The 72,089-nt window shown below is 34.3% G+C and overlaps 2 protein-coding genes across 3 annotated transcripts in view; one reads left to right on the top strand and one right to left on the bottom strand.

The window, feature by feature from the left end:
- The first annotated feature begins 32,207 nt into the window (after nt 1-32,207).
- Nucleotides 32,208-64,664, top strand: LOC129226116 (probable 39S ribosomal protein L24, mitochondrial). Of its 2 annotated transcripts, none has more exons than XM_054860715.1 (6): nt 32,208-32,340; nt 32,446-32,727; nt 35,704-35,799; nt 40,755-40,861; nt 59,382-59,518; nt 64,430-64,664. In XM_054860715.1, the coding sequence occupies exons 2-6, from the start codon at nt 32,452-32,454 to the stop codon at nt 64,564-64,566; spliced, it is 753 nt and encodes a 250-aa protein (XP_054716690.1). In that variant the 5' UTR covers nt 32,208-32,340; nt 32,446-32,451; the 3' UTR covers nt 64,567-64,664. The 2 variants fall into 2 exon arrangements, with proteins under 2 accessions (XP_054716690.1, XP_054716689.1); XM_054860714.1 differs by having other exon boundaries at nt 32,244-32,348.
- A 6,646-nt stretch (nt 64,665-71,310) lies between these two features.
- Nucleotides 71,311-72,089, bottom strand: part of LOC129226980 (TD and POZ domain-containing protein 4-like) — a 10,264-nt gene continuing 9,485 nt past the window's right edge. Inside the window, exon 2 of the mRNA XM_054861608.1 lies at nt 71,311-71,951. Coding sequence (XP_054717583.1) covers nt 71,311-71,951 — 641 coding nt within the window. The remainder of the gene's footprint in view (nt 71,952-72,089) is intronic.

The raw sequence follows: 72,089 nt of genomic DNA, 5'->3' as shown, positions 1-72,089 counted from the left end.
ACAGTGTTGAATACAAATCCTTCGATGTAATTGGATTTTCGTATATGTTTCAAATTAAAGAAGAGCTATCAATGAAGAAACTAGACGACTAGAGAGTTAAGTCGTCTGCTACACTAATATGGAAAATAAAATGAAAACAATTCAAGACGAGCAAGGCAGACGGATAGGATTATTTTCGTAGTTTCATATTAATTAAAATTTTCACAAAACTCTAAATACAAAAAAAAACGCATTAAATTCCAAGTTAAAACATTAAGGATTGTTTTCATGTTTATTCAAATTTTCACAAACTCTTAATACAAAAAAAAAAGCGCATTAAATTCAAAGTTAAAACTTTCTCTTTAAAATGTGCTTTAGACTAATTCTTTTCCCCAATTTATGTTTATGGTTTATAAAAACCGTATAAATTTATTTTCTGCAATTAGAGATCGTAATAAAATGATACCCTTCGTCGTTCATGAACGAACGAGTAGAAAAGCCTTTTTAAAATGAATAATGTAGTACGATTTCCCAAAGAATGAACGGCCGTTCTTTTGAACAATGAATAGTTCACTAGAAGTACACTTGTTATAACTTCTTATAATGAATAATGTAGTACGATTTCCCAAAGAATGAACGGCCGTTCTTTTGAACAATGAATAGTTCACTAGAAGTACACTTGTTATAACTTCTTACAATGTAACTAGTTTATATTTTTTATAATTAAATTAATTTATAACTTTAAACTAATTTATGTTTTTATTGTTTAATTGATTCACAATTCTTTAAAATTTATATAATTTATATTTTTTTATAATTGGACTAAATCATATTTTTCAATTATTAATTTTTTAATGAACTTTTGAATGTTTGAATAACCTTTTTAAACGAGCGAGTTCAACGTTCTGATAAGAAAAAGACCAATCATCTGATCAACGGATCATTAAAAGTAACGACGCTACCCATGCCTATTGGAATCACTACCCGTCGCTTTATCGCCAAATGAAATTCAACTAGCTAATGTGTGCATCACATGACTTCCTTTTACTCCAATTTAATGTCATTTTGTTATTATTGGCAGTTTTAATATGATTCAACAGTTTGCTCCCTAAATATCACCAACAGTGGTCAAATTAAAACCAGATTTAAATACATATATATATATATATATATATATATATATATATATATATATATATATATATATATATATAGATATAGATATATATAAAATAAAAATAATCACCAAATTTGTCGCCAAGTTGGCGACCAAAACACTGGCGATATATCGTCAAGTGTCCGCCAAATTATAACACCACTGGAATAAACATCGAAATTAACAATGATTCCCCCCCCCCAAAAAAAGGGGCAAAAGACCCCCTTTGGAGCATACGAATGCAACCAAAAAGGAAGGTGCACAACTAGACCCCACTAGGAGTCTACGTACCAAATTTCAACTTCTAGGACATTACGTTCTTGAGTTATGCGACATACATACACACATACGCACATACATACGTACATACAGACGTCACGAGAAAACTCATTGTAATTAACTCAGGGATCGTCAAAATGGATATTTCGGGTGTCTGTACGTTCCTAGGCACATATCCACGTGTGGTCGGGTTGAAAAAAATACTCAACATTCATTCGGGGGTGAGAAAAATGGAAATTAAGGCCGATTTTTGGGTGAAAATTTTTTCGCGAATACAATACTTCCTTTTTACTTCCTTTTACAAAAAAAGGAAGTATTGTATTCGCGAAAAAAATTTCACTCAAAAATTGGCCTTAATTTCCATTTTTCTCACCCCCGAATGAATGTTGAGTTTTTTTTCTACCCGACCCCACGTGGATATATGCCTAGGAACAAATAGACACCCGAAATAGCCATTTTGACGACCCCCGAGTTAATTACAACGAATTTTCTCGTGACGTCTGTATGTACGTATGCGTGTGCGTATGTGCGTATGTGTGTATGTGTGTATGTGTGTATGTATGTCGCATAACTCAAAAACGGTATGTCCTAGAAAGTTGAAATTTGGTACGTAGACTCCTAGTGGGGCCTAGTTGTGCACCTTCCCTTTTGGTTGCGTTCGGATGCTCCTAAGAGGGTCTTTTGCCCCTTTTTGGGGGGAAATCATTATTAATTTCGATGTAAACTCAAGTGGTGTTATAATTTGTCGGACACTTGGCGATATATCGCCAGTCTTTTGATTGCCAAGCTTTGACGCCAATTTGGCGACAAATTTAGCGATTTTTTTTTTTTAATTTGGTTTCAATTTGTCCATTGTCGGTGATATTTAGGGAGTAAACAATTGAATCACATTAAAATTGCCAATAATGGGGAAATGACATTAAATTGAAGTAAAAGGAAGTCATGTGATGCACACATCAACTCGTTTGTAAAAGGAAGTAAAAATTGAATCTCCTTTTAAAAAGCAATGAACAGAGCACTGAGCAATTTTCTAACAACGAAGAAATATCGTCGGAGACCCTGAGGAATCGTTGAAGTCAATGTAGAAAGCAGCAATAAAAAACCCCTCAGTGATCTGTTTTCTCTGGCGTGGGGCAGGACAAAGAATCGGATGAGATCACTTTAATCACTAATCCAAGAAGCAAACACGGTTCGGAAAGAAAGAGGATTATTCCAGCAGCAGCCATTTCCAGGGCAACAAGCTTACGAAGAGAATTCTATTTTCTATAATACGTCCGAAAAAAAAATGCCTCCTGTGTTTTTTAAACCAGAAATGATGAAGTTTGTTTTTGAAGGCTTAGGAGATTAGGACTAGAACAACTATTGGCAGCTCAATTTATTGTCGGTGAGTTTCTTTAAATGCTGCCCTTGATCCTTTCCTTACCCATCTCATTGCAATGCTGTAAATTCTAAAATGTACTTTATCTGTTACGAAGCTCACACTGGGTTTCATGTGTAGTTCAAAAAATGTGTGTGTGTTCTTTGAAATTATTGTATGGAGAATTCAGAATGACTTCAGGGAGAATTTTCCGTCTTATAGTGGAATGCTATTCGTCTGTTTTAAAACCTTATATCTTTAAACGAGCAATTCTTGTGGCTGGATACATAAATACGTGATTGCGAAAAACATAATTTGAATTCAAGAAGTCAAAATTCAAATTAATCTTTTTTTTGAGCAATCACGATTGCTTATTGCTTTCATTTGACTGTTTTTGGCGTCCTATCATTTTAATTTCCCACCGCCACCCTCCGCACCATCACCGTCGACCGGCTCCTCACGATGCTGCTCCTACAGCGAAAGCCGTCTCCAGGTTGCATCCATGTCCTACACACACGCGCATACATACACAACCACGCACACACATACACACATACACAAACACATACACACACACATACACCTACACACATACACAAACACATATACACAGGCCTACTACGGCGAGAACTTTTGCGGATATTGCCTCGAAGCCTGTGCCGCACTTAGCCGGCGACCTCTCCCGCAAGCCACCGATGTTTACTGCGGTGGTTAAGCCTCTGAAAAATCAAAAACCGGAAGAGTTGAAGAATCAGCTTAAAAGAAGTTTCGATCCTGAATTGCTCCAGATCGGCGTGGAAAGATTAAAAATAATTAACGGAGGTAAGATTCTGATAAGCTGTAAAGACAAATCTGATCTTGATAAACTTGGTGATATAGTCGATGAACAATTGGGCGGTGAAATGAGTATTTCTAAAAATAAAAAGTTTCTTCCCCAGATTATTATATTTGATTTACCTGAGGAAATAGAAATTGATAATGCTGAAACTATTATTAAAAACCAAAACCGAGATGTACTGCAGGGAGAAATTTTTAATGTCAAATTTATTAGACTGATGAAAGGAAAAAACACACGCTATATGATTGCTGAGGTGTCTCCAGGGGTTCGAGAATTTTTTCTTCAAAACGGAGTTAAAATTAAATGGTCAAACTGTAATTGTTCTGATTATATATACGTTAAGAGATGCTTTCAGTGTAATAAGTTCAATCATGATTCTACCGTGTGTAGGTCTCAAATTACATGCCCAATCTGTTCCGGATCCCACTCTATGAAAGATTGTTTTGAAAGGAATACGTTAAAATGTTCTAACTGCATTAACTATAATAAATATGCTAGAGGTGGAGACAGACTCGATGTAAACCATGCTGCCTTGGATAGAAAGTGCCCTTCTTATATTATTCAGCGGGAGAAAAAGAAGCATAATATTGATTATGGGTCATAACGCCTTATTTTTGGGTTACCGGTGTTTGCAGATTAATCTTCAGAAATCTCGTAAGGCTGTCTTTTTTTTAACTGCTTTTATTCGGGAAAGCACAACGGATATTATTCTTGTTCAGGAGCCTTATTGTATAAACAACAAAGTTGCTGGTTTTCCTAAATCTTATAGAATTTTTGAATCTGGGAATGGTTTAAAGAGAGCTGCAATAATTGTTGTAAATAAAAATATTGATGCTGTTCTTATTAGCCAGCATTCAGGCGAGGATGTGATTTTAGTGGAGTTTGTGGTTAATGATAATCATTTTTATGCTGCTAGTGTTTACATGGATTTTAATAGAGATATAAATTTTGATATTTTAAACATTGAGCTTGTCACTGATTTCTGTAGGAAGAATTATCTGCTGCTAGCAATGGATACTAATGCTCGTTCTCAGCTATGGTTTGATTCCTTGACTAACGCTCGGGGTAGAATCTTGGAGTCTTTTTTGGCTTCTAGGGGTCTATGGATTGTCAACGAAAATTTGTGTACCCCATCCTTCTGTTCACCGAATGGACAGAGTTTTATTGATTTGACTGTTACCTCATCGAATTTTCAGCATTGCATTTATTCTTGGACGATCATGGAGGAAGAAAGTTGTTCTGATCATAGAATAATTGCTTTTATTATTGCTTTTAATAATTTACATTCCTCTTGCTCTATTTTTAGGCCGCTTAAATTTATTTATGACAAAGCAAATTGGTCCATCTTTCATGAATCACTTCAATCTGAGTTTAAATCTCTGTTGTACAGCTCTTGTTTAAATTTTAATCATGCTGATTTTCAGAGTCTTGACATGGAGTTGGGGAAAGCTGTCAAGGGGGTTCTCGATTTTAATGATTTCGTCTCTAAGTACATCAACTGTATCAAGAATGCTTGCAGTCGCTCCATGCCAATAATTAAAACTAACTCACAACATAAAAAAACGAAAATAGTTCCGTGGTGGAATAATGAATTAACGGATTTAAGGAATCAGGTTAACGCAAAAAGAAGACTTTATTAAAGAACTTATAATAACTTGATGTTAAGAGATTTTAGAAAGACCGAATATTTTAATTGTAAAAAGCTTTATTGCCAAAAAATCAAAAAGGCAAAGACCCAATCGTGGAAAGACTATTGCACTGACGTCGGTTCACAACCCTGGACTATTTTATATAAAATTGCTCGTGGCAAACATAAAAATCAAACAGCTCTAACAACTATTCAAACTAGTAGTGGTGGTTATACTACGGATTTCGACGAAACTCTGAATTCATTAGCAAACCATTTTGTTCCATTTGATGACAGGAAATTGGATCAACCACATCATACTAGACTGAGGAAACTCGTTGATAGTCCTATGGACACTATAGACGACTTAAATTTTTCCGAGGAAGAGATAAAATCTGTTATCAGTAATATGAACTCTAAGAAATCACCCGGTGAAGATGGAATCTCTAGCAAAATCATTTCGGAAGTGTTGGAGAGATTTCCTAAATTTGTTGCTGCAATTTATAATGAATGTTTATTAAGAGGAATCTTTCCACGGGTTTGGAAGCACTCTTGTATACGATTTTTTACAAAACCTGGAAAGGAGTCATCTCTCGAGCCTTCAAAATTTAGACCAATAAGTTTGCTCTCTGTCAGTGGAAAGGTTCTTGAAAAATTACTTATAGAAAGAATTATGCATTATTTATACTCAAATAACAAATTAAGCCCTAATCAGTATGGTTTTACTCCCGGTAAATGCACCACTGATGCCATCTTTAAGGTTACTAATTTTGTGAAAGAAAGTTTAACTAACAATTTACAGGTTCTTGGTATTGCTTTGGACGTCAAGGGGGCGTTTGATGCTGCTTGGTGGCCCGCTATTTTGAATCAACTTAGAGAGTTTAACTGCCCCAAAAATTTGTATCTTCTTACAAAAAGTTATTTTTCAGATCGTTCAGCTTGCCTTCGCACCTTAACAAGTTGTATAAGAAAAATTGTCACTATGGGCTGCCCTCAAGGCTCTTGCGGTGGTCCAGGTTACTGGACAATTTTCTATGATTCGTTGCTTAGATTGGACTTTCCAAAGTGTGCTGAAATTGTGGCATTTGCAGATGACCTTTTCTTGTTGATTAGTGCCAAGACAGAAACAGAATTGGAAGCGTATGGTAATATATGTGTGTCAAAAGTTGTGGACTGGTCAAACAAAAACAAGGTTACATTTAATTCTGAAAAATCAAATATTATTATTTTCTCTAAGAAAAGAGGAATAAATAACATAAATATTTACATGGACGGCAACTTCTTAAAAAGTGTTAGCGAAATGCGTTACCTTGGTGTGATCATCGATAGGAAACTTCGTTGGAAAGCACATATCACTGACTTGTTTAAAAAAGTTAGTGTAGTTCTGAATTCGCTATCAAGAATGGCTAGGGTAACCTGGGGTATTGGTTCAAAGGCTCTGAAAATCATTTACGAAGGAGCAATAATACCTTTGATGACCTACGCATCGCCGGTTTGGGTCGATGCCTTGTCCTTCGATTACAACAAACGAAGGTTAAAGACGGCACAAAGATTAATTGCCTTGAGAATAATCAAGGGATTTCGTACAATTTCTTATGAAGCTTCTTGCGTGATCGCGGGCATTATACCAATTTGTTTGAGGATTCAGGAGAACACTGAAATTTACTATAGCATTAAACTGAATCCTCAGAAGGCAATTGAACCGGAACTCACCCCTGATCACTGGACTCACCCTGCTAAATTTAATACTCTCAACCAGGTTGTTAATGGGGAGCATTGCATTAATATTTTTACTGATGGTAGCAAAATAAATAACAACACAGGTTGTGCTTTTGTGATCTACCATTGTAATACCGAAATTAAAAACAAGCAATTTAAATTACATTCTAATTGTTCTAATAATCAAGCTGAGGCTTTTGCTATCCTACAGGCTTTAAATTGGATTTCATCTTCTGATAATTCTTTATATAGGAATTTTAATATTTATACTGACAGTCAAATTCTAATTTTTAACCTCCATAATAAAAAAATGCCATTCGGAGATAATTGAAAAAATTCGTCATGTTCTTTTAAGTTTATATGAGAAAAATTTTACTACAGACATTCAGTGGATCAGGGGTCATGCAGGAAATCGTGGAAATGAAAAAGCAGACGAGCTTGCCAAGTTAGCGGCTCAATCAGAACTCCCAATTAGTTATAAAAAGGCTCCTAAGAGTTTCGTTTCAAGACAGATACACGAAAAAATTATCGACTTGTGGCAAAAAGACTGGCTTATTACTCAACATGGGAAAATAACTAAAAGATTTTTTCCATCTGTTCATGAGAGATTGGACCAAAATCTTAATCCCTCATTTATACTCACCCAAATTTTATCTGGACATTGCAGAACAAGAGAATATTTATTTAGATTCAATCACGCGACCTTCCCTCTGTGCTCTTGCGACCTGAATGAACTTCAGACTGTTGATCATGTTTTATTCTTTTGTCCTCAGTATGACTTTCTTCGATATGAACTTTATAAACAAGTTATAACAAGTGGACTAACGTGGCCTCCAAAACTGAAAAATTTGCTTGCACCTGAGTACATTGTGCAATTCCTGGAATTTATTCACAGTATTCCTTTTCTTTGTCTTTGAATTTTGCAATCTGTTTTTCATCTTTGTCTGTCGCTGTAAGGACACCTGATTTACGTTTTGTTTTCTATGCATCTTTAGCTGAATGTAATAGATTGTGGATGCATGTGGTATGACCCGCGTCATGGAGCATGATGTAAATAAATTATTTAATTAAAAAAAAAACACATATACACACGCATACATACAGACACCTAGACATACACACACACATGCACACAACTACCCACACATTCATGCCTGCACACAGACACAAACACATATGCCTACACACACATACACATTCCCCCCCCCCACACACACACATTCTTACACACAACTACCCACACACTTATGCCAGCACACAGACACAAACACACATGCCTACACACACATACACATAACCCCTACACACAAACACATACCCCCACACAAACACACACGCCTACATACACACACTCGTGATTGCGAAAAACATAATTTGAATTCAAGATGTCAAAATTTAAATTATTTTTTCCTTTTTATTTTTTTTATTTATTTATTTATTTTTTTTTTTTTATTTATTATTTTTTTTTTTTTTTTGTGAATAAAAAATAGCTTTACGATTGCAACAATAAGAAAGATAAATCGTAATAGACTGTCGTCTGCGCTTTTCACGTGATTTTAACTGTCGGAAAATAACCAGAAAATTGCAATGATTTAAGCTTTTTAACTGTTGCCATCTGGTGTTTGTTAACAAATGAATGTTTGAAATTATTTTAAGCAAGGCTTTTAAAAAAAATTTCAGTATTCATTCTCTGCTTTGCCGTTGAGATAAATCGGGTATTGGGATGGTCGTCAAGTTTTGCTGCGTGTAATTTTGTTTTTGTGGGGAATATTGTTTCCTCATCAAGCATGTGGAGAGATCAGAATTACAAGAAAGTTCTAGAACAAGTTTCGTAATGGCCACAACATGCTAGTTATGGATAACATGCTGTATCTGGGGTAAAGTGAGCAACTACCCTAAAAGTACTTATTCCAAATGAAAATCTTGATTGGGATAAATCATGAGTCGCAACATAATACAGAAGGAAGTATTGGGTTAAAAACCGATTTCAACATAGTAAAATTGGCTCCAAGTTCAAAATCTTTTAATTAATGACAGGGAAATTTTATAGTTGAAGCAAAAATGTGACAGATAGTTTAAAGCAAAATGTTGACTTAATTGCATTCAGATTCTTCTTTGTTTGGCACTTTAGTGTTATAAGAAGGTCGCGGCGCATTGTCAATATCCTAGCAATTTTTTCATATTTATTGTCGCCTTGGTTGGTCTTAAAAACTATGTACTTTTTTTGGCAATACCATGCGTTAAATATTTATACGAAACTAGCTCAAAGCTACTCGACGTTAAATCCCGGTTATCACAAATTTGCCATTCCAACTGCGCTTGCGCGCGGACTTTGCTGATTTCGAAACTCTTGCTCAAACTAATGAAAAACATTTAAATTTGTTAATATGAGATAAGAAGAGATAAAAACAAAGCTGTTTTTGATTTAGTTTTTACGCCTCGGTAAAGATTGAGTTTTGCGTCTTATATATTAATGGATTCGGAGCCTGATTTTTCAATCAAACAAAGGCCCTTTTCAGGGCCAAATTTTTAACCTCAGAAGAGCGTACTCGATCTGCAGCATCACTTCCAATACAAAGCGGAACCCTCAACCTAAATACAAATGTATAATACTAAGCTGTTTACGCCTAACGTAAAATATCCGCAAAAGACGGATATTTGTAATATTCCGATCATTTTTGAAGTACATTTACGTTAAATAAATATTTCCAAACAAATAAATATTGAGGTGTAATTTTTCTCTTTTCTTTATAAAGATTATCTGTTATTCATATCCGTAGTTTCAATAATGTATCCCGAAATCGCTGTGAAAATACTCTAATCGCATTCATTAATTTGTTGGGACTCTAGCACAACCTAAAAACAAGCAACACGAAATCTTAAAACAGAAAGCCCAAAAAGCTAAGTCCGTGCGCAAGCGCAGTTGAAATGGCAAATTTGTAATAACCGGGATTTAACGTCGAGTCTCAAAGCTTCCTTAGGTGGATGTCATTTGGGAGGTACCAAATCTTCGGGCAAGTTTTAATTGGCACTTGAACTTGGCAATTTTTATATTGCACTATAGCAAGAAGTAAATATTAAGTCTGACAAAAAAATCCCCTTGAAATTTTAATCTCTTTCGCAAATTACAAAATCACTTCAAGTTGAGTCGATATTTACGCAGTTATATCATAGATAATTTTGATATTTACGGCTTACTGCAATGGGCAAAGTCTGATGATATATATGTGTATTTATCGTATACTACAAGATGGGGAACGGGACCTTCCTGTTTTGAAAATGAAATAAAAGATTTTACATTCCTAAAAAATTTTTATTATTATCTTTATCCTCCAGTGGCGCACAATGGAATTTTCCAAGGGGAGGGTCCAAGGTCGAAAGCTTCATTCTCATATCATACCCCAATTCGCCATCAATTCAAATATATTGACTTGATTTTATCGATTCCTGAGAACGAAAAACAGTAAAAATAAACTATTGAGTAAATTAACTATTGAATTAATTAACGGTGATTTTAATTAGCATTATTTAATGAAATATACTTAAATAAAAAAACCAGAAAGCAAATATTTTACGGTTTTATTTTTCTCATTATTAAAAAATGGATTCAAGTTCAGAAAATCTCATTTTTTTTCTGTAATTACAAAACTTAAAACATGAATATTACAGTGTATTTATAATCCTGCTTGTTATAGGAAAAGTACACAACACTTTTTAAAATCTTTTAACATGAGGATTTTCTTTTTTCACTTATTAGAACTGAACTAATTGTCACCTTTGTTTGAAATTAATCTACGTATTAAATACATAGAATCGTAATCAATCGGGAAAAAAAAGCAAGACCTATGGGAGGGGTCCGGACCCCCTGGACCCCTCCCTTGTGCGCGCCACTGTTATCCTGTTATACATAATGGGGGATTATTCTTTACACTGTTTTGAAAACAATATCTTGTATATGTTGCCCTCCATTGTCAAAACACTGATTCAGTCGAACTCGTTAATATTGGTTAACTCTTTGGAACATGTCGACCGGATATTGGCTGTTCCAGCTCGCATGAGGTTCTTCAGCTCTTCCAGGGTTCGTGAACGATCGTTATAAACCCGCGATTTCAGATAAACCCTCAGGAAATAGTCACTGGGGGCTAAATCAGGCGAGCGTGCAGGCCAGTTTAAGTCCCCATTCCGAACGAGTGGGTGTTAGAAACAGGGCCCGACTAACTGAAAGTGAGGCCCTAGGCCTACAATAATTTGGAGGCCCCCTGAAGACTCTATAGCGGGATACTGTGGTTACAGGTTTGGTCCCCGTCGGAATTCATTTTTGGGGCCTCTTTGTATATTCCAGAATCACGTAAATCATTAACCATGTGCATTTATGAATCCCTTCAGGGCCCCTCATAGTTGTCACATGGTAAATTTGCTAATAGCAGAATGAATAAAAATTCTCCTTTAAGGAAGTTTTTGGTGATTAATAAGTTTTTATTATTATTATTATTATCATTATTATGCATAATTCCTTAGGAAATTTGAGACCCCTTCGGAAGATGGGCCCCAGGCCCAGTCCTAGTTGGCCTGTGCTATAATCAGGCCCTGGTTAGAAAAATACGCCTCCACAGTAAAAGAGCGATGCTGTCTCGATCAAAGCATGATGGCAACTGAAATCATGATGTTTCAACACGATCTTTCCGTTGAACCTCAACCCACCACTGTGTAATGCTCCACATTTTTTGCGCATCAAATCCAAAAAAGGAAGTTCCCGCTCCCCACCCTGTATAACACATCTACTTTTTATAAAGCTTTTTATTGTAAAATAATGTACCGCCAATTTTAGCATGGGGAAAGCAATTTAGTGGAGGGGGGCAACAAATAAATTTCGTGCCCAGTGTCTTCCAAAATCATAGTCGGGACCTGGGAGGGAGGGAGTAACAAGAAGTGAAACAACACGTACTTCCGATTCCGAGTCACAACTGACTACAACTGTATTTATGTCGAGGACTGCATACTAAGTGCCTTGCCTCCATTATTTTTTTATACCGATAGATGGCAGCACCATCATCGGATCGTACAGTTAATGAGAATTTAGAACTAGTCCAGGAGCTAATAGCTACCTGGTGCTAGCTCCCCCAGAGGTATCGTTTCACTTGGAGGACATTGAGACTACGAGCATATTTAACCCATTCGATGACCAGCCTGAAAACCCTTAACGCGCATGCCGCAAATAACGAAACGGAGTTGCTTTTTGCTACGTTGTAATAACACTTTTCTCCCCATTTTGCTATCGGTATTTTAATGTTGTTTTTGCTGTTCAGCTTGCATTAGAAAATCGCTTCGCTTTATTTGTTTTTAAGCGCTGAATTAAATAGTGCAATAAAATACAAGGTTGCTAATATGTGCTGAAATATTCATACATTTACGCAGTACATAACAGGAAAATAAGAAACAATAGAGGATTGGACGAAAAGAAATTATTTTCATAACACTAATTATTTTATTAATTTATTTTTCTTTTTGCTTTTATCTCAGTATATCTTTTTTTTTCTTTTACTGTTAAACGTAAGATGATCTATCTTTCAAAAGGCCTCAACAAAACATTCTTCAAACAATTGACTGATCGATCCAACGTGTGAGCAAGCGGACAAAACGCTGAATGGACAAAAACGCTTTAAGTGTGGGAATGATATTCTAAGAGGATAAAAAGTATTCTTCGGTGCCTTTTGATATATTGTGACACTTCAAAACGACCAATAAACACAGAACCCTTTGATGGCAGGACTATGGTCGTCTTTTATCGTAATTCAGGTGACTTTTAAATCTCTTCTGAATGCCCAGATATCAGTTGCTCAAGCGTGGGAAGTATTTTAAAGATAAATGATTACAAAAGATCAAAACTTGCGGCTAATCCCCTATTTCCCTAAAGGATACTTTTGTGCATGCAACTAAAAGCCCCCAGCTGAGAGAGGAATAACTAGACCGACTGGGAGGTCTGTATTCTCCAAGGACCCTCTTTGCAAACATCCGAGCAAGTTAGTTCCATTCAAAGAATGGTCAGAAGGTTTTAGTGTTTTGTGGTCAACCCTTCCACATTATTTTCTTACAACAAAACAGTTTAGCTCAGAAAGGAATTTCAAAGCAAGCTTTTATGCTTATATGACGGAACATGTCTTTAGAAGGAAAAAAAAAAGGAGATCTTGCTTGAAATCGAGTCGGATTTTAAATCTTTTTTTTAAACATACTTGGATAAATTTTAGTTAGTTTCATAGGATTATTTACTAATTATGGCAATTTGATTATTGAAAAGAAACCAAATATTTAATTTATATTTTTAAAATCTCATAAAAGAAGGTACAATTAAAACATTGGAGCTATTTTAAGACAGTAAATAAAATCTGAAAAAGAATGGGAGAAAAGGAATGTTTTGTTTCTTATGAGTAAAGCGTACAAAAAAAGAACTCAAGATATTATCATTTTATTCGTACTGTCGTATCTGTTTTATGTTTTACATAGTCAACTTTTACGTATAGTCAATGCGGTCGTCTTTTTTTTCGTGAAATAAAAAATATTCAAAACCGTATCACTAAAAATCCATCAAAGGGTGCCGCGAATATAAAAATATATAATTTACGTTTCAAAATATCATGATTTAAAAATAAATAAGCACTAAAAAATAATAATAGTATACAAATAAATAAAAAGCGTAGTAAACACATTATAATAATTAAAAAAAACGTACTCGTACAAAATTAAGATACGTAAGATAATTTTAAAAAAATATTGTGTAAAATAAATTATAAAATTTGAGGATTATGAACAATTTAGTGAAGGATACTTGCGTAAGAAGGTGGATTTTTGATAACAAGAAAAACATATTTCTGTTTATTTGCTTCATTCAGGCATAGAAATATTGATAAATATGTAAGGAAATATTTTCACACTTGTTCATCAGGAGTTCAAATGCCAGAATGCTAAGAAACAAAGCTTCCACGAAAAGATAAAAATATAATGCCTGATTATTTGAAGCATTATACGTGTCCCATCAAAGAGTACTTGAAAAGTTAATATCTTAGTAAAATAAAATAAATTACAACAAGTTCTGTGAAATACTATAAGTTACATCCCTTTTGTCTAAGAAAAGAGCTTGATTACCGCTCCACTAAAAGCTCCAGAACCCAACAGAGAAGCGCAATAACAGGGTTCTGCTCCTGGAAGGATCGCCGACACATATTCGGCCGAAGCAAAAACTGCTAGAAACGCCGTGACGACACAGGATCGTCGAGGGCAGTTAGGAACCATTTTCTTGCGACGAGCCTGAATCGGCCGGGGCAGTATTAACACAAACTGCGCGGCCGATCCTGTATCGGCCGGGGCAAGGAATGGGTTAACGTCGCCCAGTCCCCTTCAATGACGACGGTGGATCTTCGACCATCGAGGTTCAAACTCAGGACCCTCCGGCCCCGAATCCGACACTCTACCGATCGGGCTACCACGGCCCACACGTACTTCTTATAGCGATATGCTTAGAAAACACAGCGTGACATGTGACAAGGAGGAAACGGGAAAGGGGGTTCAAATTTTTTGAAAAAATGTGACATCATTTACAGACAGCCCCTGGTGTCAATAAATTTCATCCTACCAAAGTTTAAGTAATTGTAAAACGCTTGTCCGTAATGAGGCAGTGTTACCCATGTGTGTACGACGATAATAAACAAAATTTCTAACAAATGAGACACTAAAGGACGGTTCCGCAAAAAAAGCAGAAAAATGTCCCACGCGTGACAAATGTATATTTAGTATCAAAACGTGTCATAAGTCATTTTTATTTATTTATTTATGATCTAGAAAGTCGCCCGTCACGGTATGACGGGTGAAAATTGCTTCTACTCTTCTAAATTTAAACAAAGCCATTGCCTGTTTGGTGACATTTTGATAGTTGAAATTGTAACCTTAACTCCAGTGGATTAACCCTAAACTCCAGTAGGTAGCGTTCATCGTTGACCGCAGTTTCGTTTCTTCATTCCCCTGAAATGACACAGTCTTACCAGTAAAACTGTTAAGTTACCGGATCGAGTTCAGCCTTGTCACAATAATGGCTTTCCCTGCATGTTAAACATTACCAAAAAAAATTATTAAATTATCATGCCGTGGCGCGAGTTTCATTGTTGAAACACGCGGGTTACTCGATCATCGACTATTATTTATTTGAAGATTCTTATTTTATTTTATTTATTTTTTGCCTTAGAAATCACCTGTGTATGTGTGGTTTCTTAGGAAAAAATATTTTCGTTTATTACTTTTTAAACATTAGTTTTGACGTGAAATACAGAGCTGTCACGCGTGAGACAAAATCTCTGATTTTCTGTGAAATGGTGCAATATTTGTTTCTATTTGAAACGAATGCAAAAAAAAAAAATAGCAGAAAAGCAAAGTAAACATTAAATATATAGTCAATTCGCGATAGCTCGAAGTCCGATAACTCAGATATTACTATAACTCGAAGTTTGTATGAAGTGCCGACCTCTTTGTCTTTAATTCCTTGCTAATTATTCTCAATATCTCGAAGTTAACTTCTTTTAACTCGAAGTTTATTTCAAGATGACTCGAAATTTGTTTCGAAGAACCAAAAAAAAGAAAAAGAAAGAAACTATGAGAGAAAAATTAATTCACCTTCACTTGCAATTTCTGCACAATAGACCTCTATGCAAAAAGAGAACCTGTTGAGTCAATGTGCGATAAAGGAGTTACACGTGCGGAAATGAGTTAGCTTGTTTTCTCTTGTTGTACTGTACTGTTTTCACTTTGATGTTTCTGAAAACTACGAATTTGCTTTTAAGCTGTCAAGTTAACTAACTGATTGTATCTGTAGTCAAAGGCGGGCCTAAGTTAAGATGCGTTCCCCTTCATTCTTTAGTTCGATTATTTGCTGATAAGTTCCTGAGAGACAGAGTGAGTTTTCTTTACTATTTAAGATGTCTGAGCAAGTACTCTGTCAATGATATTAAAAAGAAAAATGGAAACTTCTAAAGCGGTAGAATCACTGAACCCGAATTTGAAACGAATGAAGATGTGCACCTTTTCTGAAGTAGAATGAGTTCTATTCAAGTGGTTTCAGCAGTATCGAAATCAAAACCATGCTTTTGATATTTGTTCTCTCAGTATTTTTGACTAAACTGCGCATATTTTGCTTAAAAACTTTTAAATTCTGTAATTTTGTCTGTTATATGTAGATATTAATTAAAATATTCGATGATTTTTAATATTAAAATGTCAAAAACCAAAACTAGCGGTAAGTCAAGCTTCCGATAAGTCGAAGTTTTTCGTCGGTCCCTTTAGATTCGAGTTATTGCGAATTGACTGCATTTTCAAAAGTTTCGAAGAAAATATTTCTAGAATCAAGAACTCTAAAATTGGTGGCAAGAAGTGTGTATTACACATGATGAGTAAATTTCAATTAAAAAAATACCAATTGAAAAAAAAAATTAGAAAAGAAAACATTTTGCTTAATCAATCTCAGGAGTAACGTACTGTCATTAGGTCAACAAACTTTAAACTGTCAGCTCTTATTAAATTATACATATATGTGTATGAAATTATAAGGAACATTTACACCAAACCGTCCCACACGTGACGACGAAATCCCCCTGTAGTTATTTCTGGAAAACGAGCTGATGTGTGCATCACATGACTTCCTTTTACTCAAATTTAATGTCATTTTCTCATTATTGGCAGTTTTAATGTGATTCAATAGTTTACTCTCTAAATATCACCAACAGTGGCCAAATAAACCAGATTAAAATTGAAAAAAAAAAGAAAATTTAAAAAAAATCGCCAAATTTGACGCTTTGTTGGCGACAAAACTTGGCGACCAAAAGACAGGCGATATTTCGCCAAGTGTTCTCCAAATTGTAACACCACTTGAGTTCACATCGAAATTAACAATGATTTCTCCCCAAAAAGGGGCAAAAGACCCCCTTTGGAGCATCCGAATGCAACCAAAAAGAAAGGTGCCCAACTAGACCCCACTAGGTGTCTACGTACCAAATATCAACTTCCTAGGACATTCCGTTCTTGAGTTATGTAACATACATACACACATACACACATACGCACATACATACGTGCATACATACGTACATACAGAGGTCACGAGAAAACTCATTGTAATTAACTCGGGGATCTTCAAAATGGATGTTTCGGGTGTCTGTACGTTCCTAAGTATATATCCACGTGTGATCGGGTGGAATAATAAACTCAACATTCATTCGGGGGTGAGCAAAATGGAAATTAAAGCCGATTTTTGAGTGAAAATCTTTTCGCAAATACAATACTTCCTTTTTTTTTGTAAAAGGAAATAAAAAGGGGGAAAAAACTTCTTCGTGAAAGAACTTTCAATTAAAGTTTTTCCATATGAAGTGTTTTTCGCTTTGTTTTTTTAAACGTTTTGTTTGGAACACATTCGTGATCGTGTGGGAGAAAATTTTTCAAATTTCGAAACTTTTGATTGCTTGACATTCCAATCGATTTCCCTACGTGTTGCCAATTGTGAAACTCAATCACCACCGACCTCTCTCCGCACATGAACGATGTTTACAAAAATCCGTGCACCGGCGGGGCGCACAGACGTGCACTCTCTCTTTCGGCCGCACACGAAGGCCCCAAATCTGCAAAGGCACGATAGCATGGAATAAAGATTACCTTTCGGACTTTGGTTCGTCCTTGCGGATAGATTATCCACATCGACAAAGCGGCTCGAACCCAGCGAAGATCTCTTGGAGCGGCGATCGGGCGATTGTGTGTGGCATCGGTCCTCCATTTTGCATCGTCCCTCTCCCCTTCCGCCCGCCAACCCCCGTCCGGTTCCATCGATCCGGGAGCTCCCGTGCCTCTGCGCGTGCGCGAAACTGACATCTGGTTGTACCATCTTTTCATTTTCTGTTTTTCAGGAGCCGAGAAGAACATAGCAGCGATTTAGAACAGTACGTGTAAGGGGGACTGTGATAGTGCGGTCGAAATGCTTGATTTATTTAACGCTTCCTGTACTTTATTGTCACTGGTTTTATGATTGTCAGTTTTCGGACTGCCTGAACTTAAATTATTGGAAGGGGGGGGGGTCCTAATTTACCGAGCGAAATTCCGAATAATAAAATACGATCACACGCAGAGAGTAAACGAGCTGATGTGTGCATCACATGAATTCCTTTTACTCCAATTTAATGTCATTTCCCCATTATTGGCAATTTTAATGTGATTCAATTGTTTACTCTCTAAATATCACCAACAGTGGCAAATTAAAACCAAATTAAAAAAAAAAAAATCGCCAAATTCGTTGCCAAATTGGCGACAAAAAATGGCGACTAAAAGACTAGCGATATATCGCCAAGTGTCCGAAGTATTATAACACAACTTGAGTTTACATCGAAATTATAAATGATTTCCCCCCAAACAGGGGCAAAAGACCCCCTTAGGAACATCCGAATGCAACCAAAAGGGAAGGTGCGTAACTAGATCCCACTAGGAGTCTACGTACCAAATTTCAACTTTCTAGGACATACCATGTTTGAGTTATGTGAGATACATACACACATACACATACGCACATATGCACATACATACGTATACATACGGACGTCACGAGAAAATTCGTTGTAATTAACTTGGGGGTCGTCAATATGGATATTTCGGGTGTCTGTACGTTCCTAGGCATATATCCACGTGTGATCGGGTCGAAATAAAAACTCAACATTCATTCGGGGGTGAGAAAAATGAAAATTAAGGCCGATTTTTGAGTGAAAATTTTTTCGCGAATACAATACTTCCTTTTTTGTAAAAGGAAGTAAAAAGTTCCGAATATAGAGTACCTCTTGTTTTTGTTACCTATGACTGATATGATTTGTTGTTGTCGTATGCCAACCAGGCTGGCAATTCAAGGTGCGCTACTTCATTTTTCCAACTGTACCGTAATTTGGTGTGAAGTCCGACTTCCACAGTACACACATGCCACAAGGACCCGTTTATAGGGTGGGCAACCATTCACAGCTTAGCAACACATTAACACGCAGGAGAAAGAAAGTACATTGATGCTCGAGCAGGGATTCGAACCCAGGACCTTCCAATCGCAGTCCGACTGCTCCGACCACTAGACAAGGTGGCCAGCAGTGACATGATTTAAAAAATAGTAATAAAATTGAGCTGATATTCAGGACTCTGGTCTTTGGATCATATCAGTTTAGGAGTTTAAAGCAAAAGTTTTACATATGAGCTTCAATTTCGTGAAAGTCCGGAACAGGTATGTTTACAACGGATGTCTCCTTCTTGGGGTAACATAAAAATGACATCAGAAACTAAGTGCTTGCATTTCATAAATCAACTATATCATTGAGTCTCAAAGTGTCCATGCAAGTCTCCAAGGGGCTCCTATCAACAAAAGAAATTATTTGGGGAGCATGAGATGCAAATAGGGACCTGCGAACTTAGATCCCATATAGGCAAGTTATCACTAAACTTTACCAGGAAAAAAAATTGTACTTAGGCCAGATCTGCGCACCTGCAGACCGGGGGGGGGGGGGGCAAATCACTGAAGGATCCACAGCCCAAGAAACCAAAAAAAAGAGGAAAAGAAATGAAAAAACCTGCTTTCAGATTTTAAAAGTCAAAAATTTTTTTGCAATGAATTAGTAAAATTTTGAGGAAAAATAGAAATTCAACGCATAAGAACAACAGCGTATTTGAATTTCAAAGAAACTTTTTTAAGCAGGGAAAAAAAATGTACGAAAAGAAATAAAATCTGAAAAAGTAATGAAAAATGCACAAAATGTGATTCTGTTACAAACATAAAATCCCCATTGTTGAAATTTTATGTAGTTCTAAATATGAATTTAAATGCCATTCATACAAAATCGAGCGACTTATCAGGAAAACCAACGAACATTCTATAAGGTCTTGAGCATTCTATAACGAAGAAAATATACAACCTTTCATGTAATTCCGAGTACAGAACAATAAGAAGGAAAGGTATATTAATCTTCAAAATTAAACATATGGGAACAAATCATTCAAATTACAGTACAACATACTGCAGAGCAGGACCAAAAAAAAAAAAAAAAACGCACAACACTGAAAAATTAATAGTGGTAAATTGATAAAAGATCTGAACTTCAGAAAAGGGACTTAAAGCATTCAAAATTCCCTAGAAATACGTAGGGAATCGGTCGAAGAATTTTCCGAAAAAATGCTTTCACTTTCTTTGGATTAACAAAAATCTTATTAATTTCGGTTCACCCACAGAACAAAAATCAAAAAAAACTTTTAACATTAAAACATATAAAAGAAAATTAATTAAGGAGGCAAAAATGAATTCGTAGAAAACTTGGGGATGACTTGTAGTTGGTTGTCGCTGGTTGGTTGGTTGTCTCTGATCGTGAATTCCTATTGGTTGACCTATTTGGCATAAATACCGGCGACCACGTAGCACATGTTTAGTTCTCTACGACTTTCTGGTTGTGTGCTGAGTTTTGTATACAGATGAAGAAGCCCTATTGTAGCCTTGAAATTGTTATATGCTGTATTTTCTTGAGAATGTGTGCTTTATTTACGTTGATTTTTCAATTTAGTCAAAAATCACTCGTTTGAAAATTTACTTTTGGTACTTGTGCAATTTGTACTTTTGTGCGAGGGGTAAGCAATCTAGTGGTCGGATAAGGACCCTGCTGATATTTTGCAGAGGGCCCAAAATTTATAGATCTGGCCCTGATTGTACTACTAGAAAAGCTCTAGAAAACTTGGGCGTCCATAAAGGTTTCTAAAAGTGATACAGCTCCTTCCTGAGTATACTAAAGAAGAAGCTGCATCATTGCTAGAAAGGTTGACGGAATCCCAGTTTAATAGATATTTTTTAGCAGCACTGCAGTTATTTTTTTCTTCCTTACAATGTAGGCAAAAGCTATAGAGTACACAATTTTTTCAACTTTATACTTATGTAATAGTTATTTATGTACAGGGTGTTCCAAAAATGACTGATACATTTGAAAAATAAATAAAAACTGAACGGGCAGCGATAAAAAAAACATACCGTTTGTTGCATTATGCTTGGGACAACAGTAAATTTTCAGACAGACAAATTTTCAAAATTAGTTAATGTGCCCCAACAGATGGTGCTGCAGGTATTTAAAGGAGACTGCAAGTGTGTCTATCTGAAACGAAACTGTTTTTCCAAGTATATTACAGTAAATTTTCAGACAGACAAACTTTCAAAATAAGTTGCTATGTTCCCCAACAGATGGTGCTGCAGGTATTTAAAGGCGGCTGCAAGTGTGTCTGTTTGAAAATTTACTGTTTCTCCAAGTATATTGCAAATAAACAGTGTAGTTATGTCGCTACCCGTTTAGTTTTTATTGGTTTTTCAAAGATACCGGTCATTCTTGGCGATCTTACGGACTGCGTTTTTTTATACCTTTCAAAATACCTGCAGCGCCATTTGTTGAGGATAAGTGTAACTAATTTTCAAAGTTTGTTCGTCAGAAAATTTATTGTTGTCCCAAGCATAATGCAACAAACGGTATGTTTTTATCGCTGCCCGTTCAGTTTTTATTGATTTTTTTCAAATGTATCACTCATTTTGGGAACACCCTGTAATTTGAATACAAAATTTTAAATGACAGAAAAACGAGCTCCTTCAAAATAAGACTTAAAATTTGGCTTTAATTTAGAGAAAATAAAGTTTCCTGTCTCTCCTCTCTTTGTGCACAATTATCCCGCATTGAATATCCATTGGTCCTATCATAGCATTTTCGTCTGTGACAGAATACCTACTACAGTGAGGTTAGGACAGAAGAGATTTAAGGTAAGGTTACATAAAAATAACCGAAGTGCCGAATTAATTTTATTGCAGAAAATTCAATATGACGGGAGCAATTGTTTTTTCCCTAAATGGTATTCTCGAGCTTCTCAAAATAATGTTAGCTTTCTTTATTTCCCTCTAAAAAGTGAGTTGATTCTTGTAAATGGCGAAAGCTTAAACACAAGAAAACTCTGGATTTACAAACTTCACATTTCCATGAAATAACCAACGAATATGCTCGTCTGTTCGATGCATTTTATTTATTTATTTCATTTCATTTCATATTTTTTTTCTTGAAAGATTATAACGTTATACCAGGTAAATTATTTTCATTGTTTTGTGTGAATTTGTAAGAATATGGATTTTTTTATCTTAAGCGAGAAAGAAGGGTTTGATAGCATCATCAGAAGATTAGGGCTTTCATCCCCGCCTAGTTTAAAAATAATTAATTTAACGAACCTTATTTCACTGCACTTTAGTTGGAATGGACAGTATGCAAAATATTTTCTTGAATATATTATCGTAGAACAAAATGAAAAATGTTTAACGCTGAGAATTTTCATCGCTAAAATAGTGCACCAACTTGACTTTATTGATTACATTATCAGATGAAGAGTTTCACCAAAAATTTGTTTGGGGTTATAGTTTTAGTATTGTGCAAGCTAAGAACCCTTGGCGAGATTTCGCATGTCAGTTATAGACCATTTTTATTAGCCTACTTTCCCAGTAAAAGTCAGAAAAAGAAGAAAAAAGCATGAAAGAAGGCTTAATGCATCTTAAAAATATCGTGAAAAACAAAAAAAAAGTCAAAAATAAATAAAATAATTAAATAAATATTGAAAAATTAAAAATTGGAAAGTAGGGTATTGAGATGGGGAAAAATGTCTGTCGGTCTGTCTGTCTGTCGGTCTGTCTGTCTGTCCCCCCCCTAATAACTTTTGAATGAATAGTCCGATTCGAACAAACTTTTTTTTGTTCGAAAGATCTCGGCGAGGACACCTCATTCCCATATTTCACTTTTTGATTTGAACTATTTTTTGTTCAATTTTGAACAGTTCAAAAAAACTTAACATTAGCGCCTACGGGGAAATTCAAAGCAATTCCGAACTGTGAGGCGAATTTGCTTCAAACAAACTTTGTAGGAAAAAGCTTTTGATAAAAAACTTGTATATAAGATATCTTTTTGATTTGAACAATTTTCCGTTCAATTTTGAACAGTTCAAATCCCTTAACATTACCCCCCCCCCCCTACGGGGAAACTGAAAGTCAATGTAGATTCCGTACTTGAAGGCGGATTTACTTCAAACAAACTTTGTTGGAAATAGCTCTTGACGACCTACTCCCGACTCCGACTCCGAGAATTTAGGGGGACCTGACACCGACTCTGACTCCTGTTCCCGACAATTAATCGGACTCCGACTCCCCGACTTCGACTCTGACTTCGTAGCTTTGGCAAACATTTATACACGGAGGACAAATGACTGACTCCGATTCTTAGATATTCGATTCCGACTCTTTTATCCCAAAATGAGATTGACTCAGACTCCGACTCCGCTGCTGTGGTTTTAACTGTGAAATAATTATTGTTGATATGATTTGTTTTTATTTTCACGCTAAAGTTTTAATTTAGGTATTTAGTTTTCGGTGAATAAACTCGAAAAATATGCGCAGACGATTTTTTTTTTTTTTTTTTTGACAATGAAAATTATTTCTTTAAGTTGACATTTTATTGTTTTTTTTTTATTTTGGTAAGTGCATTAATTCGTTTAAAAAATTATTTTCGGCAACAGGGGAAAAAGAAACGATTTTTTTTTATATGATGTATTTATTTTAATGAACTTATTATTATTTTTTCGTTTTGAAAGCTGTTAAAAAACATTTTTAATGGAAAGAAGTGTATTAGCTGCTTTGTTTAAAAAGTGCTGCTATTTTATTTGTTCGTTTTTTTTTTTTTTTTTTTTTTTTTTGAAGAAAAGTAAGGAATATTTTATTCCTAGAAATCAGCTTAAAATATTTTAAAAAATATGTTTGAAAAAATTTGCGATTTTAGCTATTTTTGAGAATATTGATCAGGTACTAGAAAGTAGTATGGGTATACGGGAAAGTAGGCTCGTCTAGTTCTAGACGGAACTTCTTGTCTTTTATCATGTGTGGATGAAAATGGTAGAAAGATTACAGAATTCGATAAGTTTAAAGATGTAATGGAAGACCAATAAAAAAAAAAAATACCACCATGCATCCGTGAGAATTTTATTGATGATGCATGCTAGAATTAAATCATAATTCAGAAATTAGAAGCATACGAAACAAAAAAAATTAACATTAACCCATTCGCCTAATTGAGAAATACCTCAGCTACAAATGTAAAACAATTAGCACTAGCCAAGCAAGACAAAGAAGTATCATCTTCCTCTTTTGATAACACTGGTAAACAAAGGTTTTGTTACATGAAATATTTATAGTATTCTAATGGATACAATGAAAATGTAGTTCCATCAACAATTGATAAATATTGAATTCAACATCGTGGAAATGGCTGCTTACAACTACGAACTACGAAATTTGAGTTAATTTCTAATGTTTAGTAATGCTTCTTGAATTCTTATCTCTTTCTACGTGGGCCAGAATATCCACAAGTCTTTAAAAAAAATTAAAAAGAATAAAATAAAAAAAGTCGTGCATACAAACAAAAATTACTAGGCTTATTAGAATTTTATACACTAAGGCGTGCGTTTGTTTTACCTTTTTCATCCGCCTTTAGACGGTGGCTGCAGTGCCCCCTATAGTTTGCTGGAGTTGTGAATAGCAAAACTTCATCTAAATATAAAATTTCCAGATTACTAATTCCGATCATTTAGGTTCCTAAAGCAAAAATGAGAACTTTACAAATGCCTTTTAGTTTAAATGCTAGATATACTTGGCATATTCACTGTTTAAAAAAATCAGTAACGCACCGGGGAAATAATGGGCTGCTAATTTGCCTAATTCCTGCCAGTAACATAGTTGGCAAAAAACGAAAAACAATTCCCGCTAAAAGTCAGTAACCTTCCTAAAACTAATCCGAAATCTTTCTGAACATTTCAGTAAACATACTTGCAGAAGTCAGTCACCTTTGAGGAATAAATCAGGACTTTTCAGGAAAGCAGTGGACCCCTTCCTGATTTACCAAAAAGTCTCCTAATTTATTTTAGAAAAATGGCCGAAACTACGGCAGAATTTTAAGCGAGTACTGTACAGCTTATTTGCCTGCAACTCTTGCACTGCTATCACCGGTATTCTCCACTCCGGTTAAAACTCGGACCAAGGGCCCTACAACGTAAGTAACGTTCTATTCTGGTGACGACGTTTTCTCCCTCACGAAAACCGAGAACAACCGAGAAAATAGTCGGTTCCTCCCATTTGCTCTTACCACCATTGTATCGAGTGAGTATTTTGTCCCTGTTTCCAGCGTTCCGAGAACTACTCGTGACGCGGGAAAGGAATCTCTTCAGTCGGACTGGAGTTCTTTTTTCCTACGGCAAAAGAGGCTTGCAACTCCGTTTCCCACGGCATTTGCGGTTTCTCGCACTAATTGAGTTTTTTTGTCCACAGCAACGGGGATCCGCAACTTCTAATTCCACGGCGTTTCGGGATCCGAGGAGTTATCTCATGGCCAAACAAATTGGCAGATACATTTCTTGATATGTCATAACCAACCTTTTTTTTTCTTTTGTGTTTACGCATTTTATTAATTTTATTTTTGGCTTATTTTTTTCTTTTGAAAATATTATTTTTAAAGAATACTTTGAAATGCAAAGTGCCTCTTTGTTTGCCTTTTGTTTAATATACGTCAGTTTTCAAAACTTTTTCACGGTAAGTAAGCGAATAAAATTTGACAATGGTCTAGTTTAAAGATTATTCCCCCCCCCCCCCTAAATTGTTGACAATGTAGTCTCATCCTTACGATTATGTTTCGTATAATTAGAAATGCCGATTTGGGAAGTACGGTTGCTATAGTTTGAAACTAGTGACTGTTAATCTTCGTTTAGACCAAAGAATTCTCTTTTTTCATGAACTTTCATGCGCCACATATTTGTTTTGATTTCATGATTCTGTACAAAGCCTTGAGAAAGGTGGAATCTTTATTAATTAAAAAAAAAACTAAGCAATTGTTACATTTTTTGAAAAAATAAACGATGGACTCGCTCTTGATTATCTTTCAAAAGCTAAACAAACGGCTTTTAAGAACCATTTGACAGAATTTATTTGGTTCATAATGACCCCACTAGAAACCGTGAAAACATTATACCTATTAACGCAAAAACAAATCTATTGTTTAATGGCATTAACTCTTACGGACCAAGATTGTGGACACCTTACCCAATTTTTTAAAAAACCATTAATAATCGAAATTTGTTTAAGAAAAGGCTAAACAATTTTATACTCAATTCTATTGCAGTCAATTTAGGATAAAGTAGCATATTTGTAATAGTATACCTGGGTTCCGTTATAAAATAGACGTACTTTATTGCATTACTTGTGTTGTGTTTATGTGTTCTTTGTATGATTATGCATTTATTTTTTGTTTATTCTATCTTATGTTATAAACTGGCCCTAAATTAAGTTCTTTTTTGAGTGGTGAGAGCTAGTTAGGCTACTGTTATAGTTTTTACTCCTATCTACTCAATCAGAGATTTTCAAATAGACAGGGTGAAATATATTTTTTAAAAAAAGGAAAAAAAACCCTTTTTTTATTTAATGCAAATTCGAAGAATAATGGATTAATAATAAAGCTGGGGAATTCAAAAACTATCATTTTGAATTGACTACAATGCCCTTTCTCATTACTTCTAATGAAAAAACAGTGGTCCAGCAAATCAATTTGGCTAGAATAGTGTATAACTTAACATGAAAAGTGCTGTGGGATTTAAACTTTATTTCTTTTAATTAATTACATGGAAAGTATTTCGCGTTGATTTTGTACTGAGGTTACAACAAAACAGTGCGTAAACATAGTGCGGGAAAAAAAAAAAAAAAAACTGAATGCAGTTTGATTCGAAAAATAAAGCTTGATATTTTATGAAATGTAAATAAAAGATATTTGGTAGGTGAAAAATTTCTAAGGATCTTGAGGTTCTATTAAAATGACCAACATTCATACCCTGCTATTTTTTAAGACAAAATTATATGTACAAAAAATAAAGGGGTGGGGGGACTGTAAAAATATTCTCAGTTATTAGAAAACGTCTATCTGTAGAGCAACGTTGCTTAACGTCGCAAAATTGAATCCAGCAATATGCATGTCAAAACTATCAAAACATGTAATTTAAAGGCAGAAACACCAATATGTAAACCAAGAAATGAGTCATTTCTCGCGATCGAAATTGTTAAAAATGTATCTATTTGACCTCATCATAATTAATGTTCATTTAAAAACATCCATATTCGGGGAATGAGCCTAAGAAAAATATGTTCGTTCCACTTTATAACGAAACATGTTCATAATATTTTGAAACCGAAGATATTTAATTTAAATTACTAACCGATTTAAACAATGCGTCAGTGTTTAATGAAAACCATGTTCCTATAATAATGTTACTATTATTAAAAGTAATTTGGCTGTAATATTTCCTAGACTCCTCTTGCAAAATTACAAGCATTAGAAATCCCACAATTGCAAAATTTCCATCACAACGCAAGTGTAAACAGTCACCGCCATCTTGACTAGGAAGCACTTCTCACCTCCCGAGAAAGCGAACTCACCACCTGCCACCCGGGTGAAAACGAGAATGCTCCTTCTCGGCAGCTAAAGTCGGGAGCAAGACGTTTAGGATAGCTTCATGGTAGGGAGAAATGGTGCCTCACGGAAAGTGACGTCACGCAAGACGAAAAACTGGTTTTCTGACCAGTTTCTCGTTAACGACTCCCTTCTAGATATAATCATTGTAAGGCCCCTGGGCTTAAACCTCGAAGTTGAAAAACTACTCTATTCTCCATCCCGGTTTGGCGTTAAACTCGGTCACGGAACGCCCACTTCCAGAGCTCGGCTTGTAACCGCTACCAACGCTACTTCGACGGTTTAAAACTAGATTTCCTTCCCATCACTCCTTTGTGAGCAAACAAAATGGACGACGGCTGTTTGGATTATTTTGAGTGATTTGCAAATGCTAGAAACTATTGATAAACATTCGCTAACATGACGTCAGAGAAACAAAGATTAATCACAAAATTTAATCAGAATTAACATTCGTAATAGGTGTTATCAAAAAGTACGGCCGAAAACATTAATGCAATGATCAACAGAATGGTGCGAAAAAAATCATTTTCTTTTTATTTCCACGCCACTGTAGCGCGGAAAAGTTGCAATTGGTAAGCATTTTTTTTTTTTTTTTTTTGAAATCTGATTTATTTCTGCCGCACCGTTTCTTCGTATTTTAAACTTTCGCCTCAATTAACAACAAAAACGTTACAAAAGAATACTGCATGAAAAAATAACTATTTGGGGGGGAGGGATTAGAGGCCACTTCTGAGAGAATATCTTAGAACACTTTCGTCCCTTACAAACTATCCTTTATCAAATAATTTCTGGAACACGAAAACTTATTTTTTTTTTAATGCAGCATTGCTCCAATTTCAAAATGCAGGTCAAACAATTTTTAAACCGCTAATAGATTTTTAAACAAATTCTTCCCTGAATTACAGTCATATAACGTCACAACGGAGCTTTTATAATTGCTAAAGTTTTGTTTTAAATTTGTGAAAAATGTGGCAGAATAGCACTTGCCATTATTTTTATGAGTTTGGGGAAAATGAAAAAATGGTCTGAAGCAAAATAATCAGGAGTGCTCACCTCGGTTGTGGGAGGACGGGGGGCGTCATGGCGCAGAATATGCCATGAAATTTTTCGGGGGGGGGCTGTTCAAGGAATAATTTCTTCTTTTTTTAGAGGGGTCATCCAATTTGGGGGGTCTTTGAAGTGTTCGGGAGGAAGGGGTGTGCCCTTGCTCTTAGGGAGGGCGGGGGCACCCCTGGAAAAATCAATTACTTTTCTTAAACAGTAGTACCTGTTGCAACTTTTTTACTCTAACAAGGTATCTTGTCCAACTGAGAGACTATGAATTACATAAATAATTCCAAGACAGAAAATGACAGAATGAAGTTGAATGTTCCACAAAATTTCAATGCGCAACACAATAATACCTAAACGAATTTAAAATTCTCTTTGTTTCAAATAATTATAAATAAAACGGTTCAGGAGATTTTTAACTGCAGAAGAAATTACTATTACTAGCTTCATGAACACATTAATGTGGAAAAATATTCTCAATGGATGAAATAACATTTGATTTTATGCTAGGGAATGTAAATATAGAAGCAATTAGAATGTGACTTTATTTTTGCATACAAACACGCATGTAGTTACAAGACAGGGGATGAGAAAGAGCTTTGAAAAGCAAGTGATTGTAAAAATTAAGGTGTGAATGATAACAAGGAATTTTTACATGGGCGTCCATATGCAAAATTTTAAGAGGAGGGGGGGGGAGAGACTCAGGTATTTTCCATATGTTTTAGCAGGATATTTTCCCGCGGAAACCGATTTCAGTACAGATTTTAGAGCGAATAAAATTTGACATTTTTACTTATTCAATAATGGCTGGAAAAGAAATATTTTTACATTTTAGCAAAGAAAAAAATACTAAAGCAAGGAAGTTGTAATTTCTAAAGAGGTGGGGGGGGGGGCTTGAGTCCCCACTTGCCCCCCTTTCCCATATGGGTGCCCTTGAATTTTTGGATGATAAAAATATAAAATTATTTTTTCAACTTTTAGAAAGGACTATATTGTTGGGAAAAATAAGTTCTTCACATGGAAAACGAATGCAGGGCAAAATTCAGTTTATGAATTTGCCCTGTGTCGTTTATATTAATAAGTTTATGGATTTTAAAGACAATAAATGTTAACAAATGTTTCATGAAATGGAACAGATGGAGGGGGGGGGGGATCGGGTTCTAAAGCTAATACATTGTAACAAGTTTTTAATAATATTATAGATTATTTTTCTTTTCCATGTTTTTAATTCTTTTCTTTCTTTCTTTCAAATGCATTTACAACATAGTAGAAAATATTAAGCTTCTATATTATTCAAAAATGTTTACTTCACACAAGAAAAAAAAACATTTATGACTAACAGATTTTCAATATTAGAAAGAGATTAATATATTAATCAGTAGCGTATCTAGATTGGGGGGGGGAACAACAGTCTGCCCCGGAATTGCATCCAAAGTGGATTTCAAAGTTAGTAAAATAAATAAATTTTAATTAATTCTCTGAAGTTTTCCCTTTTTTTCTCAAATCATATTTAATTCATTAAATGTCAACGAAAACAAAGCACAATATTGCGCTTGGACGGAGCTCGTTACATATGCGTCTAGGGCAAATTTTACATAAAATTTATTCGTAATTATTAAACTCGTTTTTTTAATAGTTACAACGCCAAAATAAAAATAAGTTGTTGTTTCTAAAAAATAGCACGAACTTAATATTTACATAAAACATCTTTTGGAAAGAGGTGGGTTGGGATTTCGTAAATTACAGCCCGGCCCAGATGAAACCCTTGCCAAGAATGTGACTATATTATTGAATTAGTTTTTATTTCATCTTGATTAATAACAAGATGAAAAAAAAAGCATTTAATTATAACAAGATAAAAAACTTTTTACGTTTCTATACAGAAACATTAAAAAAATGCATTAATGTCTTTAAATTTCAAATTGAGTCTAATAAAAAAAAATTGCATGAACTAGATCCATTTTGCTACTCCCAATTCTTATTTATGTCAATCATTCTTCTGCGCGCGAATTTACTACCAGGTGGAATGCAGTCATGTAGAAAATGTCACGTGAGTCACTCTACCCAATGGTAACAGCCGTTTCATTTCTCCTTCAGTTAAAACTCGGCTCCCCTAAATCGTGCTTGAAATGACTTGAAGAATACGCACCGCGTTCGAAACTAGTTTTCCCTTAGGTTTTGGGGAGCCGAGTTTCATCTCCGTTCTGTGACGGTATTGAGAATACGGCCGTATATATATATATATATATATATATATATATATATATATATATATATATATATATATATATATATATATATATATATATATATATATATATATATATATATATATATATATATATATATATATATATATATATATATATATATATATATATATATATATATATATATAGTACATAGAGACTGCATTTAGCTCTTGTTTGGGGCACAGTTTATTTGGTAGGACCATAACAGAACTGCAGGTGAAATACTTGATAAAGAATAAGATATTTTTTTTTTCACTTGTTGCTAGCTAGAAATATTGCCTGATCGATAAGATGTCGGACTTGTTACTGGAGGATCCCGGGTTCAATGCCAGCTGATCGAAGATCCTCTGCTGGATCTTCAGATGCTTCTTAATGGCAAGTTGGGGAACACTTTAAATATGCTCGTGGTCACGAAGTCCTTCAAGTTCCCTTTCTATAATTTTAATGTGCATTTTAGAAATTCCTCTTTTAATGGAACTGCTTGCAGTGTGCAGTTCCCTGGGATTGGTGAGCAACAGCAAGCAGGGTGCGGTAATCTTCTAGTAATAATAGAAAATTACAGCAATGAACTTTAAATAATGAAAAAATGTTACACACGTAGGACGGTTTTAATAATTTAATGATGTCTTGTAGCAAAATTTGCAGTAGAACAGAATCAAATCATTTGACTCCCGCCCATGGGCGCCCATATGCAAAATTTTAAGGGGGGGCGGGCACAGATATTTTCCCAATGGTTTAGCAGGATATTTTCCCCATGGAAACCCATTTAATACAGATTACAGTTATTAAAATTTGACATTTTCAATGAGTTATTCATTAATGGCTGGAGAAAAAAATCGTTTTACACTTTTGCAAAAAAAAAAAAAAAAAATACTAAAAGAAAAGAAGTTTTAGTTTCCAAGGGAGGGGTGGGGGCTTGAACCCCCACTTGCTCCCCTATATGGGCGCCAATGCGTCCCGCCCTCTCCCACTGCAATAAATCATGTGTCCATAGCGGATGCAGTGCACTAAGCTACTAGTCATTTGATATTTGGAAAGTAGATTCGTAGTTTTTCTTGTACGGAATAGAATGTTATGTAATCCTGGAAAATCCCGATTACCTATTTTAAAAACAGAGAGAAAAATAACCATTCTACCGTCGGGAAGATTTCAATTGGTAAAAAATTACTCCAATCCCCTGAAAAGAAAACAAAAAGCCCTTTGTTAAACTTGAACCACAATACATAAATCATAAATGCACATTTTAATTCAAGAAAAGTCTTCCTGTATTCGCAAATGGAAACGACAATGCAGGAAGAGGAGAAACCTAGTACCTTCAACTCTCATCCCTTCTTGAAGAGGAGAGCCTTCGAGCCTATGACTCTCATCTTCTCTGCGCGAGTACACGAACTGAAATGAAATAAAAAGAAATGGAGTAGAATAAAGAATAAAAACAAAAGTTGTTGTGTAGTGTAATGTGCATGGTTTTGTATAATTTTCGGTAAAACGGTTAATCAACTTTATCGTTTTGTTTGATTTTTCAAAATATGTTTGAATTCCCCTCCTTTGTGTACACGTTCTTCATTTCATTGTTCCTTTTTTTCAGATCAAAATGAAACTAACTCGAGTGCTTTTTTACGCTTCTAAGCTGCCTATAAATTACTCGAACTTCCCTCAGCGCTACATTGATCGATCCATGGAACAGATTGAATTTAAGACAGAAAAAGCTCCCCAGTTTCAAGATAAAGTAATTAAACGGGAAGTTTTTACGTACGGTATGCACAGACCATGGACAAAGGAATTCTACGAAGAAAATTATCCCGGGAAACGTGTGAGGAGGGATGTTGTCGAACCGATCAAAGATTGGCTCATTTATAGAGGTGATAAGGTCAGAAAATTTGTTTGTGTTCTGCATTGAATTGTTTAGGACATGTCTATGCAGCATGACTTTTGTTATTCGGTTTTCATGCCACTAAAGGGATCTTAGTTTTACATGTATTAGTTCATTTGGTTCGCCACTTGACCTGACGATTTGTTTACATTCCTCTGATTACTGGGAAAAATAATGTTCATGTCTTTGCCATTTTTAATCTCTTCATTCTGATTTTACAGTGTAATTGAACTATTATTATTCATTAATGGCACTATATTTTTATTTGGAGATTTATTTGATATTTTGATTGAGCTCTTAATATTTTTTGTTTAGTTGGTGGACAATTTCATATTTTAATGCTTTATTTTAGTTATTTAGTGGTATTTTTAATTTTTTAATCGATCTTTCAGTTTTGTTTTTTGACTTGCTTCATTTGAAAGTGCATTAAAATGACAAAGTAGCGTAACCTAATGCCATCAAATTTGGGTAAATTAGCTGATGAATTAGATGACAAGTATACACCATGGACAGAAAAGTTCCATACATTCTGAATTTTAAATTGCTTGAAATCAATACTTGATCTTACTTCCAAACTAATATATAAGTAAATCATAGAACAACAAACCATTGAAATAACTCATTTGAGGACCTAATAAAGCACACACAGCAATTAAAATTAAATTATTTTTGCATTTAAAAAATACTAAAATAGTGAAGCAAGTCAAAATCACTTTGCCTGTGACAACTAACAAAGTCATGGGAAAGGAACAAGAAAAATGTAACACCTGAAAACTTCATTTTAACATCTGGAACAAGTAAAAAAAATTAAATGAAAGTACAATCTTTAAAACTTTGTTTCCAACTTTGAATTCAGACATTATAAAAAGGAATTTTCAGTGCTTTCCTCAAATTAATATAAATATTCTTTGTTTATAAATTAGCTAATATTTGCCTGAAACGACCAAATTCATTTAAGTTTCCAACAGCTTGTGAAGCTGAGTTTGAACTGTATCCTGGAAGTTACGTTTAAGTTTAAGATGTATCAAGCAAATGCATGGTGGAAAGGTTTGAGAAAAACTATAGTACAGCCAGACCTGTCACTAGGGCAATTGAGGGGGGCGTGGAGTTATTTGACCAACCCCTTCAGATTTTAGAAGCACTATGAAATTAGGCATTTTTGTACATATTTTGGTGTTTTCCCCTGATATAATGTATTGAACTAATGACAAGCCTGTTCCATGGGAATAATTAATCCTCATAAATAATAGCAGCATTATTTCAAACTGAAAAAACTATAGTTACATCCTAAAGTTGCAAACATTTCTTAAATTTCATTTTTTCCCCTTCAAAAAAGCTCTTTATTGGTACCAAACAACCGTTCACTAAAAATTTACAAATTACTGCCTTCTGTATTGACAATTTTCTTATGTCACAGGCGTTCATCCGATCAATCCTCGAAATATCGGTTATGTATGATGTTAAAATGGAAGAATATATTTGAGTTGAACATTATTAATGTAATTATCTGTAGAAATGCCGGCAAGTAACTTAAAATATTAAAAATTAAAGTCATCAAAACGTTAGCAAATTTTATTTCTTCTAATCAGTACACAATGTTTTGACTACACACTAACAGCCATGACAAGTTGGTTAGACGTACTAGTAGTTAAAACACAGAAGTAGTTTTTTTTAATGTATATTAAAGTTGAAATATTATGCTTATATCAGGGTTCGTCCTTCCTGAAAAAAACCCTTAAGAAACCCTTAATTTCATCAAGCAAAATTAAGGTCCCTAAAAAAACCCTTAAAAAGTCCTTAATTTTCTGAAAATTTTCCTTATTTTTAAAAACTACATGAAGTTCGGTCCCCGTTTTCTTTTTCTTCTATTTTCTCACCTCAAATCTTTATCCCCTGCGATAACGGTCAAAAATGTGTGTTTAGGACACATGCCAACGACGTTTTTTGCCGAAAATTGCATGCCTTGTTTGAGATTTCAATCTTTTTGCATCCTGCAAATATTTAAATCATTTTTAATGTTGGAAGGTATTTTTTACCATATGCTACTTTATATCTGCTTATTTTATTCACTATTTCAATAATATTTTTATTTCTTAAATTTATCTTAGAAAAAATGCAAAAGTCAATCAAAAAAATCTGTTGTAAAATTTTCCTTAACAAACAAACCTGATTTTAAAATTTATGTTCTCATTTTCAATACCTTAATTTCCAATGTTTTTAGTTGAAAGAAATATATTTTTCTCTAAAAAATAAAGAAACATTGGTATCATTGAGTGATGCAGCCAATATTGAACTCTGGCTCCTTCAACCCTTAAGTTGAGGACTTGGGTGTTAGAAATTGCTGCCTCTCTTTAAAAATTTAAATTTATGTAGAAATAAACAAACTTGCAAGAAATGGTTCAGTACAGCAAATTTTTACAAAATGGGATGTTAGTAACAATAACGAATGACAAGCAATAACAGGCCCGTGTCCAGATTTTCATAAAGGAAGGAGTTTTAGTCTTACCTGTGGGGGGGGGGGTGATTCTCTCTCTCTCTCTCTCTCTCTCTCTCTCTCTCTCTCTCTCGACTCTAGGGGTATTTTGATCTCATCCCTTTTCTGCATGATTTTAAGATTTTTTTTTCTTTGAATTTCCTCCTTTTTGCTCTCTGACCACTTTCATCCCTGTGATGTATGAAACTTTGAAACATAATTGATGAGGGGACATCCCAATCAATTGCTTCTCTCCCTGCATTTTTGAAACAACATTATGCATTTGTGTTTGTGTATGTATAATATGTATCAAGTACTTTGCACCCTCCCCCAGTGGAAAACTTTAAAATGGTGTACCTAAAGCTGTCAAATCATTTCCGATGTGTCCTTAAATTTTTTTAAAAAGTTCTCAAAAAGCCCTTAATTTTCAAATTTAAAAATGAGTATGAACCCTGTTATATGCTTATATTTAACAATTTTTTGTGTTCAAACCATTTTAGGTTGAAATTTTAAAAGGCAAAGACAAAGGCAAACAAGGTCTTGTAAACTACATTGTTACTGAAAGAAATTGGGTGACAGTAGAAGGACTCAATTGTGTAAGTTTGCTTTTAAGTTATTTATTTTTATTATGAACTGTGAATTTTAATCTTTTGTAGGATTCTAAATGCTTGCTTAATATTTTCTTCTTTTGGTGTTTTTCTGTTAAAAGTACATCACTTGATACAATTTTTATATTTGGTGATTTTAATTCATTTATAATTATTGCAAACTAAAAAATTAGTTTGTTGGCGACATTCAACTAGGCCGGTTTCTGAATTCAAGAATTGTCATATACTTGTAGATACCACTTGTCACTTAAGCCAATTTTCTGTTGTAGCCAAGGTAGAAAGTAAACAACTGGCGAAGCCAAATGACAAAAATACCTTTTACGGAAAAGAACTCTCATTTTTTGTGTTGACATTAGACCTGAAAGTTTTTAAATTTTTATTAGTCACCATTGACCTGAACCCCAAAGCAGAATACAACTAAATTTGCGACGTACATTGCAGAACAGATGTCTGAGCTGCAGAACAATTCTTTTCATATGTGAGAGGAAAACTCAAACAAATTTTCTGCAGAAATTCTACAGATTTCTATGAATTTTTGGCAGATTTTCTGCAAATATGTTCTAACTCAAGATAAAATTTTGCACAACTTCTGAAAATTTCTTTAAATTAGAAAAGAATCCAGATATCTCGGAAGTTACAATAATTCGTCGAAAAGTTCGCAAAAAATGTTGAATGTGATAAGTCATCTGTAGGAACTTTAAATTTAAAGAAATCTGCAGAATTTGTGCAAATTTCTATCTTGAGTTGTAGAAAATTGGCAGTTTCTGCAGAAATTTCATATTCTAAATCTGAAAAGGTTCTGATTTTCTAGCGTTTTCGGTTCCCCTTTTCCTTATTTTTCCCAATCGACCTTTATCTACTGCAATTTCCTCCATAAACGTATGTTTTGGAAACATGCCAACATTGAAACACTTCCATCGCCGAAAATTGTGTGTCTTATTTGAGATTTCAATCCTTTTGCATCCTAAAAATATTTCAATTGTTTAGAAAGTTTTGAAATGTTTTATTATTTGCTAAACTAACTTGACACATTTTATTTATTATTTTAGTATTTTTTTCAAACATTGTTTTAATTCCTTTTTCATGCCCAGGGTTCGTACGTTTTCATGGAAAACCTGGAAAGTCATTTGGGAAAAAAAGGCAAATTTCAGACCTGGAAAAGTCACCAAAAATTAAAATTTTCATTAAAGGTCATGGAAATTTATTTAAAGTCATGGGAAAATGTCCTGTGCAAAGAGAAAGTAACAGTAGCTAAAAGAGCATTAGAAATCTTGAGTAATTTAACAGTACTGCACAGAAAAGCTAGTAAAACTGGAAAATTGAGCAATCCCAAAAACATTTGAATTTTAAAATCTCATTGCATCCACTTCTGTAGCAGCCCTTCGTCTTTTTTTTTTTTTTCGCAATGTGATTTTATTGCTCAGACATCACTCATTTTGAATTAACCATTATTTTCAGCACTTTTTTCTCTATAGTGGCGAACTTGCACGTTCTTGATTTTGCCATGCCCACTCAAAAAAGGCGATTCAATTCAATTGCATCCTAGTTTGTTTCCATTACTCGTAATAACTTTATTATTAAATTTATCAAAGTGTATCTTAATTTGTTGAAGGTTTTGGAAAATAAAGATCTTTAGTCAGTCGATAGAATACAGAAATGGGGAATTCTAATACTCTAACAGGGTTCGTACGGGTCATGGAAATCCTGAAAAGTCATGGAAAAAAAATAACAGAATTTCAGACCTGGAAAAGTCATGGAAAATTGAAATTTTCATTGAAAGTCATGGAAATTTTTTTTAAGACATGGAAAAATGTCCAGGACAAAGAGAAAGGAACAGTAGCTAAAGGAGCATTAGAAATCTTGAGTGATTTAACAGTATAGCACATAAAAGCTATTAAAAGTGGAAAATTGAACGTTCCAAAAATCAAATCTGAATTTTGAAATCTCATTTCATCCACTTCTGTCGCAGCCTCTTGCCATTTTTTGCGATGTGATTTTACTGCCTGGACATCATTTATTTTGAATTTTCTGTTATTTTCAACAGTTCTTATGTTTCATATTCTGTAGTAGCAAAATTTCACGTCCTTAGTTTTGCCACGCCCACTCAAAAAAAAAAAAAGCAATTCAATTGCATGCAAGTTCGATTCCATCACTCCTAAGGCCTTCATTATTAAATTTATCAGAGTTTATCTTAATTTGTTGAATGTTTTATAAAATAAAGATCTATAAGTCAGGCGATAGAATACAGAAAAAGAGGAATTCTAATGCTCTAAAACAGTAGTGCCCAACATACGGCATGCAAAACTAATCCTATCGACCCACTACTACGTTCAATGTCGGGAATTAATAGTATTCTGGAATTTCTGAACCTATTAATTTATATGCATTTGAAAATATGCAAATTTTTAAACAAAACAAATATATTTTTGAATCAGAAGATTGATTCATTACTGAATTTTTTTTCAAAAAAAGATCTGATTTAGAAACATAAGGAACTAAACTATGTGGCTTTACTTTAAAGAACCAAAATACTGTCAAGTTAAGTGGATGATTAAAGGCACTGTTGACACTAAAAGGTAACTTTTGAAGCAAATTTATTGAAACTTAGTGATGACTCGTTCAACCTTTGCCCCATTCAATATCATTCTGCCTGTTTTTGAAAAAATATCAGACATTTAAGCATTATCATATTTGCTTCACTGCATTTTTACTTTACGAAAATTTATATGTTGAAGACAAATAAGAATAGTTTAGTTTTTTAAGTGTGCACTTATATTTTTTCTATTACGAGTAAGTGCTTCAATAAGGCGGTGGCATTCATATAGACGTTTTGCTAATGCTCATTTCCAAATATTACCAAGTTTGAGATTAAATAGTGCTATTCTCTTCGTATAACGAGGTCATGAAAAAGTCTTGGAAAAGTCATGGAATTTTTTCATCCAAATAGAGTATGAACCCTGAAACAATAGTTACCAACATACTCCTCACAAAACTAATCCACGCGACGCACTGCTACGTTCAATGTCAGGAATCAAACACTAAGTTCTCTAATTTCTGAGAATATTATCTGTGTATTTGAGAATGTACAAGTAAGTAAACAAGTACATTTGAATCAGAAGATTTATTCACTACCAAATGTTTTATTTAAAAATAAATAGCTACAGTAGGCGCCGCTTAATGTGATAACTTTGGGACAAACACAGTTTGATAACAATAACCGATTGATAACAATAACCGAAAAGAATCAAGGACACACAAAACAATGATTTTTTTCAATCAAAATGCATTTATTTTTACAACTGCAAATGAAAATTACAATAACTCAACTAAATGCAGATATAAATTATAAATTACTAAATTAGCAGAATCTAATAGCTCTTTTTATTCCATCGACTTAACCGTCCGTCCAATGCTACAAAGTCTTTTTTTCCTCTTTTAAGAGTAAAATATGATTTTTGTCGCATTAATCAACTTTTCACTCGCGCATCCTTTTCCCTGACATTGGTAAATCATAATTTCAAAGCAGATTCAACTTCACCATTTTCTCCAACACGGCTTCGCTTGTTGTTTAAATTTTCATTTTGTTTTTAATCTCATCTCCAATTTTTTAGTAACTTACGTAATGGCTGAGAAATGTTTACTTATTCTACAGCATCTTTGATTCATCAGGGTCAAATTGTCAATGCATTTTAAAATGTCAATTTTTTTCTTGACAGTTAAATTATTGTGCTTTTTCTCCATGGCTAAAATGTTTGATCATTTAAAAGTGAAGTTTTTAGTGTAACTGAGCAGGAAAAAAGAAAATCTGCTTTACCCATAAGAAGTACCGATAAGAACTTAGTAATTTACTTTTTGAATGCTAAAAGAAGACATTCAAACCGTGATTAAAATTTTCCCAGTTATTATTTCCAACTGCAATTGAATTTTGAACAGTTTTTTCTGCATGTAGCATCCTTAATGGAAATTTCGAGATTTTGTCGTCAATTTTTAAGCAATTATCAAAATTCAACCTTGAATTCCTTTAGATTTGAAGTAGCTTTATTATTCTTCATGCTCCATGAATTGAGATATACTCGTGTAATACATAATACACATTTACATGTAATGTAGCCCCATTTTCAGATTGAAGTATGAAAGATTTACTTATATATGAATTATTTTACTCTAATTTTACTGTCTTCTTTCATTTAGCAAATTTCTTAGAGCATTTTAAAAATCAAATGCAATTTGGTTAGATGTAAAAGGACTTTTTCTGAACCTTTTAACAGGTTAAGCAATTTTTATTGTGCATACAAAGTTAAATAGTTAATTAGGTATACTTAAAATCAAGTTTGAGCATGCATATTCTAAAAATATTTGCAATTTTATTAAATTACTAGCTGCATTGCCCGGCTTTGCATGGTCTACCTTGAAAATTAAAAGTTAGGTCAAACGATGTGTGTTTAATAATCAGACTTCAATTAGAGGGGGGAAAACTAATATTTCCATCAAAATAATCATTCTTAAAGAAAGAAAACTGCAAATCAAAAATTAACGAATAAATTAAACGCAACCTTCCATAAATACAACTGAAATTCTTTCAAAAAAAAGAAGATAAATATCCAAATAATAATCAAAAAGGGAAATTTTTACCTAAAAACAAAAACAAATTTTTATTTAGTCACAGCTGAGAAAAAATAGTGGCAATCTTCTGAACGCTAATTTAAAATAAGATTGCGCAAACGATTGTTTTCCGATATGAAAATAGAGTTCCATTAGGCTTAAAAGTGCTTTAGGCTTGAAAAAAACCCTACGTTCCTTCTCTACTGCCCAAGTACCTCCCTGCCAAATTTGGTCCAGATCCGACATAAATTGTGGATTTGTATAAGGAACATACACACATATTCTTTGTTTTATTTATATAGATTGTTATTTTTAAACAGTTTCTTGCTTTTGTTTTCCAGGAATATAAATATATTGGAGGCTATCAAGGCATGCCGAAATCAATGGTAAAGGAAGAATTACCCCTTTTAGTTACTTCTGAAGTCGCTCTTTTGGATCCTGTTGATAAGTATGTATTCTGAGCTCTTGAGTTTCATTCTACTTTCAAACCTTTATTTTAAAAAATTTGTAAAGAAATATCATGAATGTTCAGTGTGAGCTTTCAACTAGCATTACATTATGTTACACTCCAGGGTCCCCCACAGGGCTTTGGTTTTCAATTGAGACAATGGGTTCTACAGATTTTATTCAAAATTCTTGTATTTTGGGATTGTTCATGAAAAAGATATGCATTAATTTATACAAAAAGAAATATTTTCCAATAAAACATAATATTTACACTAAAATTGAGTTTTTTGGCTGTGCAGTCTAGAATGCACATGCTTAATTTTTTTAAAAAGCCTGCATTGGTACAAAAAACCAGAAAAAGACATACTTCTCTGCTCCTTTTCTTTATGTTGAAAAACTTTCCTGCCAATCTTTACTATCTGTAGAATTGTCTCAACTCAAGACATTAACAAACATCTTTTTTTCCTCTTTTTTGTGGTAGACGATTTGTACACCCTTTTCAGGGTTGCCACGCCACAGGGAAACCTGAAGAAACAGGGAAAACACAGGGAATTCAAAAATCAACAGAAAAACAGGGAAAATCCAGGGAATTTCGAAAATTTCTTCAAAAACCTGGAAAATACAGGGAATTTTTTTTCCTTCTTAAATTAAAGTTACAAAAATCAATTCCCAAATATATAAACTACCAAAAATTAAATAAATAGTAATAATTATAATGAGAATATTAATAAAGTTCAGAAATAAAGTAAAATAAAAAATGGTAATTTTGCTTGAAAGTTTTTTTTTTAAAAGTAAATATTAAAATATTTATCATAAAAATAGAATCTTGAATTTCATGATAATTTAGAGTGTATGAAATTAGTCGTCAATAATCATTGTTCTGGGTCACTTATGCACTTTTAGGTCCATGGCTAAGAGAAGTTTTTTTTTGAATAAAAAGTTGAATATATTCAACCACCATGCTATTATTTCACTTACTATGAATTCATATTTATTTTCCCTTATTTATTTAGAAATTTGTGTTTCGTTTTTACTTTCTTCTATATCTAATATATAGAAGAAAGTATTGGATTCGTGCAAATTTTCGAATTTCGAATTTTGACGGATTCGAACGTTTTGAGGTGTGCTGAGTCCATTTCGACCATTTTTGGAAAATGTCTGTCTGTCTGTATGTGTGTGTGTATGTGTGTGTGTATGTGTGTCACGTCTGTGTGTGACCAGTTTTTTGTGGCCGCTCTACAACAAAAACTACCGCATGAAATCGAACGAAATTTGGTACACATATGTGCCCCTATGTGAACTTGTGCCCATTAGTTTTTGGCGCGAATTCCTCCAAGGGGGGTGGAGCAATGGGACGTTTTTCGAGTTACGCGTGCTTGCTATTACTCAGGAAGTAACTGGCGGAATCAAACAAAATTTGGTCCATATGTTGGTATTAACAGGAACAGGTGCTGATTCAATTTTGGTGTCAATAACGCAAACGGGGGTTGAGCTATAGAACGTTTTTTGTCGTCAATTGTGACTGCTGTATCTCAAGAAATAATGAACGGAATGAAAGAAAAATTTATCGGCAAGTAGCCCTTAGTGGGTATAAGAACTGATTTTATTTTTGTGTCAACAGCTAAAAAGGGGGTAGCGCAATCACCCGTTCTTTTTTTCCATTTTGAGTGTCCTATCTCAAGAAGTAATGCTACGTTCTGGTTGAAATTTGGAATATATGTGAATCCATGTGTAAACAGGCTTTGGTTCAATTTTGACGCCGATCGCTCCAAGAGGTGTTGATTTTTTTTTTTTTTTTTTGCGAATAAAAATATTTTTATTAATGCAACAATAAGAAAGATAAATCGTAATAGATTGTCGTCTGCGTATTTCTCGTGATTTTAATTGTATGGAAATGATAGGAAATATTATCTCAATGATTTAAAATTTTTAACTGTTGCCATCTTATGTTTGTTAACAAATAAAATATTTGTAATTAATTCAAGCAAGGCTTTTAAAAAAACTTTCAATTTTCGCTCTTTGCTTTGCTTTTGCAATAATTCAGACATTGGGATAGTCGTCAAGTTTTTGCATGTGTAATTTTGTTTTTGTTGGGAATATTGCTTCCTCGTCAAGCATGGGGAGGGATCAGAAAAAAAAAAGAAAAATATAGAAGAAAGTTTCGTGATGGCCACAACATACTAGTTTTACCCTGTGGTGAAATTATCAAGATATTAATGTTCTTTTCCAAATAATCAGTGCTCGCTCATTTGTAATGTTTTATTTTCATACAGGGAAAACACAGGGATTTTTTTTTTCCAAAATTGAGTGGCAACCCTGCTTTTTTAAAAAGAAATTTTTCTTTAGAAATTGTTATTGACGGATTAATTTTAGTTTTTCTGTTCAAAATGTTTCACTTTATCATTTTTAAGATTAATAATTGTCCAACTGCAATCGTAGCAGTTACAAATAGGGGAATAAGTATTTTTATTTACCTAACCTTGGATTTCTTCCTCAATCTTGCGAATTTTATGAGCTCTATCTTGGGTTTTACAAAAAATCCCAATGATGAGCAGTGGTGCCGCATACTTACCACTATACATCGTTTAACTGGTTGGATAGGACCATGAAGAGAGCTTGAAGTTAAAAGTAGAATGGCTGACTTTTGTTTCAATCCGAGCTCATTGATTCTGCTTGCTTAAAATAAAGACTTAAATTGAGTGATTTTTTTTTTTTTTTGAATTGTTAATTAAAAAATAACCATATATATTATTTCTCAAAGTTTTTTTTTTTTTTGTGTGTGTGTGTGTGTGGGAATACCATAATTTTCTCAGTTCTTGATCAAACTTCAAAAGTAAGGCATCATTTTAATGATTTTTTTTTCACTGCTTTGGGCAAAAAGTACACAGTTTTGCTGTTTTATTGAAAAAAGGATTATTATTTTTCAAATTCTGCATTGTTTTATTGTACAGAGCATCCCAAAATGGTCTTCAGCAGACTTCTTATCCAAGTTTTCATGAACATATAATCTAAACTCATTGCAGGGTTTCTAAGTACAGTTCTGCCGTTGCAGAAATCGAACTTGAAACATTAATTTTAGCATAGTATATTGCTGTGTAACTTTTAAAAAATATTTTAACAAAATAGAGGCTTCTATTACAATTTATTTTTATACTTTATTATGCATTGATTTAGTGTATAGCAAACCGAGGTGGAGGCTCATTAGCTCAGTTGGTAAAAACGTGGCATTAATAACTCAAAGGGCATGGGATTAATCCTCCCAAAAGCCAGGAAATGTAATTTTTAAATGACTAATTTTCCTCAAATGGATTCTTGAAGTATAAACAAGCTGTTATTTGAAATCTTATTCTTAAAAATTGGATTTTTGAATTCCTGCTATCAAGCACAAATTCTTTGCACGAGTCAGTTAGTTATTAATTTTATTTATTTAAAAAAAAGGTATATTTTACAGTTTTAGAATGTATTGCTCTAAAGCATGAAATGCATTGACACTGTAAGCTTCAATTAACAAATCCCTACGTATTTCCACTTCTTTGTCTATGTGTGCAACAGGTTTTGGTACTTCAGACTTTTTTTTTCAAAAACTTACAGTAAGTACTTTTGTTCTTCAAAAATCAAATAAATAATAAGTACAGTCAGACCTCGATATAAGGTCACTTTCCGAAAGTCCCGACTCATTGGATAGGGATTCTCTGTTATGGATTAACGGATATATGGTCATGTCTCAAATAATGCCATCGCTTATAAGGTCATTTTTGTCAGACTTTCTCCGAGCGATTTTAATGCCTCACTGATTCAGTTCCATGAATTTTCCCTAGTACATGATCTTTTATAAACAAAATGCCATCTGCCCAACGAATGTAAGCAAAACTTTTCCACGAAACCCTTTATCCCCTCAAGTTCTTGGAAAAAGGCATGCAGAGACAGTAGAATGTTGTAGAGAGAAGGCGACTGGAGTAAGTAGGAGGGATCATTCACCCCCCTTGACCTGTTTGGGACAAACGACGCGTTTTTGCTTCAGCGCTAGGTGGTTCTTCAGAGAAGAAAAACGCATCCGTGCATTACGGTAAGTAGTATGCAGCCGGCCTAACAACGCTAGTCTGCGTTTTGGATTTGGAATGAAATGTTTACTATTAGATGGCGTTACTTATCCATGTTATCCATGTTCGGTTCAAATGATTGCTGTCCTGCATTAGTATTTCTCTCTCTGACATCAGAATGGCGTCTGTCAAGTGTCTGTGATTTATTGGATTTCGTGAAAGAAAATTATAATCATGTGCTCGCAAGTGAGAAGGGAAACATATACTCATTTTGAAGTGGCTCTTTTTAGTTTCGGTTCCATTTATAATGGGATTGGAGGTGAGATATTCTAGCAAGGGGTTTTACTTTTATGTTCATTTGGTAGCCATGGTGAACACGTTATCTTTCCGAGGAGGAAATATCTTAATTTATGACTGATCCATCTATGGATCTTTTTTGGGTCACATTGAAACAACTATAAATTATTTTTGTTGGAGTTCTTCATACAGTAGTTACTTTCGAAAATCATACGCTGAAAAAGAAGGCAAAGAACTTAGAGGGAGATGTGTAATTTGCTCAAAGCAGAATAAAAGGCGTAACACTATGTATGAGTGTAAAATGCTCAATGCGCATTTATCTATGCTTTGAAAATTTTCATGCAGCTTTAAAATATTAATTGTTACAATATTCTTCAAGTATTTCATAATATTAAGCGCAAATATTTTTCCTGTTTTGTAGAAAATATATTGTTTAATTTTGGTACTGTTAGTTATTGTAAAAAACAATATATTTTGCATTTTTATTGTTAAATATCAATTATTTTCATCCAATTTTTGGTTATGATTGAAGTTTTGATATATTTTATCATATATTAAAACTGGTTTCATTTCTGCTTAAAGTATACATTTTATCCATTTTTAACACGCTTTTATTAGCTTCACCTGTATGTATGTATGTATGTATGTATGTATCTTGTAACGGAATCTTGCAGCTCAAATTTCGCCCACTTCCTGCGATCGGATTCTTTTGAAATTTGACACGCGACCTCAGACCCAATGACAATGCAATATTCTACAGTCAAATTAATTAATTAACTCTTTTAATTGTTAGTTTCCTCCAATTTTAATCAATATTTTGGCATAAATCCAACAATGTGAAAAAGGAAAAATTAAAACAAATACATTAAAAAATGCTCGCAAAAATTATTTTAAAATATCTACAAAAACCTTTAATTTTTCTGCATCAGACAAAATTTGTTCCAATGTTCCAAAGTAATTAGAACATGAAATATAATTGTTTTTAACTAATTTCATGCCAAAATTTAGGTGAACCTTCAATTGGAAATTCATTGCTGATCAGACCATTGTTGAACAAAACTTTTATTCAAATGCATCTCAAATTTTCAAAGTAATATAAATATGATTTCCGCAATCATACATTGATGACTCACAGTAGCTTCCCATCGGGATGCCCTTGACTTAACTTTAAGATATTACCTTGCACTCGTTTTATAAATAATTTCGTCGCCTGATAATTCTCCAACATAAGACTAAAAAACAGAAAAATAAAATAATAGTGTAAAAAACCAAAAAAAAAACACGCTTTCGTAGCAAAATGAACTAAAAAGTGAAAAAAATCTTTGGATGATAGTAGTTGAACAATCACTTAATTTTAATGTAATGCAAAAAATCATGGGGGGCTTCTTATCAGTTGTCTTGAATTTCTTCCATTTGTTGTCCAAGCGATAATGTTAATAGACAGCACCCCACGCTTTTTTGTATTACATTAAAATCAAGTGATTGGTCAACTACTATCATCCAAAGATTATTTTTCACTCTTTAGTTCATTTTGCTACGAAAGCATGTTTTTTTTTAGTTTTTTAAACTATTATTTTATTATGTATGCGTACTTTCCGAAATTGCGTATTGGACTTAGCGGGAGAAATTGCCCCGGCCTGTGCGCACAGTCCGTGTGTAACAGCTGCCATCCTGAGGGAGCACTATCTTCTGCGGACTGCCGTCCTGAATGCAGGTAAAATGAGAGAGTTTTGTTTCCCCTGGCTGCTTACTGTTGGTTCCTATTCATGCTTTGTGGATTGAGGATGTCAGCTTTTAGATAAGGGTCAAGATCAATAGAGAGGGCTTTTAACAATGCATAGAAATTTCGCCGGCAGGTCCCTCATAGTGTCACGTTTCCTTTGTAAGCACGTGTCCATTTTCGACTAGCAAATCGCTGGAAATTATCTCATTCCAGCCTGCCAGATCTCCAGATCTGACAACCAAACGGCACGTACTTGAGGGTCACGGATTTGGACAAAATTGTAGATATAGGTCCATTCCCACTAGATATGAACGCTGGTAAAGCGGTTTGACTGCATAGGCCCTAGTTTGGCTGCAACGAGGATTTGAATTTGCTAGTTTGGCTCCAAAAATGCAATGGCGTTTCCTGGAATTTCCGACTTAGGTACAAAGAACGTTCTCCAAACACATTTGGTGTCTTTTGTTAGTAGAGCAAGTGGAAGGGAGAACATTTATTTATTTATGGGCATTATTTAAGTTGCTTGGAAAGTCGAAACGATCTTGTTTTTTTTTTTTTTTTTTTTTCATTTTTTTTTTTTTTTTGATGTGCCACGTGCAATAAATCAGAGCTTTTTCTCCTCCGATTTTTGTTGCTTGTTATATAGAAACAAATTTGATAACAAATGGTAAATATCCAGTTAAAGTAACGATAAATACTTTTTACTAGCAGACAATTAATATAAAACGAAAATAATTTAGTTTTTGCAAATGATAAATATCATGTAACTATGCTATTTTAACATTCAAGTTCTTGAAATTAAAAGTAGTATCCAATTGCAATTTGAGAACCACTTATTAAAAATAGTATTCAACGTAGTTAATTCAAAGCCAAGTGCATCGAAATGACTCATACTGTAGTAGAATAGCAGTAAAAGGAATTAAAATGGTAAATTTAAAGGGAATTCTATTACATTTCTGGGTCCAAATTAGCAACTTTGGACCCCTGTTGCGACCGAACTAGGGCCTATGCAGTCAAACTGCTTTACCTGGCCTCATACCTAGTGGGAATGGACCTATGTCTAGAATTTTGTCTAAATTCGTGACCCTCAAGGTCGTGCCGTTTGGTAGTGAGCTAGTTTTTGCAATAAATGAAATATGTATGTGCATATATTTATTAAGATAGGATTTGTATTGTTTTGTTTTTAATGCTATTTTAATGTAATAAACAATTAATTTGCATAAGTTAACTAAATCATGCAGTCAATAAAATTTTAGCTTAAAAAATGGCAGGGTATAAAAACTATTAGTTTTTTGTAACATTATCTAAAATTGAAATATGTTAATGTTCTTGAATGAAAAATATCATCTATTTTACTTGGAAAATCTTGTTAAGTTGAAGTTTGAAAATTAATTTTTATAATATTTGAGTTTGATAACATTGATAAACTATTATGCAATTTAATAGATAAAGGCTTTTGTACATGTATTGCTCAAAGTTAAAAATTTTAATTTAGTAAGAAGCGATTTTTTAAATGTAGACTTTGATTAAATTAAATAAAACTCAGAAAAAAAACCTCTGGTTTAAACCAGGAGTTTTAGGTTAATCCATCGCTTTCATATATCAGTGTTTGCTGTTTTGGTGCTATTAATAAATCTTCAAAGGTTTTTCCTTGTCCTATTTCTAAGCTGTTGCATAACTTAGATTAATGAAAAAACAAATAAGGAAAAAACTTTTTTGAATGCAGAACATATTTTCACTGTGTGAATCTAATCTTCCAGAACTCGCAGCAAAAGGAGTGACATGAGAACTTGTGCTTGTGAGAATTTTTCTCACTAGCTGTTCCTCTCAAAACAAAAAATTTTTTTTTAGTTGAAAGTATTTCATTCACTATCTTAATATGTATATTTCTTCTGTGCTTGTGTTTGTAGTCATAAGGCTTTTAAACGACTGGACCGATTTTGATCAAATTTTTTGTATGTAATTAAGTTGATCTGAGAATGGTTTCGAGTCGCGATAGACCAAATCAGAAATTTTTTTGTTAATTAATTAATTAATCAAAGCTTTGGATGGTTCCCCAAATGATTAATATTTATTTTAACCTATTGTTGAGCGAGAACTGAAATCAATATTTAACCTGTTGCCAAAAGGCAGTAAGAAAGCCAGCTCTGCAATTTAATAAAATTTCCTACTGTGATATGGCAATTGAGAACAGATAAAATGCAGAGAGAGAGTGAAGCTTTCATTTCTTGAAAGCAGCGATTTTAGGTCCCGTGATATATTTTAAAGTAAAGTACTGGAAAAAATCGAGTTTCTTTCACTAGGTTCGACAAACTCCAGACTCCGACTCCAAAAAGTTAGGGCACCTGACTCCGACTCCTATTTCTGTGCCCGACAATTAGTCAGATTCCAATTCCCCGACTTCGACTCTGACTTTGCAGCTTTAGCAAAAATTTATACAAGGAGGACAAATGACTGACTCCGATTCTTGGATATTTGACTCCGATTCCTTTATCCCAAAATGAGATTGACTCTGACTCCGCAGCTATGGTTTTATCTGTGAAATAATTATTGTTAATATATGACTTGTTCTTATTTTCACGCTAAAGTTTTAATTTAGGTATTCGGTTTTCGGCGGATAAACTCAAAGTCCTTTATGTTTCTACATAAAGATATGGGCAGACGATTTTTTTTTTTTTTTGACAGTGAAAATTATTTCTTTAAATTGACATTTTATTGTTCTTATTTATTTTGGTAAGTGCATTAATTCTTTTTAATTTTTTTTTTTTGGCAACAGGGGAAAAAGAAACGATTTTTTTTTTTTTTTGATATGATGTATTTATTTTAATGAGCTTATTAATTTTAATTATTATTTTTTCGTTTTGAATGCTGTTAAACAATTTTTTTTAATGGAAAAAAGTGTATTAGCTGCTTTGTTTAAAAGGTGCTGCTATTTTATTTGTTGGTTTATTTATTTTTTTTTACGCATCTAATTTTTTAGATCAGTAAGGAATATTTTATTCCTAGAAATCAGCTTAAAATATTAAAAAAATATGTTTGAAACAATTTGCGATTTTAGCTATTTTTGAGAATCGGGTACTAGAAAGTAGTATGGGATATACGGGAAAGTAGGCTCGTTTAGTTCTAGATGGAACTTCTTGTTGTGGTAACAGTAGTTATTTTTTATGTGCAAAAGTAGGGGGTTAATTTGTTTTTAACATTTTAATTCACTATTTTTTTTTAACACCTATCATAGTTTATTAAAAAGAATAAGATTATTTTCAAATTGTCTTGTTGAAAATTTCATTATTTTCATCTGCAATATTTATTTTAAAATCAATAATGCATGAGAAAGTGCATGAACACGGATATCTCCTTTAAGGGACAGTTTTTCTGTTCTGAATCCAATTGAATAGAGTCCTCCACATATTAGTCTCTGATTAAGGGGCAATCACATTTAAAAATTAAAAAAAAAAGGTATGTATGGGTATGTCCATGTATGAAGGGACACCTCTATTTAAGGGATAAAATTTCTAGTCTCCTAGTGTCCTTCATTGTGAGGTTCTGCTCTAATTGTTTTTGTTAAGTTATGTGCCAAATAGTGTTCAATAAAAGATTCCTTTTCTTCTTAAAATCTATATATTGTAACGGATTCGGTGCGACTTCCACTTTCTTGAAATGAAGACACAGTTCTTGATAAAAACACAGGAAATTTATTTACACTATGTACAGGAGAAACCGTTAACAACTGCTAAATTATTCATCAGCAATTATCACACAACACCGTAAACTCAACGTTTACACACGTATTTACTTCCAAATACGAAAACAACACAGCGAAATGCCTCGCTGTAAACAGAGCAAAATGCTATCAGTTCGAAATATCAATCGAAACTCCTCCGTTTATCCAACGCTAACGGCTTTTATAAACATCGAAGAATTTTCTACAACATTCTTTCTGCTTCCAGAAATGCGTAGACCGTTTTACAACTACACTTCCATTGATAAAATCAGTGAATGAAATAAGAAAAAAAAAGAATAGGGGGTTGTATACTCTAGCCATATGTTAAGGGGTTGTATATTCATTACGGGAAACTATTTACAGGTTACGTTACTACAATAATTACTATTTACAGAATTTGTAACATTGCCCCCTTCCTAAGGACTGCACGTCCCGGGCAGTACAATCCCCAGAAAGGGTGCCAAACTTCTATCACAAGTTTACAAATATACACATTAATTAATAACTAACAGATACAGAAAACACAATAATAACAAGAAATATTACTAAACATTAAAAGCAAAAAAAATTATCTACAACTTTTATGTTATCAACCATGGTTGTTTACGTAATACTCATGAACTATGGCCATAGTATGGGGCTAACCGATCATAATGTACAACCCTAGGTTTTGCATTAGGTGATTTTTGGATCCTCACTACGACGTCATTTAGTCGGTTAAGGACTTTGTAGGGTCCATCCCAATGCGACTGCAATTTGGGTGAAAGACCTTTCCGTCGGATGGGATTCCATAACCAAACCTTGTCGCCTTCGTTGAATTCATGTCCAGTAGACCTTGTGTCGTATCGGGTCTTCATCTTCTCCGCCGCGATGTTGATTCGCTCTCGTGCGAAGTTATGAACGTCTTCCAACCGGGCCTGGAGATCCTGGATGTACTCCTCAGGTGATGAAGGCGCATCCGGAGGACGGCCGAAGACGAGATCACAAGGTAGCCGAAGCTCTCGTCCGAAGAGCATCTGAGATGGGGCAAATCCGGTAGTCTCGTGGACAGCACTGCGGTAGGCCAGCAGGAACAAAGGTAGCTTCTTGTCCCAATCCTGTTGATTTCTGGATACCATAAGTGAGAGATTGTTCAGGATTGTGCGGTTAAATCTCTCCACCATGCCGTCCGATTGTGGGTGTAATGGTGTTGTCCTAGTTTTCTCAATTCCGAAAATTTGACATAGGCCCTTAAACACAGCAGAGATGAAATTCCTCCCTTGATCGGAATGAATCTGCAAAGGTGTTCCGTATCTCGAGATCCAATGTTGGACTAGAGTCTCTGCTACGGTGGTAGCCTCTTGATCTGGAATGGGATATGCTTCCGGCCATTTGGTGAAGTAGTCGATGGAAACAAGAATGTATTTGTTCCCATCAGCAGTTCTTGGTAGAGGACCCAGGATGTCGATCCCAATTCGTTCGAAAGGAGCTCCAACGTTGTACAGATGTAGCTTCCCTCTGCTTCTCTTCTTCGGTCCTTTACGAGCAGCACAGGCGTCACAAGAATGGCACCACTTCTCCACGTCATCCTTCGCCTTGCTCCAGAAGAAGCGCTCCCGAACTTTATTGAGGGTTTTCAAGACACCAAAATGTCCTCCAGTCGCACTACTATGTATTTCTTTCAAAACATCTGAAATCCTTGATCGGGGAAGTAGTAACTGCCACCTAGATGTTTTACCGTCGTCAGATTCCCATTTCCGGTGTAGCACGCCGTTCCGTAAATGGAGTGAGTTCCATAAAGTCCAGTATCTTTTTGTTGCAGGACTAAAGATGGAAACGTCCTGCCAGCTAGGTCGCCGACTGTCACTCTCCATGAACTCCAAAATTGGTTTTATGTCGGGGTCTTTAAGTTGATCTTTTCGAACTTGGTCGTCACTCCATGGATCAGGTTCTGATGATGTTGGAGTCACTGTCACCTGATAGGCGGTAGGGCTAGTCGTTCCATACTGTTTCTCGATTCGAGAACAATAGTGGCAGTTCTCAGGACAGGGTCTCCTTGATAAAGCGTCAGCATTACCGTGAGATAACCCTTTTCGATGCTTGATCTCCATGTCATATTCCTGGAGCCGCTGTATCCATCTGGCTATCTGGCCTTCCGGATTTTTGAAGTTCAAAAGCCAAGTTAATGAGGCATGATCTGTCCGAAGCAGAAATTTTCGGCCGTAGAGGTAATGATGGAAGTGTTCTACAGCTTTCACTATGGCCAGTAACTCCTTTCTGGTGACGCAGTAATTTCGCTCCGACTTTGATAAGCATTTGCTCCAGTAAGCGATGACATGTTCATTGCCGTCAATTTCTTGGGATAAAACAGCTCCGATGCCCTCGTTGCTCGCATCAGTGTCCAGGATGAAGGATTTTTCAGGCTGAGGATAGGCGAGGATAGGCGTTGATGTTAAAGCCTCCTTCAGTCGTAGAAATGCATCTTCACATTCTTTGGACCATTCGAACTTCTGCTTGCTCTCCGTCAGCTTATGCAAAGGTCGTGCAATGTTGGAAAATTCCTTTACAAACTTCCTGTAGTAGGTGCAGAGCCCCAGGAAACTTCGCAGCTGATGGATGTTTTCGGGACGACTCCAACTCTTGACAGCAGACACCTTTTCTGGATCGGTTTGTACACCTTCAGAAGAGATGATGTGACCAAGGTAGTTCACTTCCCGGCGGAACAAATTACATTTGGACGGGCTTAACTTCAGATTGGCTTCCTTAAGCTTTTGCAGCACCTTCCTAAGATTTGCCAGATGTTCTTCGAAACTGCGTCCCACGATGATGATATCGTCTAAATAAACCAGACAGGATTCGTAGGAAAGTCCTCTTAACACTGTCTCCATAAGACGCTCGAACGTAGCTGGTGCATTGCAGAGGCCGAAGGGCATCACTTTAAACTGCCATAAGCCTTGTCCAGTTGTAAACGCTGTCTTCTCTCGGTCATCAGAGTGTATTTCAACCTGCCAGTAGCCGCTCTTCAAGTCCAGGGTCGAAAACCACTTGTGTCCGGAAAGAGTGTCCAAGGTGTCGTCTATCCGTGGAAGAGGGTAACTGTCTTTCTTGGTGATTTCATTCAGTCGTCGGTAATCGACACAAAATCTGGTGGAGCCATCTTTCTTTCGGACCAAGACGATGGGAGAGGCCCAAGGACTGGATGAAGGTTCGATTACATCATTCTCCTTCATCTCTTTCAGGAGGGTCACAACCTCTTCCTTCTTGGCGAACGGTAGTCGTCTTGGATGCTGTTTAATAGGGGGGTGTTCTCCAGTGTAGATCCTATGCTGCGTTAAATTCGTACGGCCAACATCCTCCGATGTAGATGAAAACAGATGCTTGAAGTCATCCACCAATTGTTCCGCAGCAGTTCTTTGGTCTTTCGTTAATGGTGCACTCCCAATTAACTTCGATGTCAAGGACTCAGAAGACACAGTCTCGGGGGAATTGATTCTTCTAATGATGCAGTTTACTGGAGTACAAGTTGCTAACACTTCACCTTTCCGGATATTCCTTGGCCTTTCACTCACGTTGGCGACTCTCACAGGAATTACATCCTTAGAAAGGTCCACAAGCGTAGATGCTACCAGCACTCCTTTTAGGCTATTGCTTAAGTTGGGGGATTCAATGAGTCCAAATCGAAAACTATTGCTTTCTTCAAGGGAGCCAGGTATTAATGATTCTGACCTTGAGGGAATCGATAAATCTGTTTGGGCTATTATTTGATGAGCGGATTTTACATCACTTTCTGCAGGGAAAACGGCTATGTCTTCTCTCATCGAGTGCAGCTCATTAGTCTTGAAGTCGAGAGTGAAGTCATATTTCTTCAAAAAGTCCAATCCGAGAATGAAGGGGTCCGTGATATTAGCGACGAATGCCGTATGATGGTAGGTGGCATTCCCAAACACTATTTCCAAGTCCACTTTACCGTCAATCTCAATTTTGTCACCTGTCACAGTCTGGAGACTTACGCGTGGCGATGTCCACAGCAGTTTCAATCCAAATTCACGAGCCACATCTGTCCTAATGATTGTCACATTGGCTCCAGTGTCGACAATCAGTCTGCAGGGGTTCCCATTTACATGTGCGTAAATGAAAAGTCCATCACTGCCACTACTAGAAGAGGAAATCTGCAGAGCTCTAGTGGTGGTGATTTCCTTCCCTCGCGTAGCTTGGCGAGCCGGACAACTCCTTCGCAGGTGTCCTTCACTACCGCATTTCCAGCACTTCTGCTCTTGTTTCTTTTGGGCTGTTATGCTGCTCAGATGTCTTGTCAAGTCACCGAGTTGTCTCTCAAGTTCAGCGAGGTGGGACGACCTGGAATCAGACTCAACAGCTTCCTGAGTCCGGATTAGATGGCGATCCACACGGGTTGCTTCTTGGGCGGCCTCGTATCTCATCGCATACACAACAGCAGAATTCAGGTCTTTGACATCCGCCATCCGTAGAGCTTTCTGGATTTCCGGATCTCGTACCCCGTCGATGTAGTAGTTGAGTGCCAGGTTGTCCCGAACATCCGCAGGACAGTCGCAAAAAGCAAGATGAGACAGTCTTTCGATGTCCGCCGCGAGCTCTTGCAGGGTTTCTCCGGTTCTCTGGAAACGGGACTTCAACTGGAGTCGGCTGAAATCTTTCTGGCACTTCTCACCGAAGCGAAGCTCCAACGCAGATGTGAGGGCGGCGAAATCCAGGCGCTGGCTGTCCGGAAGGGTCTGAAGAATGTCCGCTGCGTCACCTCTCAGGGATGCTGCAAGATGGCAGGCCTTGGTAGCAGAGTCCCATCCGTTCGCTTCCGCCACTATCATGAACTGAGTTTTGTAAACCTGCCACGAAGTTTTCCCATCAAATGTGGCAAGTTTAATGGACGGTCGAGCAACCGATGTGGGAGCGCCAAACTGTACAGAGCTGCTTTCCGCCGCCAATCTCCTTTCCAGGTCTTTAAAGATGTCTTCTTTAAGTTGATGAAATTTTCTATCTTCTTCTTCCAGTTTATTTTCTACAGCATTGCATCGGCCTTCCACGGAACTTAATTTTTCTTCAAATTTCTCTTCGATAGCATCAACTCGATGCTCTATCTCATTAAATTTATTTTCCATCACAGTCTTTACCGAAGTAAGATCGTTTTTAATTTCCTCTTGGTTAGAAACTAGGTCATTTTTCAGCACCGTTAAATCACTTTTCAATTGGTTTTGATTAGCCGCCATATCATTTTTTAATTGTTCTTGATTAGCTGCCATATCATTTTTTAATTGTTCTTGATTAGCTGCCATATCATTTTTTAATTGTTCTTGATTAGCTGCCATATCATTTTTTAATTGTTCTTGATTAGCTGCCATATCATTTTTTAATTGTTCTTGATTAGCTGTAAAACTTGCAGTCAAGTCACTTTTTAATTGTTCTTGATTGGCTGTAAAACTTGCAGTCAAGTCACTTTTTAATTGTTCTTGATTAGCCGCCATATCACTCTTCACAGAGGTGATTGCGTCAAGAAGTTGTTTTAATTGTTCATCCATTGCGCGAGTAATCACCATAAAAATAAAGTCCTAATTCAAAAAAAGTCTTTATGAAAAAATGTCCAAAGTCACACTTACTCCAAGAAAGTCCAGAAGAAGCCCCACGTTGGGCGCCAAATTGTAACGGATTCGGTGCGACTTCCACTTTCTTGAAATGAAGACACAGTTCTTGATAAAAACACAGGAAATTTATTTACACTATGTACAGGAGAAACCGTTAACAACTGCTAAATTATTCATCAGCAATTATCACACAACACCGTAAACTCAACGTTTACACACGTATTTACTTCCAAATACGAAAACAACACAGCGAAATGCCTCGCTGTAAACAGAGCAAAATGCTATCAGTTCGAAATATCAATCGAAACTCCTCCGTTTATCCAACGCTAACGGCTTTTATAAACATCGAAGAATTTTCTACAACATTCTTTCTGCTTCCAGAAATGCGTAGACCGTTTTACAACTACACTTCCATTGATAAAATCAGTGAATGAAATAAGAAAAAAAAAGAATAGGGGGTTGTATACTCTAGCCATATGTTAAGGGGTTGTATATTCATTACGGGAAACTATTTACAGGTTACGTTACTACAATAATTACTATTTACAGAATTTGTAACAATATATACTAGAGGACCCGACAGACGTTGTTCTGTTCAAACTTTGTAAATTGAAAAGTTAAAAAATTTCAAAAAACAGTCAAGTGTTTGAACAGTTTTGTTGAAAAAAAAATAAGTAAAAAGAAAATGTTTTAAGCTGCTTGGTGACAGAATGCGTATATTTATTACAACTTGATTTATCTAATGCCCACTGAGCATTTTTTTTATTAACTATATTCTTTCTCCCATACTTGATTATTTGTTCCTTCAGCCATACAAAAAGGATAAAAAGCGTCCTCAGATATTAAATGTAAAAAACTAACTACCCATCTAGAACAAACGGAAAATCCCGCTACAGCATCCCCCATATGAAAAAGAATAAAACAATCGAAAGGCTATCGATTAAAAAAATGATAAAGGTAAAAACAGTTCTCTGAATGATCAAAAATCAATCATCCCCCCGCCCCCCCCCCCCCGCCTCCAGATGTAAAATGCACAAATTCTTCAACTATAACTAAACACTCTTTAAAAACAAAAAACAATTCTTTGAAGTTTGAAATATTTTGCGGAAAAAAATGCAATAAATTACATTAACAGTAGTTTTAAAATGTAAACAAATGATCACGCAACTCTATTGTTTATAGCCAAAGTCGCCAAGCCACCACGTTACTGTAATCCAGCCGATCAGTGAGTGAAGCTAATTCCGACCGATTAGCGGTCCGATCTTTTGAACGAAAACTTTTAAAACTTCATTTCTTGCCTATTATGTTCTTTCCAGCAAAGATAAAGATCTTCCACTGCACGTATCTTTTGTGTACAGAACTACCCTGTTGTAATTTATCTGGATGAAAAAAAATTTGTTTCGTCTTTAAATTAGATCATCTTTTCCTTTAATAATGTACTGATTAGTTTGATAATCCTTAAAGTATTCTTGACATTGGTGCCAAAATTCAGATAGATTTGAGCCAAGAAACAAATGTTGCTGGGTACGGTACTTTCTCATCATTTGGTTAGGAAAACCTGAAGCACCGATCCGGTCACATGGTACAACTACGACGACAGAACACACGTTTTGCGTGAACCTTCCAGTACTTTACTTTAAAATATATCACAGGACCTAAAATCGTTGCTTTCTAGAAATGAAGGCTTTACTCTCTCTCTCTCTCTCTCTCTACGTTTTATCTGTTCTCAGTTGACATATCACAGTAGGAAATTTCATTACAAAAAGCAGATCTGGCTTTCTTACTGTCGTTTGGCAACGGATTGAACATTTATTTCAATTCTCGCTCAACAATAGGTTAAAATAAATATTACCCATTTGGGAGATATAACCATCCATTGTTTAAATTAATTAATTAATTAACAAAAAAGTTTCCGATTCGATCCATCGCGCTTCAAAACCATGCTTGCCAACCCTTAATTACACACAAAAAATTTGATCGAAATCGGTCCAGCCGTTTAAAAGCCTTATTGTGACAAACGTTCGCACAGAAGATTTATATATATATATATATATATATATATATATATATATATATATATATATATATATATATATATATATATATATATATTATCATGCATGCTATTTAGTAGGGTTAGCACATTTTTGCTGAAAGTGGAAAAAACATTAAAACCATCCTAGTAAAAGTGCCTTTTTGCCACTTTTGTGTTAAAGTGGCAAAAATAGTTAGTTTTATTTGCAAGGATGTTTCTAAATTTTAATAATTTTCACTTGAAAGTATTTCTTTAATGTAGAATATTTAATGCATCATTTAAACAAGAATCTAAATTTACTCTCTTTGTAAAATGCTTTTTTTTTTTTTTTGGGTGAATATTGTGAATGTAGAATAAAGGGGACTGTAAATATAGTCGCTTCCCGCTATAACATACTCTAGATGTAACAATCCCAGGGTTGTAGCGAGCTTTTTAAATGATCCCAACTGAAGCCCTTTGTTATTGACATATTTTCAAAAGCTTGAAAGGATTACTAATAGTTATAGAATCAGCTATCGCAATCGGCTATTGCAACATGAACAAAAACATTTTAAAACATTTTGCTCCCAATCTGTTTCCAGTTTCTTTTCAAAAATTCTTCAAAATTCTCTTAATTATCAAATTGATATTCATAAAACTTCCAATTAATATTATGATTTAACTCTCAATAGTATAATGTATAAAGGTTTTTTTTTTTTTTTTTTTTTTTTGTATGTCTTTTGAAATCCAGCTAATTTTCCTAGCTTTTGCAATTTTTTCTGGTTTTTGCCACTGCCCTCCATTTTGTCAGCAAAATGACCAACCTTACTATTTAGTACATGTATTATACCAATAGTATTTAGTAACAAAATATAAAAGCTGATGTCTCTTGCAAAATTCATACGAAAACCCAAAGATACACTAAAACTTCCTAAGTTCCAGAAAAAAAAAAAAAAAAAACGGGTGGGCTGACTTTTTGTATAAAATTCCAAGATTTGTCAACGCTGATTTTGAAACTCTCATTCACCTGAAATTTTATTGCATTCATGATAAATTACTAATACTTTCATAAAATATTTAATCATATATCGCAGTGTTTTTTTTTCTTTAATGTTGCTTTTTATTATTTACATAGTAAGCCAACAAAAGTTGTTTGGAGGTATACGGATGAAGGTGAAGAAGTTCGAGTATCAGTAAGATCTGGTCGAATTATCCCGCTACCTAGAGCTGCATTTGAAACATATGATTACAAAGACAAACGATATTATCCTGGTAAGTTGATTATCTATGAAATTTTTAAAATGCTCTAAATGAAATATTTTTGACATATCACAATAGCTTGTGGGAGAAAATTTTTATTCATTTTGTGTGAGTGGCTACCTGTTGTTTGCTTTCTACATAAATGTAAAAGTTTACTTCTACATTCTTACTACAGTTGACACTCAATTTTGAGCTCTGTTTTGAACCTCTGAAGGTTCATAAATTGAATAGCATTGTTTCAATGAAGGAAATTTTGGGAATGTTAAGCTATTCGTAGACTTGTGAGTGTCCATATGTTAGAAGTTCTTAATATCTATCAAGTGTTGACTTAATTTTTTCCAGATGGGAGAGGAGAAAAGGGATTTGTTATCTTGTAACTGTGTTAGAACTCTAAATTTTTTAACTTTTAACTTCGTTTTACAAAAAAGGAAATATTGTATTCGCGAGAAAATTTTCACTCAAAAATCGTCCTTAATTTCCATTTTGCTCACCCCCCGAATGAATGTTGAGGTTTTTTTTTTTTTCGACTCGAACACACGTGGATAAGTGCCTAAGAACGTATAGACACGCGAAATATCCATTTTGACGATTCCCGAGTTAGTTACAACGGGTTTTCTCGTGACGTCTGTATGTACAAATGTATGTGTCTATGGGCAGATGTATGTCGCATAACTCAAGAATGGTATGTCCTAGAAAGTTGAAATTTGGTGTGTAGACTCCTAGTGGGGTCTAGTTGTGCACCTTCCCTTTTGGTTGCATTCGGATGTTCCTAAGGGGGGTCTTTTGCCTCTTTTTTTGGGGGGGGGAATCATTGTTAATTTCGATGTAAACTCAAGTTGTGTTATAATTTGTCGGACACTAGGCAATATATCGCCAGTCTTTTGGTCATCAAGTTTTATTGACAAATTTTGCGATTTTATTTCTTTTTTTTTTTAAATTTGGTTTCAATTTGTCCACTGTTGGTGATATTTAGGGTGAATCACATTAAATTTGCCAATAATGGGGAAATGACATTAAATTGGAGTAAAAGGAAGTCATGTGATGCACACATCAGCTCGTTTACTAAAAAATTTTGTGGTATGAAAATTTTGTACTACTTCTCGTAACTGTTATTGTTTATTTTTATTTGTTCCAAGAGGTTTTGGCAGCACTAATCTACTCATTTTGTAGTTTAGAGTTCCTTTACCAGACAAAGTTTTAGAGCTCGATAAAGCACAGACAAATGTCGTCGGTGGAGAAACTAGGTAATCACCTTTTTCTCTAAACTTCAATTTTAGCTCAATACTCACCTACGAGTTTAATCTCAAAGTATAATCCTAGAAGAAAAAAGAAGCTAGACTTCGACTTAAAAACTGAATGGCTTTATTTTAATTGAATTAAAGTCTTTTTTTTTTTTCAAATTTTACAAACCTTTTTACTTTCTTCTATATATAAGAAGAAAGTATGGATTCGAATAAGATAAAGAAAAGACTTTGATAAGAAGGAAGTATGGATTTGTGCAAATTTTCGAATTTTGATGGATTTGAACGTTTTTAGGTGTGCTGAGTCCATTTCGACCATTTTTGGAAAATGTCTGTCTGTCTCTGTGTGTGTGCCACATATGTGTGTGACCAGTTTTTTTGTGGCCGCTCTACAGCAAAAACTACCGCATGAAATCGAACGAAATTTGGTACACATATGTGCTCCTATGTGAACTTGTGCCCATTGGTTTTTGGCTCGAATTCCTCCAAGGGGGGTGGAGCAATTGGAACGTTTTTTGAGTTTTGCGTGACTGCTATTCCCCATGAAGTAATCGGCGGAATCAAACAAAATTTGGTCCATATGTTGCCTTTAACAGGTACAGGTCCTGATTCAATTTTGGTGTGCATACCTCAAAGGGGGGTTGAGCTGTAGAAGGTTTTTTTGTCGTTAATTGTGACTGCTGTATCTCAAGAAATAATGAACGTAATCAAACAAAAATTTATCAACAAGTAGCCCTTAGAGGGTATAAGAAATGGTTCTATTTTGGCGTCAGCAGCTGAAAAGGGGGTGGCGCAATCAAACGTTCTTTTTTTCCCATTGTGAGTGTCATATCTCAAGAAGTAATGCTACGTTCTGGATGAAATTTGAAATAAATATGAATCCATATGTAAACAGGCGTTGGTTCAATTTTGGCGCCAATCGCTCCATGGGGGGCTGATTTTTTTTTATTTGTGTGAATAAAAATAGCTTTATAATTGCAACAATAAGAAAGATAAATCATAATAGACTGTCGTTTGCGTTTATCTCGTGATTTTAATTGCATGGAAATGATCGGAAATATTATCTCAATGATTTAAAATTTTTAACTGTTGCCATCTTGTGTTTGTTAACAAATAAAATTGTAATTATTTTAAGCAAGGCTTTTAAAACAATTTTCAATTTTCATTCTTTGCTTTGCTTTTGAGATAAATCAGGAATTGGGATGGTCGTCAAGTTATGGCGTGTGTAATTTTGTTTTTGTTGGGAATATTGCTTCCTCGTTAAGCATGGTGAGGGATTAGAATCATAAAAAAGATATAGAAGAAAGTTTCGTGATGGCCACAACATACTAGTTTATTATGACATCCTATATTCATTTTAAATAATGTAATCTTAGGGCATATAAAATTTAACTTATATCCTTCAGATATGTTAAATGACAAATTGTTTTAATTATTGTAATGAAAACCAACTGATTGTTTTTATTGTAATTATTGTATAAGATATTTATTGTATTGGTATAAAAATTGTGCCCGTAATCTAATCGATAATCTTGTATCTTGTGTATTATGAGTTATGTGCTACACTGCTGTTGGAAGGCACTATCTGCAGAAGTGATTTTTGAGATACAGTGAAACCTGTGTAAGTTGACAACTTGCGGTGGGTGCACTACTACTTTATTGGTCAACTTAAACAGGTAGTCAACTTACAAAGATTGATTTATGTGATAAGGGCTAATTCCGTCCCTGAAAAAAGCAGTCAGATTAGACAGGTGGTCAACTTACAAGTGTGGTCAACTTCAGAGGTTTTACTGTACTAAAAAAAAGTGTTTTGGATATCATACTTACAATACGGAAATTTTGGAATTTGATGGGGGTTTTTTATGCATTATTTTCAGCATAAACCAAAAAAGCTAATACAATTAAGCTGAAGTACAATGGATGACAAAACTGCAAAAGAGAAAAGTTAAAAATCTGAAGTTATTGTTCTTTGCCTTTCCACAGCAGTACAGTATACTTTGATAATATAGTGCCGTGTCTCTTAAATTGTATTCCAAGAAACCCCGGGGTTCCACAGAGATCATTAAAGGTCTGCAGCATTTCTCTTTTTATTCAAATTAGTCCCTTCAAAGTGATACATATAAGGTTGAAATAAGGCTTCTTTTCTGAATAAACACCAGAAAAGTATACTGAAATGAGTTGTAGACTAAACACTCATTCATTGACTGCACAATATCATACTAGGTCAGCAAAAAATATATATTTTTTATGGAAATGAGATCTAATTCTTGGGCACTTTTAGAGCTTAATATTCTAAATTGTCACGATTGGCAGTATTGGCATTTCTACCATTTGTAAATATTGGGGTTCTTAACTTATGTGGCACAAAATACATCTTATAAATAAATTACACCTTAACCTTGATGCTGAACCTGATATGAGGACTCAACTTTTATCCAGAAAACCCAATAATAGTTACGACTGCAATAATAGTAAAACTCAATGCATTTCATGTTACTTAAGTTTTAAATTAATCTTGAATATTTTGTTCAATGTTATTTTCAGAAATTCTGTGCTAATTTCTGAAGTTATTGTTTCAAGACAATAAGTATTTGAAATAAATTTTGTTTTCATTGCAAATAAACCCTTTCTATATTGCATGCTAACTATTCTATTAAAGGAAAACCAGGGCATTTCTTCCGCTTTTGAGGATAATTTAGTAAAACTTTTTAAAATGCTGCAACAAACCCTCAAGAGGTTGAATGCAACAGGGCATACCTGCCGACTCGACTGCTTTTTGCTTTTTCAAGCTGTTTCCTGATTTTTTTCTACTTTTTAAGGTAATTTAGCTAAAACTTTTTTAAAAACAGTAACAAACCCTTAAGAGAACGAGCACAACTGGACATGCCGGCCCCATCCGCCACTTCGTGGATTGATAAAAAGACTACCAAGTGTGCTTGGGAACTAAGCCCTGGGGGTTCCACGTTCAGTGACCACTTAAACAGAACCTATGTTTTGCAACCCAGAGCTCTTGGTCACAAAACTGAGATGGGCACTGTAGGCATAGGCCACCAGGGCTGTTGCACCACTGAGTTTTTGTTTAGTTCGGTAGATTGAAAGTACAATTCTAAAACTATTTCATTCATTGAAAAGTTCTTTTTATAATGTCTTAATGTTTGTAATAAAAAAATACTATATTTTTTCTGTGCTCTTAATTGGATATTTTATGAAAAATGTATTGTTATTCAGCTTTGTTTTATAATTTTTGTGTTATAATTTCAGCTTTGATGCCTAATAAATAAAATTTGTTTATTTTCATTAAAACCTTAACTAACGTATGTTATAACAAAATTCAGTGATGATTTTGAGTTCAAACTTTCAAATGTAATAAACTTAAATGCTGAACCAATAAATTTAAATTAAAAAACCTTAATTAAAATATTTTCAACATGAAAAAGTATTGGATTTAACAATTATTATTTCATTAAAAAAATATTCCTATTTTTTTGCAGTAGAATCTACTGTTTTGTTTTTAAATTTTTTTATGCTGCAGGTGTTTTTTAAAAAAAAGTAGATATTAAGTAAAGGTTCCACTTATCAAAGAGATTAAGAATTGCTGACATTGTTCTATTCATCATTTTCATTATGCATCATTATTTTCAAAGCAACTTTTTATTGCTTAAAATTTATTTTTGTGTTTCAGAACAACCAAAAGATACTCCAGCAAAAGATGTTGAAAAAATTACTTTTAAGCCTAAGCTAATGACATTTGGACAAGAAATCATGGAAAACATGGGTATTAAAGAAGATCGAGTGCCTCGTAAAACATATTGGTATTAAAGAAATGTAAAAAGATGTTTTTAGAAACATAACTGTTTTCATTGTTATTAGACCATTTATTATTGAGTTTCTTTGAGAAATAAATGAGTGACCTCTTTTTCTTTGGCTATTATTTGAAAATTAATTTTAATCTTAATTTTGATTTGCTTAGTTAAACCTCAGTCTTAGCATTCACTGACTGTTTAATTCTCAAAATAAAATTTTTAAATCACATAGGGGAATGTGGGGTAATGTGAAATTGCTAAGGTAACTTACTTCTTTCATTATGAACACATTAGACATTTGCTTTGAAAATTACAGTACATGAAGAAAGAACCATGTATTTACGAATAAAACTTGCATAGAAACATGATTTTTTATTTTTGCAGTAAATTTGTACTCTCCAAAAATTAAGACAGGGTTCATACTCTATTTGGATGAAAAAATTCCATGACTTTTTAATGACTTCAATGAAAATTTTCATGACCTCATTATACGAAGAGAATAGCACTATTTAATCCCAAACTTGGTAATATTTGGAAATGAGCATTAGCAAAACGTCTATATGAATGCCACAGCCTCATTGAAGCACGTACTCGTAATGGAAAAAATATAAGTGCACACTTAAAAAACTAAACTATTCTTATCTGTCTTCATCATATAAACTTAAGTAAAGTAAAAATGTAGAGAAGTGAATATGATGATGCTTAAATGTTTGATATTTGTTTTAAAAACAGGCAGAATGATATTGAATGGGACAAAGGTTGAATGAGTCATCACCAAGTTTCAATAAATTTGCTTCAAAAGTTACCTTTTAGTGTCAACAGTGTCTTTAATCATCCACGTAACTTGACAGTATTTTGGTTCTTTAAAGTAAAGACACATAGTTTAGTTCTTTATGTTTCTAAACCAGATCTTTTTTGAAAAAACCATTCAGTAATGAATCAATCTTCTGATTCAAAAATATATTTGTTTTGTTTACAAATTTGCATATTTTCAAATGCATATAAATAGGTACAGAAATTCCAGAACAAGTTTAATACCCGAGATTGAACGTAGCAGTGGGTCGCATGGATTAGTTTTGCGTGACGTATGTTGGGCACTACTGTTTTAGAATGTTAGAATTCCTCTTTTTCTGTGTTCTATCACCTGACTTAAGCTCTTTATTTTCTAAAACATTCAACAAATTAAGATAAACTCTGACAAATTTAATAATTAAGTCCTTACGAGTGATGGAATTGAATTGCTTTTTTTTTTTTGAGTGGGCGTGGCAAAACTAAGAACGTGAAATTTTGCTACTACAGAATATGAAACATAAGAAGTGTTGAAAATAACGAAAAATTCAAAATAAGTGATGTCTAGGCAGTAAAATCACATCGCAAAAAATGGTAAGCGGCTGCGACAGAAGTGGATGCAATGCGATTTCAAAATTCAGATTTGATTTTTGGATTGTTCAATTTTCCACATTTAATAGCTTTTATGTGCTACTAGCTGTACCCGACGCGCGTTGCTACGCCAACAAAAAAATACATCATTATACTGATTTTCATGACAATCGGTTGAACGGGGCAGAAGTTGCTACTCTGCAGTGCCACCTGGTGGCGAGTGGCTTCAATGAGCATATTATGCACCTTCTCCGTGGAAAAATACGTATATATAGCAATTTTCATAATAATCGGTCCAGGTATCAAGTGAAGCCGTGACTATACTCAAATTTTGTACTCACGCAGTTTGCAAGATCAATCAATCGCTAAAAATATCAAATAGAAAAAGTTTTAAATCCCCCCGTTGCATGAAAAGCCATAAAACAATAAAGAAAGAATTTATTTGTTCAAACTCAAGAAAAATGGCAACAGCTAACTTCTTATCAATGAGATCTTTCACGCGAATTAATTGCTGCAGCCGATAATTTTATTCGTATTTATCCAATGGATTGTGACTTAAATTGGAATAAAAAAGGAACTATTGATCGGATTTTTTTCGAACTGGTCTATAAACATTCCCAGTACCAAAAATAACAAACGGTGACAGTTTCAGCCAAATCTGCCGGGTAGTTTTTGAGTTCATGGATTACATACAGACAAACATTCATTTTTATATATATAGATTCTGTTAAATCACTCAAGATTTCTAATGCTCCTTTAGCTACTGTTCCTTTCTCTTTGTCCAGGACATTTTTCCATGACTTGAAATAAATTTCCATGACTCTCAACGAAAATTTCAATTTTCCATGACTTTTCCAGGTCTGAAATTCTGTTATTTTTTTCCCATGACTTTCCAGGATTTCCATGACCCGTACGAACCCTGTTAAGAAAAGTGGATTTTTTTTTAATGGAAGGGGGGGGGGTGCACTTTTTTTAAGTGGAAAATAAAATATTTTTCTAATGAAATATTTTTTATTTGATGATTACAAATATTTTTAATTAAATAAATGAGTAAATGAATACATTATGAACAATTAAACAAATGAATAGATTAATAAATAATGTGAGAAAAATAAGTGTGGATAAAATAGTGAATAAATAAAATGAATGAATGAACGAGTGAATTCTCAAATGAAGAAATGGAAATAAATTAATCAATAAATTAATATGTAAGTGATTTAATTACCAAATAAAATGAACTTCACTTTGTCCCTAGTGCACTAGCATAATTGTGCACAGGGCCGGATTTAGGGGAAGGCAGGCGGGGCTACTGCCCCTGGGCCTCCACAACAAAGGGCCCCCACAGTAAAATTTTTACAAAATTTTACTGTGGGGGGTTTCACGGGTCAAAAATGGGTCAAAACTTTCACGAATAAAAAAAAAACGAAAATATCGGATATATACATATATATCAAAATATTCAAATATATATCAAATTATTGGATATTTTCGAAAATATGATGATCTTTTTGAGCCCTGATTAGGGGCCTCCACACTTCCAAATCCGGCACTGATTGTGCATAACATCCTCATTGCAAAATAAAAATAAGCTTACAGGGCGAGATCCCACTAGGTTTGACCTACCCTCATCCAGTTTCCTAAAATTTTTACCATAGATGAAGAGTAAAAGTTGTAAATAAAACGTGAAAGTGAGAATGTCTACCTCTTTCATGTGAACTAATCAGGGTTGCCAGGGTTGAAAGGTGCCTAAAAATAAGTAATTTACCCTCATTGAGTTTCTGAAAATCATTACAGTAGAAGACCGTTATAACGCACACCTTGGGACCAGAGCTTTAGCGTTATATAGGTCATTTCACAAATTTTGAAACTACTATTCAGAAATATATATATATTAGCACTTCAAAATTAGTTCTATCTGCAATGAGTATTAAAATACTAATTATACAACTAATCATTCACAAGGAAATATGCTGTACAATTAAAATAAAGTGAATTATCCTGCACTTGTGCAAGCTTCATAGTTTGCATAACAGCTGCATTTTCAAGAGCCATCTGATATTTTCTCTTTACTGTGAATATTAATTTTCATTTAAAAGCTTTGAATTAAGCTGTAAAAATGAAAAACTGTTTCAAAATTTAATTTTCCTAACAGTTTTTATGTTAGCAAGGCAAAACAAAGGGATTTTTTAAACTTAAAAACCTATTGTTTACTTCTGAAAAATTGTGCGGTTTATAGAGAATTGCATTATATAGGTCGGCCTTATAAAGGTATTCTACTGTATCATAAATGAAGAGTAAAAGATGGAAATACAACGCTTAAGTAAGGTTGCCTACCTTTTTCGAGTCCCTAATCAGGATTGTCAGGGGATAAAAAGTTTTCAAAGAGGGAGATAATTTACCCCTCATCAAGTTTCTGGAAATTGTTGTCATAAATGAAGAGTAAAAGCTGTAAATAAAACGTTAAAAGTAAGGTTGTCTACTTTTTTATGGTTCCTAAGCAGGATTACCAAAGGCAAAAAAGCGCCCAAAAAATGAGTGTTTACCCTCATGAAGTTTCCAAAAATTATTTTCGTAAATTAAAAGTAAAAGCTGTATCGAAAACGTCTAAGTAAGGTTGCCTACCTGTTGTGTGTGAACTCATCAGGGTTGCCAGGGGCTAAAAGGTGCCCAAAAATGAGTAATTTACTTTCATCGAGTTTCCACATAGGTTTTATAAGAAAATATAGGTAAAAGTCCAATCATAGGGTTATCGTTGTTCGAAGTTTCAATATTGAAACTTTTACTCTTCACTTATGGAAACAATTTTCAGAAACTCGATGGGGGTCCCCTTCTCAATACCTAACTTTCAACGTTTTTTTTTTTTCTTTGCAGCATTTATTTACTTATTATTTTTTTGTTTGACTTTTTTCTTTTTGAAAGATTTTCTAACATATACGAAGCACACATTTGTTTGTTTCTATCTTTTCTTTCATGGAAAGTAAGCTAAAAAGAAGCTAAGTTGGCTATAAAATAGGTTTTTTTTTCCTATCCAACAAAATATTAGCAAATCATGCAAACTTTACTAGGTTGGCAAAATTAAGTTGCGAGATTGGCGATTTCTCACTTATATTAGGAAAAGGTTTATAAAGAACATTAGATAGTCCTGATTTTTCCCCCTTCTTAAAATGAAGTATTTGGTTAATTTGCAGAAAAATACTGACTTTACTGGTTAAATTCTGAAAACACTGACCAGTTTTATCAGGTTTGTTTGATTTAAAAATTTTGCAAAATTATATTTTTAATGTAATTCAAATTTGCTAAATAGCTTTTTTCTTTCTTTTTTTTAATGAATGCAATTTTTCCTATTAGATAAATAAATATACAAGGCAGACCAACTAAGTTTTTCTAAAATGGTATTGAGAAAAACCCAAGTAGTTTGTTGTCGTTAATTATTTATTTTTCTTTCTCATTTTGAAAAAGCTCAACGAGCATATTCCAGCCAAAACTTCATTTTATTACTGAAGATTTATAGAAATAAATCATGTACCATTGAATCAATTTGTAGTGTATATAAATTTTAACTCTGCAGAATATTTAAATGACAAGAGAAAAAAAATAATCAAATCTAAGAGCACTCAGAGTAGGCATAAAATGGCTCTAATCCCCTCTCATTTTTTGGAATCCACGATAAATGATACAGACAAAGCAAGAAAAAAAAGATATTAAATTTTGACAACAGATGAAATCTTTGAAACGTGTGCTCTCATAATAAAATTTAATGCCAAATTTTCACTTTTCAAAGAACTCTCTTGATTCCAATATAACAAAAGAAGTTCCCTGTAAAAATGGTAGAAGAATGAATAAACAGTTTTTATTATTGAAATGTGTTATAAGAATATTTTTATTAGAGTCTAACTCGCTTAAAACAAGTTTTGACTAAACAAGAACTTGGTTTTAGCGAGGAAATCTGAAATACTTGGTTGGTAGAGTGTTAAGTCTATGGGAGCACAACTTGCTTTAAACAAACAAACCCCGCTTAAAGTGAGCAATATTTTTGTAATTCACAAAATTTCAATTGACTTCTAGCTCAGCTTATCTTTTTTTTTTTTGGGGGGGGGGATTTTCCAAAGTCAACCAAGAGTTAGTGACAAATCCTAAATCCTAAGAACAAGCGATGACAGCATTTTTTTAATTTGTGGGGAAAAGAAATAATTAAAAATTACATCTGTGTATTACCAATGGCACAAGAAAGAGATATTCAGACAGTTCAAAACAAATTTACCCACTTCTTTGGTACTGTACAGATTAAAAATATGCGCTCCCTTTGCGCCCCCCCCCCCCTCCTTATAAGTGAGTTTGACTGTATTTGAATTTGTACTGTCAAAAATAAGGAATGCTTAGGATTGGAAAAGACTTCAGAACTTGTTTTTTTAATTAAAGGCTTTTAATTAAAAGGATTTTTTTTTAAACAAAGAAGTTGTATTCCTAAATGCATTAAACCAGGGGAAATAATATCTAATATAAAAAACAATGTTTTTTCTTGAAGCCTATTTGTATAAGTGTTCTTATTAATACTCTAGAAAAAATTATTACATGATCTGTAACTTTTTTTTAAATCTTTAAACAAACTGTTAATCTTTTGATTTTTCAAGTTGTGTAATGTACATCAGACTTGTGATTCATTTATAGATGCTGCAAAATATTTACTATGCTCAAGAATTCTTGGTTTTAATTTTACTTTTATTTATTTATTTATCCTAGAAAGCTATAATTATGAGGAAATTAATTTACAACATTTTATTAGATATTCATAACTAATCATGTTTTAATTCTCACACTTAATTCTTTGATTATTTATTTACATCAAGGTTGGTTTATGTGCAGTATTCTTTTAGTAACTATAGATTTTCAAATAATATTTCCCCCTACAGAAAGCTCTGCTAAAAGGAAATGAAATTACATGATTTTATTCTCAATTACTTATTTAAACATTAAGAAATTACGCACGAATGTGAATATTAAACATTCATGATTAATAAAATCTTCATGACTTCCCTGAAATAATTTTTTTTCCTAACAAAAAGTGTTTAACCAAAAAAAAAGTGATTTTAACCCGAAAAACAGGTTGTTCTTTCAAAAAAAAAAAAACTTTTTTACCAACCCCAAGTTTTAAGCGGTTACTGGAGACTATGATTCCACCTTTCTTCCCATGTTCTTCAATCAGCATGCAATTCAAGTGTACTTAAAGAACATGATTTTAAACACAATCAACTGAAGTAAAATGGTAGTTTATTTAATATTAAGAAATGTTAGAGAAGTGTACAAAAACCAAGACAGTTAAAAGTTTTTAGTAAAATAAACATAGTATTGATTTGTAAACATGAAGTCTTTCTTTAATTAGTCAAGTGTTTAAAATTGCAGATTGAATCAAATTCAGGACTAAACTTGGATTCTCACTTGCAAATTGCTTCCACTCGTCCGTCTTCAAAACCTCCTTCGTGTTTTCCGACAGAAACACTTTCACGGCGTCTATGAGTGTCTGGTCATGATACATGTCAGCGACGGAACTTAATATGCAGATGTTGTCGATAGATAACCCGTTCAGCATGATCGAGCGGCAATGGAGCACCAGTTCTTGTAAGTTGTACCGATGCGCTGCCACATACAAGCTGAGAGCATCTTTGGGATCCAACCAGCGCACTTTGCCGCAGTAAATGTAACGGAGCATGTCCTTGGCAGTGTCGACCTCCATGGGGGCAAGGTAAACTATGTCCTGTCGATTCTCCTGCATGTCGTGTTGGAGCATGGCTGCGAACACTTCCGATCGACTGCTCAACACCAGCTTGTGGGCCAAGAACTTGTGATCACCTACTTGCAGAGTGACGTCGGCAAAGTTCGGGTGGTTGTACAGAGTCTCGAAATCGTTAGCTAATGCTGTGGAAATGCTTTCTTTCATGGGTGACAAATCATTCGATAAAAGTGCACTGGCCACTGTATACAAAGCATTTGAATCAGTGTTTATATTCTGAGGTTCGCTTGTACCTAAAAAAATTAAATATTTTAGTTTAATAACATTCAAATCGTCTTCACATTGTCCAAAAATCAGGAAAACTCATCAAAATCTAATTCAATTTTGTTTCAAATTTCAGTTGAGTTGTGGAGAAGGTATAATTAAACATG

Source organism: Uloborus diversus, chromosome 7 (assembly GCF_026930045.1).
Source record: "Uloborus diversus isolate 005 chromosome 7, Udiv.v.3.1, whole genome shotgun sequence".
Taxonomy (NCBI): domain Eukaryota; kingdom Metazoa; phylum Arthropoda; class Arachnida; order Araneae; family Uloboridae; genus Uloborus; species Uloborus diversus.
The sequence above is the reverse complement of the archived record's forward strand: the minus strand, read 5'-3'. Positions and strand labels throughout refer to the sequence as shown.

Bases quoted from the DNA above. Each gene is read 5' to 3' on its own strand.
- LOC129226116 (XM_054860715.1), top strand. From the start codon at position 32,452: ATGAAACTAACTCGAGTGCTTTTTTACGCTTCTAAGCTGCCTATAAAT. The intron at 32,728-35,703 runs GTCAGAAAATTT...AAACCATTTTAG, and splicing joins TCATTTATAGAGGTGATAAG to GTTGAAATTTTAAAAGGCAA. The intron at 35,800-40,754 runs GTAAGTTTGCTT...TTTGTTTTCCAG, and splicing joins CAGTAGAAGGACTCAATTGT to GAATATAAATATATTGGAGG.